Source organism: Cherax quadricarinatus, unplaced genomic scaffold (genome assembly GCF_038502225.1).
Source record: "Cherax quadricarinatus isolate ZL_2023a unplaced genomic scaffold, ASM3850222v1 Contig1954, whole genome shotgun sequence".
Taxonomy (NCBI): Eukaryota; Metazoa; Arthropoda; class Malacostraca; order Decapoda; family Parastacidae; genus Cherax; species Cherax quadricarinatus.
In genome coordinates this window covers 1-72089 of record NW_027196980.1, presented here as the reverse complement: position 1 = coordinate 72089, position 72089 = coordinate 1, and the positions used below count along the sequence as shown (strand labels likewise).

Below are 72089 nucleotides of genomic sequence, written 5' to 3'. Positions count from 1 at the left end.
CGGGCCCCTGACACTTATTGTATGGTCTCTTAACGTGCTAGTGACACCCCTGCTTTTCATTGGGGGGATGGTGCATCGTCTGCCAAGTCTTTTGCTTTCGTAGTGAGTGATTTTCGTGTGCAAGTTCGGTACTAGTCCCTCTAGGATTTTCCAGGTGTATATAATCATGTATCTCTCCCTCCTGCGTTCCAGGGAATACAGGTTTAGAAACCTCAAGCGCTCCCAGTAATTGAGGTGTTTTATCTCTGTTATGAGCGCCGTGAAAGTTCTCTGTACATTTTCTAGGTCGGCAATTTCACCTGCCTTGAAAGGTGCTGTTAGAGTGCAGCAATATTCCAGCCTAGATAGAACAAGTGACCTGAAGAGTGTCATCATGGGCTTGGCCTCCCTAGTTTTGAAGGTTCTCATTATCCATCCTGTCATTTTTCTAGCTTTTTTATTTTTTATTATCACACTGGCCGATTCCCACCAAGGCAGGGTGGCCCGAAAAAGAAAAACTCTCACCATCATTCACTCCATCACTGTCTTGCCAGAAGGGTGCTTTACACTACAGTTTTTAAACTGCAACATTAACACCCCTCCTTCAGAGTGCAAACACTGTACTTCCCATCTCCAGGACTCAAGTCCGGCCTGCCGGTTTCCCTGAACCCCTTCATAAATGTTACTTTGCTCACACTCCAACAGCATGTCAAGTATTAAAAACCATTTGTCTCCATTCACTCCTATCAAACACGCTCACGCATGCCTGCTGGAAGTCCAAGCCCCTCGCACACAAAACCTCCTTTACCCCCTCCCTCCAACCTTTCCTAGGCCGACCCCTACCCCGCCTTCCTTCCACTACAGACTGATACACTCTTGAAGTCACTCTGTTTCGCTCCATTCTCTCTACATGTCCGAACCACCTCAACAACCCTTCCTCAGCCCTCTGGACAACAGTTTTGGTAATCCCGCACCTCCTCCTAACTTCCAAACTACGAATTCTCTGCATTATATTCACACCACACATTGCCCTCAGACATGACATCTCCACTGCCTCCAGCTTTCTCCTCGCTGCAACATTCATCACCCATGCTTCACACCCATATAAGAGCGTTGGTAAAACTATACTCTGATACAAAGATGATTCACCTCATCTTTCATAGACCCATCCGCTGACACGTCCACTCCCAAATATCTGAATACATTCACCTCCTCCATACTCTCTCCCTCCAATCTGATATCCAATCTTTCATCACCTAATCTTTTTGTTATCCTCATAACCTTACTCTTTCCTGTATTCACTTTTAATTTTCTTCTTTTGCACACCCTACCAAATTCATCCACCAATCTCTGCAACTTCTCTTCAGAATCTCCCAAGAGCACGGTGTCATCAACAAAGAGCAACTGTGACAACTCCCACTTTATGTGTGATTCTTTATCTTTTAACTCCACGCCTCTTGCCAAGACCCTCGCATTTACTTCTCTTACAACCCCATCTATAAATATATTAAACAACCACGGTGACATCACACATCCCTGTCTAAGGCCTACTTTTAATGGGAAATAATTTCCCTCTTTCCTACATATTCTAACTTGAGCCTCACTATGTGATGATTGATGGGATGGGAGGAGGGGAGAGGTGTTAGTGTTTAGAAGGGGAATCCCCTTCCATTAGGACTTGAGGTAGCAAGTCCTTTTCCGGGGTTACTTCCCTTCTTCTTTTAATGCCACTAGGACCAGCTTCAGAGTCACTGGACTTCTGTCGCACAACATATCTGTCCATAGTGGCCTGTACCTCCCGTTCCTTTATGACATCCCTAAAGTGTTTCACAACATTGTTAGTGTAATAGTCACCAGCACGGCTTGCAATAGCTGTGTTAGGGTGATTGTCATCAAAAAAGGTTTGCACTTTAAGCCACATTGCACACATTTCCTTAATCTGTGAAGTAGGCAACTTCTTCAATTTCTCTCTCCCCTCCTCCGAAGCAGTTTCCTCAGGTCTGCCCTCTTGCTGTTCAAGATGATCTAGCAGCTCATCAGTGGTTAGTTCTTCACTGTCCTCCTCCACCAACTCTTCCACATCCTCCCCACTAACCTCCAACCCCAAGGACTTCCCCAATGCCACAATGGATTCCTCAACTGGCATAGGATTCTCAGGGTTAGCCTCAAATCCTTCAAAATCCCTTTTGTCTACACATTCTGGCCACAGTTTTTTCCAAGCAGAGTTCAAGGTCCTCTTAGTCACTCCCTCCCAAGCCGTACCTATCAGGTTTATACAATTGAGGATATTAAAGTGATCCTTCCAAAACTCTTTTAGAGTCAGTTGAGTTTCTGTGGTCACTACAAAGCACTTTTGAAACATAGCTTTTGTGTACAGTTTCTTGAAGTTGGAAATGACCTGCTGGTCCATGGGCTGCAGGAGAGGAGTGGTATTAGGAGGCAAAAACTTCACCTTAATGAAGCTCATGTCCCCAGAAAGTCGCTCTGACAAGTCTGTAGGATGACCAGGGGCATTGTCTAATACCAGGAGGCACTTAAGGTCTAATTTCTTTTCAGTTAGGTAATTTTTCACAGTGGGGGCAAATGCATGGTGTAACCAGTCATAGAAAAAGTCCCTAGTGACCCATGCCTTACTGTTTGCCCTCCACAGCACACACAAATTAGCCTTGAGGGCATTGTTTTTCCTGAACACTCTGGGAATTTCAGAACACTCTGGGAGTGATACACCAATAAAGGCTTCACTTTGCAATCATCACTAGCATTGGCACACATCAACAGAGTAAGCCTGTCTTTCATAGGCTTATGTCCTGGGAGTGCCTTTTCCTCCTAAGTAATGTAGGTCCTGCTTGGCATTTTCTTCCAAAACAGGCCTGTTTCGTCGCAATTAAACATTTGTTCAGGTTCCAGTCCTTCACTGTCTATGTAATCCTTGAATTCCTTCACATATTTTTCAGCTGCTTTTTGGTCCAAACTGGCAGCCTCACCATGCCTAATCACACTATGTATGCCACTACGATTCTTAAATCTTTCAAACCAACCTTTGCTGGCCTTAAATTCACTCACATCACCACTATTTGCAGGCAATTTCTTTACCAAATCGTCATGCAACTGCCTAGCCTTTTCACAAATGATCGCTTGAGAGATGCTATCTCCTGCTATCTGTTTTTCATTTATCCACACCAATAACAATCTCTCAGCATTTTCTAACACTTGCGGTCGCTGTTTCGTAATCACAGTTGCACCTTTTGCAAGAACAGCTTCCTTGATTGCCGTTTTCCTGGTCACTATAGTAGAGATGGTTGATTGGGGTTTATTATACAACCTAACCAGCTCCGACACACGCACTCCACTTTCGTACTTTGCAATTATCTCTTTCTTCATTTCATAAGTCATTAGCGACTTTTTTCTTGAAGGGTTGGCACTAGAAGCTTTCTTGGGGCCCATGGTGACTTATTTTGCAGAAACAAGCACCAAACACAGTGATAATATGGATAATATGGAATGTACCGAATGTATCCTTAGATGCGCGCACACTGGTTGGCTTGTAAACACTGGCACACACGGGGCAGTTCAGGCCACACGTGAACAGGTCTCGTACCAATCGTATCGAATACCGGGTTTTTATTCAAATACCGAGGAAATTTTTTTGCTATATAATGCATCGAATACCGGATTTATTGAATACCGATGCCATTGAATACCGTGGGTCCACTGTAAAATAAGACATGGATACTTCCTCAACACAACTTGGAGCAAGCTGTGTTTATTATTATGTTTGTGGATTGAGTTTAGATCTCTTAATTGCCATATCTTGTATCTGCCAAGCAATCATGGCGCCCAGTAGGCATACAAGTGTTGCTGAAAGTGGCAAGAAAAGGTTTATGCATTTAAGTCTAGGAGTTACGAAGAAAATCAAGATATTAGATGAGCTTAAGAGTGGCTCACATGTGGTGGGTATAGTGAGGGCCTATGGCTTCAATGAAGCATCAGTTCGAACAATTAAAAAGAATGAGGTGAATATACGAGTTTGTGTAATGAATAACCCAGGATGTCATCTCATGAAAAGAATGACATATAGATCACAACAAGTAAATAAAACTGAAAAGTTGTTGCTTAAGTGGATCGAACAAAAAACAGAGAAAGGCGCACCACTTAATTTCAGCGTCAAGGAACCTTGACGCTGGTGAGGGGCTCTTGATCTAGGGAATTGAATCTGTACTCCAGTTCCCTAAATTACTAGTACATAGTAATACAGTGGACCCCCGGTTAACGATTTTAATCCGTGCAAGAGGGGTAATTGTTATGCGAAATAATCGCTATGTGAATGAATTTTCCCCATAAGAAATAATGGAAATCAAATTAATCCGTGCAAGACACCCAAAAGTATGAAAAAAAAAATTTTACCACATGAAATATACATTTTCCCACACACAAAGAGAAGGATACATGCACAATAGTAGAGTAGTACATGCACAGTATATATTGTGCATGTACTAGTCTTCTAAATGAAGAATAAATGACACTTACCTTTATTGAAGATGCAGCAATGACTGATGAGACACTGTGTCCTGGGAGTGCCTTTTCCTCCTGAGTACTGTAGGTCCTGTTTGGCATTTTCTTCCAGAACAGGCCTTATCACACTGTGTATGCCACTACGATTCTTAAATCTCTCAAACCAACCTTTGCTGGCTTTAAATTCACCAATATGAGCACTAGTTCCAGGCATTTTTCCCTGTTCACCTGGGTGTTAGTCGACTTGTGTGGGTTGCATCCTGGGAGACAAGATTAAGGACCCCAATGGAAATAAGTTAGACAGTCTTCGATGACACTGACTTTTTTGGGTTATCCTGGGTGGCAAATCCTCTGGGGTTAATTGTTTCTTGGTATTCTCAATAAGCCACACCAACAACGGTGCTACAGCAGCAGCAGCAGCTGACAGTGCAGCAGCAGCAGCAGCTGACAGTGCAGCAGCAGCAGCAGCTGTACCACCAATAGTAGCGATGGTTGATTGGGGTTTATTATACAACCTGGCCAGCTCGGAGACATGCACTCCACTTTCATACTTATCAATGATCTTTTTCTTCATCTCTATTGTAATTCTCACCCTTATTGCTGTAGGGTTGGCACTAGAAGCTTTCTTGGGGCCCATGGTCACTTATTTTCCAGAAAAAGCACCGAAAACACTGTAATAATACGAAATATTCCGATTGTATGCTTGGATGTTACCGCGGAGGCTGGCTGGTAAACAATGCCACCGGCGGAACATGTGAGCGCGTCTCGGACGAAAATCGGTAAGCGGGTTTTTAAGCGGTATGTGAGGCAAAATTTTTGCAATTAAAGTAAGCGGTATGCGAAATAATCGCTATGTGATGCCATCGTTATGCGGGGGTCCACTGTAATGATAATAACAATAATAATAATATTAACGAAAAGCTTCAGAATGCCACCACTAGATGCCGCAGTGCACTGTTTACCTCGCCGTGGAACCATTTCTCTTGTGTTGTGCTTACGTTTTGCACAATTATTTTGCCAAATTTCTCTTATCTAACCATGGATCCTAAGAAAGTAAGTGCACAGGACAGTGCTGAGAAGAAAAAGAGGATGACGTCCATGGAATTAAAGCATGAAATCATAGATAAACACAAGCGAGGTAAGGTGTGCAGGTTGTGTGTTGAGGGGGAAGCTGGCTCGTAACTCGGATTTAGGATCATAACTCAGAGCAAAAAATCGACTGAGCGACGGCCCATATCTCGAAAAACTCGTATGTTGGGGCACTCATAAGTCAAAGTTCCACTATACCTGGGTGTTAGTCGACTGGTGTGGGTTGCATCCTGAGGACAAAACTGACCTAATATACCCAAAATGCTGTGCATAACAAGAGACTTTCTATACAGCAATATGTCACTGATGTCAGCTATGGTCTGTATACCTTGTACATATACTTGTAAAAATAAAGATTATTATTATTTTTTTATTATTATTACTACTACTACTATTAAATAAAGATGCTGCCTAAATCAATGGCCTCACCCACTGGCATCAATGACCATTACAAAACAGAGCCATATAAAAAGCCTATGTTTTATATCTGTGTTCAATGGATCTGCCCAAATCTGTTTTCTTTCCAATGTATGTTAATATAAACCACTTTAGAGTATGATATTTAACCTGTAAACGGTCCAAACGTATATATACGTTTTTTTAACATTTGAGAGTATGTAAAAAAAGGAGATCTTTTTGTTTTTCTACATTTGAAAATGTGTAAAAAAACTTTGATCTACTTTTTTTTTGTTATATTTGAAAATATGTAAAAAAAACTTAGATCTACTCTTGTAGCACTACACGTGAACGTAGATCTGCTTGGACCGTTTACGGGTTAATTATCAAAATCTGCTGAGGAACAATGATCTATTTGAAAAACCTATTTCTGAGCTAAAACTAGTAAATAGTGTTCAAAAAAAATAATGCACCTAAGAAACCAAAAATGGCATTTTGGTTTGTGAACCCAAATCACACTTGAGAAAAAAAAAAAAGGTAGAAAAGGTCAGTCTTCTGACCTACTCTCCATTTTTCAACCTCATTCAATTGTGACTTGACAATAGTCAAAGACAGACAGAAATATAATCAATACTTTCTCCCCTAAGAGTGCAAATTATTTGTGAATTGTTCCAGATGTGTTATAGTGAATTTTTATTCTTAATAACGAAGTGTATTACAGTACCTTTAATACCGTCTCGCTGACCATACGAGACGATTATGCTCCTGTTCTGAACCTCCAGTTTAACCTCCAGAGGATAGCTGAAAGTCTTCTCGTTCTCCACGGTGGGTATATTGTGATCGTGCTGGTATATAAGTCCACCGGACTTGCTCAGGATATATAAACTAAAGATGGTCATATTACCTGTATAAAGAACATTATATTTGCACTTTTACACTAATATATATTTTATTGTAAACAGTTTCATACATTATTCTTTTGTGGATTATCACTTTCTCTTTGTCAACTAGATCTCAAAATTTAAAAAAAAAAAATATATGCAAATATATTTGAAATTTGCCTTCATGAGGAGCACTAAACACGTAGGTGTAACTCTCGTTCAGGATTAACATATGTTTAAGTTTTTGCAAATGTTTTGTATTAAATTATATTAATGGATGAAGCACTAAACCCATTGGGGTTTACTGCTTCATCCATTAACATAATTTAATACAAGACATTTAAGTATATGCAAATACAGTGGACCCCCGGTTAACGATATTTTTTCACTCCAGAAGTATGTTCAGGTGCCAGTACTGACCGAATTTGTTCCCATAAGAAATATTGTGAAGTAGATTAGTCCATTTCAGACCCCCAAACATACACGTACAAACGCACTTACATAAATACACTTACATAATTGGTCGCATTCGGAGGTGATCGTTATGCGGGGGTCCACTGTATACTGTACAGCAACTGTGGAAACAAGACAATTAGTAATGATCCAAGTTAAGGGACGTCAGGTCCAGTTCCTTGGATCAAAAGCCCTTGATTGTGGTCATGAAAATCCCCCCTGAGCCTTAATTAAGGTATGGATACTTAGTGAGTGTAGGAGGAACCTGGTGACAGTGTTGTGTATAAGGGCTGTTACTACTCTACTTGTGCTGGGTTGAAGGACCATCACACGGACCCACGACCGTCACACGGACCCAGGACCGTCACACGGACCCAGGACCGTCACACGGACCCAGGATCGTCACACGGACCCAGGGCCATCACATGGACCCACGACTGTGACACGGACACAGGACTGTCACACGGATCCAGGACTGTCACACGGACCCACGACCGTCACACGGACCCAGGACTGTCACACGGACCCACGACCGTCACACGGACCCAGGACTGTCACACGGACCCACGACCGTCACACGGACCCACGACTGTGACACCGACACAGGACTGTCACACGGACCCACGACCGTCACATGGACCCAGGACCGTCACACGGACCCACGACCGTCACATGGGCCCACGACCGTCACATGGACCCAGGGCCATCACACGGACTCAGTACCGTCACGCGGACCCACGACCGTCACACGGACCCACGACCGTCACATGGACCCACGACCGTCACACGGACCCACGACCGTCACATGGACCCAGGGCCATCACACGGACTCAGTACCGTCACGCGGACCCACGACTGTCACACGGACCCAAGACCGTCATACGGGCCCAGGGCCGTCACATGGCCCCAGGGCCATCACATGAACCCAGGACCATCACATGGACCCAGGGCCGTCACACGGACCCACGGCCATCACACGGACCCAGGGCCGTCACACTGAACCAGGACCATCATACGGGCCCAGGGCCATCACATGGACCCAGGACCGTCACACGGACCCAGGACCGTCACATGGACCCAGGACTGTCAAATGGACCCATGACCATCACAACTTATGAGCAATATTTTGGGGCCCCACCTCCGAGGCCTCCTAAATTAATAAATATATTTATACCAGTACATGTACAAAGTATACAGGCCTCGCTGACATCAGTTACATATTATATAGAGAGCCCCTTGTTATGTTGAGCATTACGGGCAAATTAGGTCAATTTTGTCCCAGGATGCAACCCACGCCAGTATACTACACCCAGGTACCTACTTACTGCTAGGTGAACAGGGACAACAGGTGTCTTAAGAAAGAGCTTGTCAATTTCCCTGCCGAATATGGTAAGGGGAGGAACTATTGGTAATCCCCCACTTATGTATAGTAGGAAGCTGTTTAATAGTCTTGGGCCCCTTGTGTTGTCTCTCAGTGTACTTATGGGACCCCTCTGCTTTTTATTTGGGTATTTTGCACATTTTGCCAAGCACCTTGCTTTATTAAGGGGTAGTTTCTGTGTGCAGATATTGGACAAATTCCTCTAGAATATTCCAGTTGTAAATTATGATGCATCTTTCTTTCCTGCTTTTCACGGTGCCCCATGGCCTGGTGGGTAAAGCTCTTGCTTCACATGGCGAGGGTCTGGGTTCGATTCTCATCGTGGGTAGAAACATTGGGCGCGTTTCTTTACACCGGTTGTCTATGGTTACTTATCAGTGATAATGGATACCTGGGTGTTAGTGGACTGGTGTTTGCCTGGAGTTTACCTGGAGAGAGTTCCGGGGGTCAACGCCCCCGCGGCCCGGTCTGTGACCAGGACTCCTGGTGGATCAGAGCCTGATCAACCAGGCTGTTGCTGCTGGCTGCACGCAAACCAACGTACGAGCCACAGCCCGGCTGATCAGGAACTGACTTTAGGTGCTTGTCCAGTGCCAGCTTGAAGACTGCCAGGGGTCTGTTGGTAATCCCCCTTATGTGTGCTGGGAGGCAGTTGAACAGTCTCGGGCCCCTGACACTTATTGTATGGTCTCTTAACGTGCTAGTGACACCCCTGCTTTTCATTGGGGGGAAGCAGCAGGATAATACTGCACCACCTCTCGGGGCCCTTAACAACAACAACAGCTTGGTGTGTGTCATGAGCGCCAACATATGGTGTGTGATTCTCTTCTCTTATATCCATATATTAGTGATGCAGATTACATGGTGAGTTTAAATATGTGGCCTGTAGTTATAACTTTACTCTTGACATATGCAAGACATCACCTTCCCTGTAGAAGTAGTTATTAGATGTACTAGTCATTATACTTTGTTGTTGCAGAAGTACGATAAAGATTCTATGTTCAATAAAGCCTAGAGATAAGGCCTGTGTTTCTATCACAACAATTTATTGAACATAGAATCCTGGGCTACCTGGTGGTGATCCTGCGCTAGACTACATCACAACATGGAGCGTTTACTGAAACCTGAGAGGCTAGACTGTGACCCCAGCTTATCAACGGCTGCTCAGGAATGGAAGCACTGGTTTAAGACTTTCGAAAACTTCTTGGGAGCCCTTCCTGAGGAAGATCTAAATAAACTAAGTCTGCTCATCAATTTTGTGTCACCTAAAATATATGAGGTTATTTCTGAGTGTAATACCTATGAAGATGCTATCAAAACCCTCAAGTCTCAGTATATTAAACCAACAAATGAAAACTTCGCACACTATTGCCTTGCAAGTCGCCGCCAGCAGATTGATGAATCCTTAGAGGATTACCTTCAAGCACTGAAAATTTTAGGTAAGGACTGTCACTTCCAAGCAGTGACAGCTGCTCAGTATTGTGAAGAGCCCATCAGGGATGCTTTTATCAGTGGCCTGCAATCACCAATAATAAGGCAGCGTTTATTCGAGAATGAAACCTCGATTTAGCCACTGCCTTTGACCAGGCAAGAGCTCTAGATTCAGCCAAGAAGAATTCTGAAGTATACAGTACCACTCAGCCTTCTCGAGTGGTAAGTGCTGCAATTCCTGACCAAGACTCTTGCAATGAAGTTACTGTGGAACCTGTCTCAGTGACAGCAGCAGCAGGTACGGTGTGTTTCTTTTGTGGTTTTTCAAGACATCCACGTCCAAAGTGTCCTGCTCGTGAAGCAATGTGCCATAAATGCCACAAGAAAGGTCACTTTGCTAAAGCATGTCGTGCTAATGCATTAACGAGAGCTAGTGCCTCCACACATTCCAGTGATCATGCGACTCTAGCAACAGTGACTTCTGCGGCTACTCCAAATTCATTGTTGTCAAAGGCAGTTGTGAAAGTATTTATCAAAGGAACGGAAGAAGATGGTCTTATTGATAGTGGCAGCTCAGAGAGTTTCATCAACCTGGACTTAGTTAAACGCCACTCCTTGACTGTACATCACTCATCAGGTACCGTTTCTATGGCATCAACATCTCTCTCTCTATTCAGACCTTAGTGTTTTGTAAGGTAAGTCTCAGAGTTAATGGAAAGGACTATCAAGATGTACATTTAGCTATTCTGCCACAACTGTGCTCTGATGTTATCCTTGGTCAGGACTTTCAGAAGCTGCATTGTAGTGTCACCTTAACATATGGAGGTGAACTGCCTCCTCTTGTTGTCTGTGGACTTAGCACTTTAAGGGTAGACCCACCAAAGCTGTTTGCAAATCTTTCCGCGGATTGCCATCCTATACCAGCTAAGTCACGCTGCTATTCTTATGAGGATCGGATGTTCATTGAGAAAGAAACTCAGAGGCTGCTGAAAGAGGGTATTATAGAACCGAGTAATTCCCCTTGGCGTGCACAGGTTGTTGTTGTTAAGGATGATTATAGGAAACGGAGACTGGCTATCGATTACTCTGAAACAATCAACAAATTTACACTTCTTGATGGGTACCCTCTACCTGGAATTGATGATACAGTGAACAAAATTGCTCAGTACTATGTGTTTAGCACAATTGATCTACAGAGTGCCTATCATCAAGTCCCTAAAAGGAATGAAGATAAGCCATACACTGCGTTTCAGGCTAGTAATGGCCTGTATCAGTTTACCAGAGTCCCTTTTGGAGTCACCAATGGGGTAGCCTGCTTCCAACGAATTATGGATTCACTCATTCAGGAAGAGCAACTCATGGGAACTTATGCGTATTTAGATATTGTTACCATTTGTGGCAAGACCCAGGAGGAACATGTTGCAAACCTTGATAAGTTTTTGGAAGCAGCCAATAAGAAAAATATCAGTTACAATGAGGAAAAGTGCACTTTTTCAACTAAAAGACTTAGCATCCTTGGTTATGTAGTGGAAGGAGGTTCAATATTCCCAGACCCTGAACGACTACGACCTCTACAGGAACTTCCAATGCCTCAAGACAAAAAGTCACTCCGAAGAACTCTTGATCTCTTTGCTTATTACTCACAATGGATCTACAACTATTCAAGTAAAGTCCGCCCATTGAGTGCTACCACATTTCCTGTGACAAAAGAAGCAGAAGCCGCTTTCCATACTCTCAAACCGGACATTGAAAACTCAGTAGTTCAAGCCATTGATGAGTCCCTACCATTCGAAGTGGAAACGGATGCATCTGACATTGCCATTGCTGCAGTCTTATCTCAGGCAGGACGACCAGTAGCCTTCTTTTCGAGAACTTTTCAAGGATCAGAGAAGTGTTATGCTGCTGTAGAAAAGGAAGCCCAGGCCATCATGGAAGCAGCTCCCCACTGGAGGCATTATTTAACTGGTAGACATTTCACCACAAGGACTGACCAACGGTCCGTGATGTATATGTTCGACAAGAAGCACAAAAGTAGGATAAAGAATGACAAAATATTACGCTGGAGGATGGAACTATCGTGTTATGACTTTGATATTCTGTACCGACCGGGTCAAGAGAACATCTCACCTGATGCATTCTCTAGGTCCCACTACGGAGCAGCATGTCATGATTTGCAATCACTCTCAGAGCTCCACAAGGCTTTGTGTCACACTGGAGTTATGCACCTGTACCATTTTGTCAAATCAAAGAACATGCCCTACTCAGTGGAAGATGTGCGACAAGTGATCAGAGCATGCAGAGTATGTGCAGAGTGCAAGCCAAACTTTCATCAGCCAGAGAAGACTCATCTCATAAAATCCACCCAGCCTTTCGAGAGACTGAATATAGATTTTAAAGGACCTCTACCAAGCATAAATCAGAATAGATATTTCCTTAACATAATAGATGAATATTCAAGGTTTCCCTTTGTATTCCCCTGTGCAAATATGACTGCTTCAACTGTTATTAGTTGTCTTTCACAGTTGTTCTCTATTTTTGGTATGCCAGCTTATATCCATTCAGACAGGGGATCCTCGTTCATGAGTAACGAACTTCAGGAGTTTTTGGCTAGCAAAGGTATTGCCTGCAGCAGAACAACAAGCTACAACCCTCAAGGCAATGGTCAAGTGGAGCGGTTCAATGGTACTATATGGAAGGCAGTTACAATGACATTGAAGTCGCGCAATCTACCTGTTCAACACTGGCAAACTGTCCTTCCTGATGCTCTTCACTCTATTAGATCACTGCTGTGCACAGCTACTAATGCAACCTCTCATGAAAGACTCCTCAACTAATCACATCGTTCCTCTACTGTAGCCTCTGTGTCCACTTGGTTATGTCATCCTGGACCCATTCTCCTGAAGAGTCACCGTAGGATGAACAAGACGGATCCTTTAGTGGAAGAGGTAGAGTTCCTGCAAGCTAATCCACATTACGCCCAAATTCGCTACCAAAAATGCTGAAGAGACTACAGTATCTACAAGACATTTAGCCCCAGTTGAAATCATCATTAGAGTGGAATCTCAAGATACACCAATGGATGCGAAAGATGCTTCGTTTTCTCCTGGAAAGCCCCTTGAGACTACCTCTGTGGAAGTATAGGATTCTGCTCCAGCAGTTAATCAAACCACGCTGGAAAATATTGAACCTGGTGAAGAGGCTCAAGGGCTACGAAGGTCGGCACGTATACGTCGCCCACCTAACAATTTGGGAAATTACTGTCTCTGATATTTTAGAAGGGGGAGACTGTAGTGATACTGCTCCTGTAGGGAGCAGCTACAGGATAATACTGCACCACCTCTCGGGGCCCTTAACAACAACAACAGCTTGGTGTGTGTCATGGGCGCCAACACATGGTGTGTGATTCTCTTCTCTTATATCCATATATTAGTGATGCAGATTACATGGTGAGTTTAAATATGTGGCCTGCAGTTATAACTTTTCTCTTGACATATGCAAGACATCACCCTCCCTTTAGAAGCAGTTATTAGTTGTACTAGTCATTATATTTGTTGTTGCAGAAGTACTATGAAGTTTCTATGGTCAATAAAGCCTAGAGATAAGACCTGTGTTTCTATCACAACACAAACTTATCATGCTATTACATCATGAAGCAGTTGCCCGTCTCACACATCTACACAAACAAGGTACACGGAACAGTATCATTAAATAGCAATAGGGAAAAAGGATGGAAATAAATGGTATCAAATACCGACACAGTGGAAATATAAACACATATGCAGTATAATGTGATCCTTTATTGACAACGTTTCACCCACACAGTGGGCTTTTTCAAGTCACACACAGATCTACCTGGGGTGGAAGGTACGGGAGTATTTATAGTCATGTTCAGAATGTTGAGGCCAGGTGGAGAATGCTGCATCTGATGATCTACCGGGTGGTGTTATAGAGTCTTGGGTAGCTTGGCAGGGGTATTGGACAAGTTGTGAGTAGACCTTCTGCAGTGTTCTATGTTCTTATGTGGGATAGCGATGAAGAAGTTTCTTGGCGAGTGGTTCAGCTATGTTATAGAAGCCGTTGTTCTGGTTGAAATTGTTGGTTATAGAGATAAGCGATGATTCCAGGATTCTTCGGTATTGAGTGTTGTCTTCTGTGGCGATAAGTCTTGAGTTTCTGTAGTTAATTAAATGGTTGTGTGAATTACGATGTTGTACACAGGCATTCCTTGTATCGTCAGTCCTGCTTGCATATTGGTGTTCTGAAATACGTGTTTGGAGGTCTCTTGATGTTTTGCCCACATATAATTTGTTGCAGTCATTACAAGGGATTATGTATACCCCTGCAGAGGATGGAGGCTTGTCCTGTCTACTACTGGTGATGTCCTTGATGGTCGTGGTTGTGGAGGTAGATACTTGGAATGATGTTTTGGCAAAGATGTTGGAAACATGTTTGGCAATGGAGTTGGTGGGGAGGACTATGTATCTCTTCTCGGCAGTGTCTTCTCTGGGTGTGTTGAAGATGTTTAATGCCCGCCGTCTGCAGTCTCTGATGAAGTGACGAGGATAGTGGAGTTTAGAAAATACTTGTTCAATTATAGTGCATTCTTCCTCAAGGAACTCATTGCTGCAGATTCTGAGTGCACGCAGGAAGAAGCCTTTAATTACACCACGTTTGGTTTTGGTGTCGCGGTGAGATGGCACTTCTTGCTCTTTATCACTCTCTCATCTACCCTTACTTCACCTATGGTATTTGTGCATGGGTTCAACCACAGCAAATCACCTTAAACCTTTGATTATACAACAGAAAGCTGCTATGAGAATGATTACAAACTCCTGCACCAGGCAATACACCCCACCACTATTTAAGAGTTTGAACCTGCTTAATGTACAAAATATCCACTTATATTATTGTGCCTACTACATACACAGAACATTATTCTCCAATATAAACCCTCCTCTCAAACTCCTTCTGGAGAACTACAATAGAACACACTTGCATAACACAAGACACAAAATTCTATTTGATATCCCACATGTTCATCTCTCCCTATGTAAAAATGTAATGCATATAAAGGGCCCTAAAATCTGGAATTCATTGCCTGAAAATACAAAAGGGCCCCTGCCTGCACACCAGTTCAAGGCACTAGTACTTAGAAATCACCTCATCTCCCAATATTAACAACACAAACAGTATATACTATTGCCACCATCAACTCAAAAATTGCCAAATTTTATAAGATTATTTCAAAACCAAAATTGTCTCAATCTCATTATGTATAATATGCTAAAATATAATTCTGTAACTTGTTATTCAGCTACTGTACTTGTTAATTTAATTGCTATGAAACCGCTACTACCTCTGTTGATACATGGAAATCAATGTTCAATTCAAATTAACTATGATATATGTATATGTCTAGTATTAAATAGGCTTTTTTTGCACTTAGCAAATCATTATTGTAATTACACATTGTAAACTATGTATGGATGTAGACTCCTTATAATATGTCAGTCACACATTGTAAACTGTGCAAAGAAATAAATATATTTGAATTTGAATTTGAATAAATCTGGTGTTGAATCAACTGACAAACTAAAATAACCAGAAGATTTTCCTTCATCAACATTGAGCATGTGGACCTTTTGAACGAGTTCCTCACAGGTGGTTTTGGACAGGTAAAAAGGATTTCCTCTGCCAGAATTTCCATACATTTCGAAATATGACCTGCTAAAAATGGATCAAAATGGCTTATGAGCTCAAGGAGCCCTAAAATATTCCCATTTTGCAATGATTCAAACCTTTCTTCTGTTCCTTGAAAAGCCAAGCCACATTTAGCTAACATACGAATAACAGTTATGACATGCCTCAAAACATGCTCCTAGTAATCACACTCTTCCTGAATTTGTTTTTCCAACTGTTGCCCCAACCCTGCACCCTGTCTGCGAATTAAGTATGTTAGCATAGTCTCTCGGCGAGTAGTGCTTTTTTCATGATGGTCAATTACAATAGCATTTCGCCAGTCACTGAACCCTTCTCTTATAACAAAATGTGAGAAATTTTTAGGAGCAAACAGTTTACAAACACAACAATAAATGATCCTGTCACCATATCACGGGCGGGGTTAGAACCCCCAATCAGAGAGTCTCAAAACTCCAGACCATTGCATTAGCCACTGGGCCAGCTAGCCACAATAAAATTCATCCAACTAGGTATATTTATACACCATAGGAAGGTTAGCATAGGCTCCACTGTGACCACAAATACAAGTTTTTACAGATGAATCTCCAGCTGATCCTGTTGATGGTGAATACAATAACCACTCTCTCTTGTATTTCTCACCATTGGCTTTTGTCCCAACAAAAAGTTTCTGCGAACAGTATCTTACTGGTTTGCCACTACTGAAATGTTGGTAAGACTTGTCAAATGGTCCATTGTGGTGTTGACAGTCACTGGGTCCACAAGCAGTCCAATAAGCCACATCATCAGCACAGAAATCAAACCACAACCCTGGATCTTTTGCTATATTTCCTTCATCTTTTGCAGACTGAATCATTTCACCACCATCACCAAGGTCCACTAAATTTTCCTTTTCAGAACTTATTTCAACCCCAGAATGTATTGTAAAGCTATTGAATCAACATTTACAGTAGAGGTATGAAGAGAATTTACAGGCAAGGTGAGATCAGTAGTGAGACATGTGCTAGATGAACCTGCTTGTGACACCTCAATGATTCCATTGTCATCATATTTTGATTTTGAAGTAATCAAACTGGTATTTGCATTCACTTCTGATGACAGACACTGGTTGATTCAGAATCAGTATATAATATTGTGGAACTTGTGTGAAGAAATCAGTCAGCTTTGAAGTCTTGGACTGTAAATAAAAAGTCTTCTCTTGTGTCTTTTTTGATAATTTTCACTTTTGAGCACCACTTAACACGTTTCATCTTGGTTTTTGGGGTTTGTAAAGTACAGAAATAAAAAGAATATTTTGTATGAATTAGGCCTATTATGTGACAATCAACACAGTTACACATATCACAGGCAGAACAATATGAACAATTTAATTCCCAGCTTACAGCTGAATCTTGTGCTTTTGTGCTTTAATTAATATAGATAGATTTTGTCTCAGAGTTTGTAAACTGAAAAATAGAGTTGCTGGGAGGGTGGTATAAATTAGTAGCATTAGCGTGATTTGAATCCATGTAGTAGTGCATGAATGCAGGCTGTCTTCTGTCAAGTGATAAAATAAACTTAATTACTGCCACCATCACGTGATGAAAAAAAACACATGCTGTTCTCAGATTTCTCACCACCACCACCATGGCACCATGTACAAAAAAATGCACACGGAGACGTCACCAGCACCACATAAATTGATGTAACGAAATACAAACTTAGTTATCACCACCAGTCCACCACCATGTTATAAACAAAAATCAGAAAATACATACATAGTCAAAAGAAGCAGCACTATACACCGTTTGGCCATTTTCATGGGTTTCACAATATTTCATAAGCACTTCTAGTCCACAAAACTATGAAGCATTAATTATATTATTTGTTGTCAGTGTCATGAAAACTGAAAGGAGGGGGGAGAGAGAGAAATAAAAAACCAGAAATCAGCTTACTTACAAAGTTACAATGTTAGCACGAGTGTTGTTGGCACACTGAATGCTGGGTGAGCTACTGAGTGCCGCTGCACTCACTCTCAGTGGACGACTGAACAGGACAGCCAACATGACCAAGACAAGAACGCCCACGGGAGCCTCTGTGGACCGTGGGGCAGTTACCAGACCCTAATTTTGTTGTACTATATTCCCAAGATTAATGTATATCATTAACTTCTATAATTACTATTTATTATTATTACTATTGTATATATAAGTATTTTTTTTCATTTAATGTGTGGGCCTCTTTTTGTGGACCCTAGTTCAGCTGCACCATTTGCAGTTTTGCTCCATATGGTCCATGGACCATGGTAAATCCAGCTATGGAAAATTTCTGTGGTGCCCCCCTTCCCTTGATACCCTAAGCATGTGCTTATTTTGTTTAATGGTTAATCCAGCCCTGGTCATACAGCACCTTTGGAATGTGAAGAAATGCAAAATAATCAGGTTCACTCCAAGGAAAGGGATGATAGGTCCAGTTCCTTTGATCAAGAACCCTTCACCAGCATCATTTTTTCTTCCAGGAGGAAACACCAAACCCATAGGGGTCATATAGCGATTAGGTAACAGGAGAGGCATATAGGCAGGTACAAATAGGAAGCTAGTCTGTCTCGCCCTCAGCAGACAGAGATTTTATTTAGATTATTAACATGGAGGGTACATGACCTAATAAAGTGTTTATCATCAGATTGACTGGCTTATTTCCATTGCAGTCCTTTGATCTCTTCCAGGATGTGATCTTCAGTAACTGACTAACACCTAGGTACCTACTTACTGCTAGTTGAACAAGGGCAGTAGGTGTAAGGAAACATGCCCAATGTTTCCACTCATTTAAGGACTAAACCCTTGTTCCTCATTTTGTCAGCCGAGGCCACTACTAAATGAGTCACGCACACCCATATTATATTTGATGCAAGGAAAAGGATGGCTCCAACTCCTTGGATCAAGAACCCTTCACTGCACTGACATTAAGGTATTCCCCTTGATACCAATGCAGTACTTAACAGTAAACAATTCCCAGCAATGATTGGGTGGAGAAACTACTTCGTTAACAAACTGCTTAATAATAGCAGTTTACAGAAAGCCCAAGTCTGGCTAACTCATCCACCAGTTGGCTGCTCATGAACTGTAAATGAATGAAAATCCAAGATGCACTTGTTCATCAGAGGTTTACTCAGAGGAGGGTCCACATATGATGACTTCCAGAAACTTTAGGGTGTTAGGCAGATGCTTCCTGGCATTTTTCTTGAAATCCACGCTTTTCACCAGAAAATACATTACTGTCGTTACGGTGATGCCTTGCTATTTTGTGGCAAAAAATAAAAGCCCATTTTCTAAGCATTCTGTAGTCATCGGAGAGGGACATAGTAATAAGGGATGAGGAAATGAGCTCCTTCAGAGTGAGGGATGGTGACGAGAATCCCCCACTCATTACGGTGATGCCTTGCTATTTTGTGGCAACAAATGAAAGCCCATTTTCTAAGCATTCTGTAGTCATCGGAGAGGGACATAGTAATAAGAGATGAGGAAATGAGCTCCTTCAGAGTGAGGGATGGTGACAAGAATCCCCCACTCATCATTACGGTGATTATTATTATTATTATTATTATAATCAAGGGGGAAGCGCTAAACCCGGAGGATTATACAGCGCCTGGGGGGGGGATGTGGAAGGCATTCAGGCTTAATTCGGGGAACTGGAGCACAGATCCAATTCCCTAAATCAAGAGCCCCTCACCAACATCAAGGAACCTTCCTTGAGGGGATCACTACGGTGATGCCTTGCTATTTTGTGGCAACAAATGAAAGCCCATTTTCTAAGTGTTCTGTAGTCATCAGAGAGAAACATAGTAATAAGGAATGAGGATATGAGCTCCTTCAAAGTGGGGATGGTGACAAGAATCTCCCAATCCCCTAAAACCCAGTTCCACCTTCAGAATGGGTAATCTTAAAAAACAATCTCATTCAATCTTGTGTGACTGATGTAACTGAAGTCCCTCTGTTCCTTTTGTTAGCACACTTCTGCATTGAGGTCCTTTTGTTAGCACACTCCTGCATGGAGGTCCTTCAGGAAGAAACACGTCCTTCTAGTGATGTCTTCATCTATCACTGCCAGTACCTCCTCAATTGCTCCTATGTGTGGCCTCTTCCCTTGACTTTTTTTTGCAGGTAGCCTTGTCGTAATGCCTTTGAAATACAATGAGGCACATTGCATATTTCAGTTCATTAGCAACAAGGTAACCATTCGTCAGTTTCGTCAGAACATTCACATTTTGCAAGAGCATCACTTTGTAGCGTTCTTCAGTTTGGGCATTTTTCTGGAACTGGTAAAGGGGTCACTTGGTGCCAGCCACTTGTTCACAGAACGGAGTGCAGAACTGTGGATCAGTACCTGACTGCTGGCTGAATTGAGGCCCAGTCTGGGATACTTGAGATGTGGTTGCTTTCATCAGCTTGTCCCTGGAACATTCAGCACAATTTCAGTGCTATTTCCCTTGCCTTTCTAAGAGTTTGTCAGTAGTCAAAGTGTCTTGAAGTTCAACTGGCAATATGCTATCACCAGCAACATAGTAAGTCTAGGGAAGGGCATCAAAAAAAATATAGTATAAAAAAATGTAGTCTCAGTGGAAGATGGCTGGTGTGTTAAAAAAAAATTAGTTTGGACTATCCTTCTTGCTCAGAGCTGGGGACCTAAATTTTATTTAGAATTTTTTTGACTAATCCATCTCAACAATGAGATCTGGGAAAGAAATTTAAAATAATTAATAGCAACAATAATAAAGACACATGGATATAATTAGGTAAGCTCAAAATGGCTGCCCTACACCCAAAATTAATGGAAGCAGTATTCAATCATTCCTCAATTAGTCTACTTATTCACAGAAATCCAACAAGAAACAAGGAAGCTGTAACAATTTCTTTATCTGTCAACCCTTAAGCCAAGATGTGTGTCCTTTGGGGCTCCACTTCTGCCACCCTTACATATTAATTTTGGGGTCACAAGGAACAACAGAAACCCCTTGGGTAAAGTTTTATAGCATGGTAAATCACATCTAGGAAATACCACTTCTACTACCTACCACTAGTACTATTACTACTACCACCACTACTATTGCTACTATTACTAAATTCTGAGTTACAGTACTTACAATCATGTCATTGTGAGTTTGAGTCTCTAATAACTGACCTTTTATCTGGTACTTTCATCACCTGACTTGTCTCCTAATTCTCATTCCCCCTCCCATTTTCCAACTTGTCTTCTCTTTGCTCACTCAGTCAGTTGCATCAAGTTCAGCAGAACATTTATCTTGCAACAGATGTGTATCAAGGGGAAAAAAACTGTTTGGTAACACAATTTGTTGTGTACACTTATGTGAGCGTCTTAATGGCTCACCTGATTGTGTTTCCCAATAATTTAAATTGAGTAATTAACTTTTCAAAGATTATGACACTTTCTGAAAACTGTATTTTAAAGAATTAATGATTATTATAAGAAAAGTTCAGAGATTTTATATAATTTATACATTTTATATACAGGTACATAATGGAGTAAATTATGGAATATGTTTGATGGATATGGAAAGATCTATTAACAAATCTAAAAAGTAAAAGATAAATGGAGGAGGAATTTTGTTTTTGCTCCATCATGTATACTCAAATGCCAACAGAAAATAGTTAAAAAGACTTTTAGTTTAACTATTACTGTAAAGAGGCATAAACCAAATATAGGGACTAAAACCCAATTGTAATACTGATTTATATGAACAAAATGACCAACAAATCACTGCACAACATGATCTACATAAACTACACAAAACTGTCTTGCCACATTGCTTATACTGTATGCTTGCTGTTTATGTTCTTGTCTGTAACACAACTGTCCAAGTTGTTTTTGTTGACCTAGCTGCGTTTAGAACCTGTACTCTTAGTAACTAATTCAACATCTATATCTTGGTATATATAATAATAATCTGCTTATTATATACAAAAAATCACCTAAATATAAGGCAATTAGTCACAATAAAGTCCAGAAAGGCACAAGTACAATTACACTCATAAATGTAGCAGCAATTTTTGTTTTCTTATGTAATTTTAAAGACTTAACTTGGCTAATATTACATTTGAAATATATATCAGTCACTGAAACAGCTTCTGCTGTAATATTCATGTACAGCTTTACCCTTATAACTGATCACAGTTACCAGTCACAATCACTGTTTATTAACTAGAAATTAAAAAGCAATGCTGATACCTAGAAACCTTAAACATAGTCAGCTGTATAAAATAGTCTACCACTTAAAAAAATATTTAATCAAATTTACAACAATTTTGTGAAGAAATAATAATATCATTCCTGATGTCATAGTAATAATCTTTCCAACAATGGCTGGTGTAGGGAGAATTTTTCAGACAAAGCCACTGAATTGTGATTATTATAATCATAGGGAAGCACTAAACCTGTTTGGGGGTTATATAACAGACCTAAAGGAGGTAATCAGGTTTAACCCAAGGGGAAGGTAGCCCCAGTTCCTTGGACCAAGAACCCTACATTGTTAAATCAAGTGTTTCAGGAGTAACATTATTATTTCTTTCTTTTTTTTTTTTTTGAGTACAGTAAAGGTATTCCTGAATGACACGACTAATCACATATTCTGATATAGTAAATCACTATGTCTCGGCAACTCAGTTATTTCTGCGCATTCACGTTGGAATTCGAGTTTTTAATTCATTTCAGAACTGCAATGTAATTGTCAGTAATGTGTATGTATATTAATACAATATTTAGGAATAAGACTTTTCAATGTTCTTTCAACAATGATATATACTGTATCTCTGTATAAACTAAAACTTATAAGGCTCTAGAATTTGTGGTTATCAGTCTTTTGATTATTTCTCATTGATTCAACATTTAGAAGTTTTGTATAGTTTCTTGTTATTCAAAAGACACACAGACTTGAATTTCAGAAAACCATGTAAGCAACACTTATTGCAGTCACCCTTAATACAACATTTGATATGCTGATAAGGCATCAGTAATCACATTCTGATAAGACAGATTTTCTTCAGGTTAATATGCAATCTAATTTAGGTTCCATAATGCTTTTCTTGGCACTGACATTGTGATAAGCAAAGTAGATGGAAACTTTGGTTTAAATTAGCAGAAACTGTCATTGGTTTGATGTATGGCTGGATCAGTAAGGGAGCCACATTCAGGCCGTGTATACCACCCAGGATGATCACGACGTCCACCACTTCTTCTTCTGGGTGCTCGTCGTGGTGACCCAGAGGGGGCAGAAGAATCATCACTTGTGTCACCATGGACCTGAGCTGGTCGCAGTGGGATTGCTGCTGGACCCCATGGGATGCCAAGGTGCTCTGGAGATGGTGCATCCCGTCGTGGAGAGTGGGAGTTGTGGCATGATGGAACTTTGGAGGTGAAGCCCAAGATAGTAGTAGTAGTAGTGTGAGAATTCCTCAAACCCTCACGAAATTGCCGAGGAACACTGCGAGCTGTTAAACTGTGAACCTGTAGATTGTAACCATGCATTAGTAGCTGAACTGTAGTGTGACATGCACACAAAAAAGCAAATGCAGTGAAAATACATAATTATTTAAAATTTATGTGTTTTATCTGAAAAATTTCTTCTAAATTTTTTTTTTACAAACAAAATACTGTGAAGCTAACATTTAAAACTATCATAGTTTGAGAACTAAATACAAAAAAAAAAAAAAGCAAATGCAGTGAAAAAACATAACTATTTACATTTATTTGTTTTATCTGAGAGTTAAAGAAATTTCTTTTAATTTTTTCTCTTTTACAAACAAAATATTGTCAAGCAAACATTTAAAACTACCATAGTTTGAAAACTATATTTAAGGTGTTTTTTCATGGCAGACAATCCACAAAACTCACATAAATTTACATGTCCAATGAAAACGTCTTCTGACACCACCTTCCATTATTTAAGAATAAAAGCGGCTTGGAAAAGAAAAACATACCACATCTAAAAACATGTGTAAAAATTTATAACTGAAGAGAAAAAAATGTTGATATTTGAAAGCCTAGCAGCATGACAAGTTACAGCATTTGAATTCAGTGTGATTTAGGTACATTAGTTTTAATTGCGATATGAGGTGGGTTGGTCATTTAGAGAGAATGGATCAAAGTAGAATAACATGGAGAGCATTTAAATCTGTAGGAGAAGGAAGGCGGGGTAGGGGTCGTCCCCGAAAAGGTTGGAAGGAAGGGGTGAGGGAGGTTTTGTGGGCGAGGAGCTTGGAGTTCCAGCAGGTGTGCATGAGCGTGTTCGATAGGAGTGAATGGAGACGAATGGTACTTGGGACCTGACGATCTGTTGGAGTGTGAGCAGGGTAATATTTAGTGAAGGGATTCAGGGAAACCGGTTATTTTTATATAGCCGGACTTGAGTCCTGGAAATGGGAAGTACAATGCCTGCACTCTAAAGGAGGGGTTTTGGGATATTAGCAGTTTGGAGGGATATGTTGTGTATCTTTATACGTATATGCTTCTAAACTGTTGTGTTCTGAGCACCTCTGCAAAAACAGTGATAATGTGTGAGTGTGGTGAAAGTGTTGAATGATGAAGTATTTTCTTTTTGGGGATTTTCTTTCTTTTTTGGGTCACCCTGCCTCGGTGGGAGACGGCCGACTTGTTGAGAAAAAACAAAAAATAATACAGTGGACCCCCGGTTAACGATATTTTTTCACTCCAGATGTATGTTCAGGTGCCAGTACTGAAAATAAGGAATATTGTGAAGTAGATTAGTCCATTTCAGACCCCCAAACATACATGTACAAACGCACTTACATAAATACACTTACATAATTGGTCGCATTCGGAGGTGATCGTTATGCGGGGGTCCACTGTACTTTATTTGGTGTAGGTAAAATTATATTTTTCACTGCTCATATAAGAAAATGTAAGTGTACTTTTGTTTTAATGTATATGAATCAAACTGTCATTTCTGCGCACTGCAGAGAATGGAGAATGTACAAATCTTGCAATGCAAGGGTTACAGTCCATTTTTTCCAATAAAGTACTGATTGCAAATGGCACTAAATAAAACAAATGCTGTAATTCTTAATGTCACTTTGGCTCTCAAAGTATGAATTGCCTTGCCACTTGTTTTCACCAGGTCTTTTCGTTCCAAAAAAACGAGGACTTGTCTGACAGGTTAAAATATCACAGCAGATACAAAAAATTAAATAGAATCATTAAAACAAAATTAACAAGTTTTGAAAAGACAATATGAGTATCCAAAGCCAAAAATTATTGTAATTAGCAAATAAATGACATGTAAATTATATTTACTAATAAAGTTTCAGTAAATTTTTTTTAAAGTTATTCAAAATGAAGCTCGTGACAGTGCATGCATAAATTCTATGTACGTATACTGTGAAGCAAAAGAAATATCCATAATAGGTCACTAGAAAAATAAAATATAAATCACATTGTTACAATCAATAGGTATTGAGGTAAAGTTAAGGAAGGTACACAGTCACATAACATACAGACAAGTCGATGACTTAGACACTTGTGCAACACTTGTGCAACACCTGTGCAACACTTGGGTATACGTATTTATTGTGGAAACATTTCACCAACCAGTGGCTTCCTTGGTCCAATACAGAGTAGAATGGCTGAAGATCAGAGGGAGTTTGAGGTAATCAGTGTTGGATAAGTGTCTACTTCATCAACCTGTCAGTTGTCTGCACGAATTATCAACATATAGACAAGTCACAATGGCATCGTATGTTCAGGTGCACAAGTATTACAGTAGGAAATTTGTCACAGAATAGTATATCTAACAGAATGAAAACATTGGCCCGTAACTCAGAATATACAAATTTTGAGAAAATATTTTCTTGATTTGTCAACAAGTTCATAAAGAACGTTCAAAAACATTTTCATGCATCATGTTAAAGAGACAGAATCAATGTTATAAATGAATCAAAGCACGAGATGACACTGAGAACAGCATTATTATTATTATTATTATTACATTCATTTATGGAGATGTGAACAAATAGGGGTTACATTAGCACCTGGGTAAATGGAAGGCATGCAGGTTCAATCCAGTGAAAGGCAAGATAGAACTGGGTGACCCAACAAAGAAGAAAATGCTTTCACTGTCATTCATTCTATCACTGTCTTGCCAGAAGTCTGCTGACAATCCAGTTTCTATGACTGAACCATTTTTGGAATAAAGGCAATATCAAGTAACAACATGCAATTAATGACACATACAGAGAAAGCCTTTTATTTAACTTTTCACTTGCTGTAGGGCTTTGTCAAGTACAGTACCAAAATTCAAACTTGACAAAGCCCCATAGATGGCAAAAAAGTCATTGTAAGGAGGGTAACTGGACCTGTTTTCCTTTTGGATTTAATCCAAATGCTTCCCATTCCCAAGTGCTGTAGGACTCCTAAGGGGTTTGGCACTTCCCCCTAAATATAATTATAATAATAATAGTCAGTGATTCACCTCTTGCCATCTACTATCTATAGCATACCAATGGAAATTATTCTTTGGCAGTCAGTCAGTCAGTCAGAAAATAAGCATAAAAAATGCTATAATATGACAAACACCAATCACAGGAAGACCCCAGAGTATCTCATAGTGTCCCATGATATGACAAACACCAATCACAGGAAGTGCCCAGAGTATTTCAGTGTCCCAGGATATGACAAACACCAATCACAGAAAGTACCCAGAGTATCTCATAGAGTCCCATGATATGACAAACACCAATCACAGAAAGTGCCCAGAGTATCTCATAGTGTCCCATGATATGACAACCACCAATCACAGAAGGAACCCAGAATAAGAATGAACAACAATACCTGCATCAAGACAACACAAAACAAAGCCACGTTCCATCAGAAAATATTAATATTTTGGATACAATAAGCTCTCTTATAATGCTTCTTTATGTAGTGTGATTTTTTGTAAACGCAATTGAAAAAATGCATCTAAAATTGAATACTGCATGAAAAGGCTCTCACAGTATACACTACAATTTTGGATGAGCTTTTCCAATCACATTTATAAAAAAAAAATTATCCTATAAAGAAAAGCTTCACAAAAAAGCTTACTGTAATGACCTTATGGTGTAGTCAACAAAGTTCATAGTAATAGTATCCTTCAGACACACTAGTTTATCATTTACTCATCAAATGAGAAAGCTTAAATTCGCATTTATTTACAAATAACTACAGTATATTATTTTTATCAATATTTTTGGTTAAGATACAGTGTGTACTATACTTGTTTGCATATTAATTGAAAGTTGAACACTGTTGCTAATTTGGTCCTAGATATGAGAGAATAGGTCTATGTAGTAAGTGTACACCATATAAAAACTCCTGCAACATGCAGTGCATAATGAGAAAAAAGTGTGACCACGTTTTTGGTTTAACCCTTTGACTGTCGCGGCCGTATATATACGTCTTACGAGGTACCGTGTTTGACGTATATATACTCATAAATTCTAGCGGCTTCAAATCAAGCAGGAGAAAGCTGGTAGGCCCACATGTGAGAGAATGGGTCTGTGTGGTCAGTGTGCACGATATAAAAAAATTCCTGGAGCACACAGTGCATAATGAGAAAAAAAAACTCCGACCGTTTTTTTTAATTAAAATGCCGACTTTGTGGTCTATTTTCGTATAGCATTTATTGTTGTATTCTCGTTTTCTTGGTCTCATTTGATAGAATGGGAAACATATTATAGAAATAGAGGTGATTTTGATTGATTTTACTATAAAAAGAACGTAGAAATGGAGCTCAAAGTAGAGGAAATGTTTGATTTTTGCCAATGTTCAAAAGTAAACAAATGATGCCAATTTCCAATAAATGTCCAACTAGCCATTCTAATATGCAGTCATGAATGGGTTGATGTTATTTATACAATTATTACAGTATTGCAGTAGTCTGCATAATAGTAAGTCTTTTATTTTTTGTTTGAATAAAAATTCAAAATAGAAAGCAAGAGTAATATCAGAGGGGCCTGGAGACATGACTGGTGAGCAAAGAAAATGTTATTTTAGAGCCAGGAATGTCTGCATTGTTCATTCTAGACCCTATTTTGAAATTGTCATATTTTTTTAATTTTCGTGAAACTGGCCAAATTGCAAATATCTGACCACCTTATTGGGTAGTTGAAATCGGTAAATGGGCAGTTTCTTATACTCAATCGATAGAAAAAATGGAGTTCTAAAGAAATAGCTATGAGTTTGGGCAACTGGAACAATGGAATTAGCCGAAAATAGGGCTCAAAGTGGGCGAAATCGCCGATTTGTAAACAGCGCCGAGGTCACTAACTTTGCGAGAGCATAATTCCGTCAGTTTTCCATCAAATTTCGTTTGTTTGGCGTCATTACAATCGGGAAAAGATTCTCTATCATTTCATAAGAAAAAATAATTTTTTTTTTTTTAAATTTTGCGACACCAGGAGACACCTCAGGATTGGGGGTTGCGACAGTCAAAGGGTTAAAACAGCAATTTTACGGTGTATTTTCGTATGGATTTTATGGTTGCAGTCTCTGTTTCTTGGTCTCACTTGATAGAATGGAAGATATATTTCAGAAATAGAAATGATTTTGATCGGTTTCCAGACTAAAAGTAGCTTGAAACTGAGCTCAAAATAGCAAAAATGTTCGATTTTTACCATTATTCCAGAGTACACTAATGACATCACTTGTCCGATACGCATCCAACTGGCCAGTCTAATACACATTTAGGAATGCACTGACATTATTTATACAATAATTACAATAATGCAGTAGTCTGTGTAAATCTATTTTTTGTGTAAATAAAAACTCAAAATAAAAAGCAAGCGTAATATAGGAGGGGCCTGGAGATGTGACTAATGAACAGAGAAAAAATATTATTTTAGTGCCAGGAATGTCTGCAGTGTTTGTTATGGACCATATTTTGAGACTGGCATTTCTTGACTTTTGTGTGAAATTGGCCAAATTACCAATTTCTAATCACTTTATTGGGTAGTTTAAATAGATGAATGGGTAATTTCTTGTACTCAGTCAACAGAATGGAAGACATACTAGGAAAGTGGCTAAGAATTTGGTCAACTGAAACAATTAAATTGGCCTAAGATCAGACTCAAAATGCATGAAATCGCTGAATTGTAAATATTGCTAACGCAGCAAAATTCACAAGAGCATAATTTTGTCAGTTTTCCCTCAAATTCTTTTACTTTTTGTTTTATTATTTTCAGAAAAAGATTCTCCACCATTTCATAACAAAAAATTTTTTTCTTTTTTTAATTTTGCAACCCCGAGAGCAAGTTTGAGAGCACGGGTTGCGACCCTGAAAAGGTTAAGGACATGACTTGGGTGACAAGGAAACACACTATCAGTACAAGATTTAAAAGTATTTACAGTACAGCCAGATCCCCAAATTCATGAGAGTCATTTTCCTTGAGACCTGAAAATCTAGAATCCACAAATAATTTTTTTTTTTAATACTTTGGCCATTTCCCACCAAGGCAGGGTGACCTGAAAAAAAAGAAGAAGCACTTTCATCATCACTCGCTCCATCACTGTCTTGCTAGAGGCAAGCCGCTACTACATTTCAAAAACTGCAACAAAATTATGTTCGCATAATAAATTCTGACCTTGATTTGGATAACAGCTGGAGACTGGACTGTACTATACAAAGTTCAGTTAGTCAAACTTCAAAATCAAATCAAATCAAAACTTTGCTGAGGTTACAATATGTCTTTACATTTCATAATATGATTGGTACAAAGAAGCCACCATCATGTCGAGGCATTTCAGGCAGACTTAACCTGCACTGAAAGACTACTTAAGTAGTGGTAGTGGAACAGTGGTAGATTAAAAATATTTAGTATTTTACTCTATTATTAATAAGAGGTAGTTCAATTTATGATACAAACATACATTTTTAAGTTTGTAATTAAGTTTGTTTACTCTATTATTAATATGAGGTAGTACAATTACTGATTGTTATTGAGAGATGAGGTGATTTCTGAGTATCAAGTACTGAGTATAGTCCTAAATTGAGTCCTGGAGGTGGGAAGTACAATGCCTGCACTCTAAAGGAGTGACATCTACACTGTCATATCTGTGTGCCTCTGGAAAGACGGTGAAAGTGTGAATGATGGTGAAAGTGTTTCTTTTTTTGGGGTTGCCCTACCTCAGTGGAAGACAGCCAATATGTTAAAAAAAAAAGAAGTACTGCATCTCAACCCACAGGGAAAGAGCAACCATGACCCATTAAAAATGTCTTGCATAAAATATGAATATGGGAAGGGAAAAGAAAAAAGTGGTAAGAATATAAGGAATAAAAGATTAAAAGGTAATGAAACAGTATAAAAAAAAGTATACGAGTCCTACAACACATGAAAATAGAATCATTATATTATAAAACAGAAAAGAAAAACTAAATAATAGCAAGAGGCGTGGAGTTAAAAGATAAAGAATCACACATAAAGTGGGAGTTGTCACAGTTGCTCTTTGCTGATGACACTGTGCTCTTGGGAGATTCTGAAGAGAAGTTGCAGAGATTGGTGGATGAATTTGGTAGGGTGTGCAAAAGAAGAAAATTGAAAGTGAATACAGGAAAGAGTAAGGTTATGAGGATAACAAAAAGATTAGGTGATGAAAGATTGGATATCAGATTGGAGGGAGAGAGTATGGAGGAGGTGAATGTATTCAGATATTTGGGAGTGGACATGTCAGCGGATGGGTCTATGAAAGATGAGGTGAATCATAGAATTGATGAGGGGAAAAGGGTGAGTGGTGCACTTAGGAGTCTGTGGAGACAAAGAACTTTGTCCTTGGAGGCAAAGAGGGGAATGTATGAGAGTATAGTTTTACCAACGCTCTTATATGGGTGTGAAGCATGGGTGATGAATGTTGCAGCGAGGAGAAGGCTGGAGGCAGTGGAGATGTCATGTCTGAGAGCAATGTGTGGTGTGAATATAATGCAGAGAATTCGTAGTTTGGAAGTTAGGAGGAGATGCGGGATTACCAAAACTGTTGTCCAGAGGGCTGAGGAAGGGTTGTTGAGGTGGTTCGGACATGTGGAGAGAATGGAGCGAAACAGAATAACTTCAAGAGTGTATCAGTCTGTAGTGGAAGGAAGGCGGGGTAGGGGTCGGCCTAGGAAAGGTTGGAGGGAGGGGGTAAAGGAGGTTTTGTGTGCGATGGGCTTGGACTTCCAGCAGGTATGCGTGAGCGTGTTTGATAGGAGTGAATGGAGACAAATGGTTTTTAATACTTGACGTGCTGTTGGAGTGTGAGCAAAGTAACATTTATGAAGGGATTCAGGGAAACCGGCAGGCCGGACTTGAGTCCTGGAGATGGGAAGTACAGTGCCTGCACTCTGAAGGAGGGGTGTTAATGTTGCAGTTTAAAAACTGTAGTGTAAAGCACCCTTCTGGCAAGACAGTGATGGAGTGAATGGTGGTGAAAGTTTTTCTTTTTCGGGCCACCCTGCCTTGGTGGGAATCGGCCAGTGTGATAATAAAAAAAATAAATAGTTTAATCTAATGTCCTGGAGTCAAGAAAAATAAGAAATTACTTGTAATTAATATAGGAAGAGAACCAATATAGGAACTAATATAAGAACAGAACCAATATAGGAACTAATATAGGAAGAGAACCAATGTAAGAAGTAATATAGGAAGAGAACCAATGTAGGAGCTAATATAGGAAGAGAACCAATTTAGGAACTAATATAGGAAGAGAACCAATATAGGAACTAATATAGGAAGAGAACCAATATAAGAACTAATATAGGAAGAGAACCAATGTAGGAACTAATATAGGAAGAGACTTGCCAGAGATTTAAATAAGCCAGAAAGGAAAACAAAATAAAATAATGAAGTAGATGGCACACAAAATAAAAAAAAAAATAAAGTGGGACCAAACAAAATCACAAATCAAGATACGTATTATAAAACAGACTATAAATTCAGAGAAGGGAGGCAGATTCGTGTAAAACAAAAATGCATTTAAATACTGTATATGAATACAACTGAAGCAATGTCCTGAACAAATGATGAAGCAAAGAATCAATATGGGTGTACAACACACAAATTAAAAAGCAAACTAGTGATTGTACACACAACAATGCCACAATATGCAAGTACAGTATATTATTAGGTGTAGAGTAAACTGTAATGTAGTAACTCAAGATAAAACTAATTTTCTGGTGTCTGAAAGAAACTAGCCACAAGAAAGCAAACCCCACAATGATAAAATCCAAGATAATACCTCATTCTGTGAACCCATTTTGATTCATGCACATGTGCACATTAGCTGCACTGTACCATGGCATCGTGTCCATCTTCGCCGCAGGTCTCCAAACTACCAAGTGACTTAGACTCCATGGAAGTGCCTGAGGAAGCCACTTCTATATCACTCAACTGAGAGTGTACACCTTCATCACAAGAGTCTCTAGGACCTACATGCTTCTTTTGTGGGACGTTGTCAACAACACTTGAATCACATATTAAACTACTCGATTTTGATCTCAATGGGGAAAACGGAGAATTAGCTGGAACTGATGCCTTTGTTAGGTCTATTTTCTTTAACCCTCTAAGATTTTTGCTGTTACTGTTGCCTATACGAGAGTTGTGGACTATCATTCTAGCGAGGGCAACAGGATCATCTAGCAAGAGTTCATCATCGCTTGAATTTTCAGAAGATGAAGTAACATTAGCCTTGTATGAAGGAAGGGAGCTGTCTGATAGATCACTCACTGCTATTACTGTCACATAGGGTCCTGTAGAACTTTGATTATCATCTTTCCTAACATCATTAACTTGTAATAAGTCTTGTGAATGATCTAATTTTTTATCATTAACTACTGGATTCTTTCCAGCCACAACAGGCTTCACAGATTGTGAGACAAATTTATGTTCTGACTGAGAGTGATGTGCTGTCACATCAACACTGTCTTTAATAGATGAGATATTTGTGTGCATACTAACAGGATCCATATCACTGGTATTTTTACTAGCTTTGTCCAAAGTGCTGCTTTGGACAGTATTTTTACCATGATTATTTTTCATATTGTCTCCAACATATATAATATTTGCATGGTATACTGATGAAGAAGCATCTGATAATGATGGCTCCTTGCCTGACAGAGTAATAACTGTACACTTGTCTGTGGTATAAGAAAATTTTTCATCGGGATGATTATTTTTGGGGGTTTGAATCTCATTGCCTAGGTGCTGGGGCTCTGTGGATTCATTATGGTTATGATTTTTGTTTGTCATATTTGTAGACTCTTTACTAGAGATAGGTGACTGTTTTGCATTTTGCATTACTACATTTTGAACACTGGCCCCAGATGGAACACTGGCTCGGGATGCTGGAACACTGGCTCTGGATGTTGGAACACCAGCCCTGGATGCTGGAACATTGGCCCCAGATGCTGGAACACTCTGATCTTGTGGCTGCATGTTAACATTACTGTCAGAAACAGCTATGAGGGTCAAGTTTGTTTCTGTGTTGGCATTTTTAGGAATTGTTACTTTATTAAAAGCGGTTTTTTCATCCAGGGAACTTATATTTGTGTACCCCTTTAAGAAGTCCCCAATGGACCTGCGTTTTTGTACAGGATGCACATTTGTTGTGCTAATGACTGTTTCTTCCTTACCTCCTTTACTAAGTGTTACGGGGGAATCTCCAACAGGGAGTGTATCAACAGTTGACTTTGTTAATGACTGAGAATTATCTACCACCAGCTGATTGTAAAAAGTTGAAATATAAGCCTCATTTAAATCTATTTTAAATTGATCATTGTCTGTGGATTTGATCAATGTACCGGTATTTGTATCATCTGAGGTGTGTATAAAAGATGCGCCATCCCAAACATCTGCATTGGACATTTGGGACAGTTCAAGAGATTGACTGTCAGAGGAATTTACGGCTTTACTACTATCAACTGACTCCTGACTGACAAAAGCAAATGAATCTAAGGTATCTTGGCCTGATGTTTGGAGTGAACTTTCTGCTTTTTCCAAATAATTAAGGAATGGTTGTTGTGTAATTCCATTTACTTCTGACACTGTCTTATTTTTCGGTTCCTTGAGTCTGACTTGGATGTCATTGTTATTTTCCTGTCCTGAAGCATTCTTATCTATACCTTTGAATGATCCTTCAGTCTCTGGTTTGGTATATGTATCTTCACTCTCTGATTTCTTACATGTATCTTCACTCTTAGATGTATCTTCACCCACTGATCTCTTAGATGCATCTTCATTCACTGATCTCTCAGATGTATCTTCACTCACTGATCTCTTAGATGTATCTTCACTCACTGATCTCTCAGATGTATCTTCACTCACTGATCTCTTAGATGTGTCTTCCCTCACTGATCTCTTAGATGTGTCTTCCCTCACTGATCTCTTAGATGTATCTTCACTCACTGATCTCTCAGATGTATCTTCACTCACTGATCTCTTAGATGTATCTTCACTCACTGATCTCTTAGATGTGTCTTCCCTCACTGATCTCTTAGATGTGTCTTCCCTCACTGATCTCTTAGATGTATCTTCACTCACTGATCTCTTAGATGTATCTTCACTCACTGATCTCTTAGATGTGTCTTCCCTCACTGATCTCTTCAATGCATCATTCTTCTTAAGGGGTTCTTTTGGAAGGTCTGAAACTGAATGACTTTGTGTCTTATAAGCAACTCTGTATCTCTGGTTATTTGTATCCTCTTCTGTTTTTTCATCTATTCGGTTCAAATCGTGTATCGATTTATGTCCTACATAGCTATTTAGGAAGTCACTCATTCTTCGTTTTCCTTTCGGTGCAAAGGCTGAACCAGACAATAAGCAAACACTTGCTGTGCCTGCCTGCTTGTTCTTTTGCTGAATTGTTTCTCTTTGTTTAATTCCTTTTGTATTCACCTGAAGAGGTCCTACACAGTGCTCTGTTTCTAATGATCTTGAAATTGAAGATAAATCAAATGAACTATGGAACTGTTTTTGATCTTTTAATTTGACAGACTCCTCATTGGATAGATCTGACATGCTTCCATAATAGAATTTTCTATTAGATGCATCTGAGTCACAGTCAGATGGAGTCACTTCCCTTTCCAGATCATCTGTGCTGGTATTCCATGAGTGTCTGTTGTTGTGGCTGCTCACTCTAGAAGATGCTCTCTGCACTTCCTCCACAGAAGAAATGCTGGAAAGTGATGTTTGCTTCCTTTTATCAAAGCTGCCATAAGGATTTGTGGTTGTCTTACGGAGAGTTACTCCAAAAATAGTTTTATTACTAGACTGGTCATATGAAGTAGTCACATTTGAGTCCCTACAGTCCGTTGAAAAGCAGGAGTCAGTGTCTATGAGGCTGGAGTTACTTAAGCTGTGCTTATCACTAAGTGAGCCAGGAGTTGGTGGTAGACTAAGGCTGGTTACTGTTGCCTCATCATCAAATTCAGTGCTGTCCACATCACTCTCATACATGTCAGTCTCAGGAGAAGGACGGGAACCTTCACCACTAGCCAAAGACCTTACCTCTTTAACAACATATGGCTTCTCTGTTCGCTTGTTAAGGTTGTTGATGAAGCTACGACTGTATGGTTGGTCACTTGGTGCTGACTTCTCAATCATGAAGATGTTCTTCTTTCCATAGAATGAAAGAGAATTCTGTTAATAAAGTACAAGTTAATTTTCACATCTGTTAATGCAGTATACTTTATGATAATTCAATAACTTAAAAGTAAAGAATTATGATTAATAGTCATTGTATTATATAATTAATACCATTGCTTAAATACTGTACAGTGGAACCTCAGTTTTTGTATGCCCTAGTTTGTATATAAAATTAGAGTTATTCTCTATAAAATGTTTTTTTTTTTTTAATATTTTTGGGTGTCTGGAATGAATTGAACATTAAAATGGTATAAAATACCGACAGGTTGTTAGGTAAGACACATATGCAACAGTTAGGTATCTTTATTTCGAAACGTTTCGCCTACACAGTAGGCTTCTTCAGTCGAGTACAGAAAAGTTGATAGAAGCAGAAGAGACTTGAAGATGATGTAATCAGTTCATCATCCTTAAAGTTTTGAGGTTGGAGCCTTATATAGCGCCAGGAGGTGAGACGAAGGTCACTAGTAGAAGTAAGAACGCAGATGTTGGGAGGTCAGGTCCCTCTCAAATCCAGCCGTTCTCACTAGTAGAGGTTGTCGAAGTTGATTGCAGGTCTGTACCAAGATACCCTTTATTTCTTATGAGAAACATTGCTTCAGTTTTTGTGCGATTCAGTTTATCATCAGACTTTTCTGAACTGATTAATCACAAAAACCGAGGTTCCACTGTACTGTATATAATTTATGTGTATTTTATGTTTATATACATACTGTACCATTGTGAAATCAATACAGTGAAAATTACAATGAATACTTACAGCCTTCCCATGTTTGTCTAAATCATTGACTCGTTCCTGGCTGGCCAGGTCAAACTTGGAGGCCAGTTTCCTGACTGAAGGAAGAGCAGGTACTTCCTCTGGTGTGCGTATAGATGCATCACTGTCCAATCCTTCACCATGGCTATCTCCCTCACTATATGTACTCACACTCTCTACTGATCTTCCAAATTTTGAGTGGTGCTGGTAATTAGTACGTTTGCCTAGGCCAGTTAAGCTGTTTATATTAATATTGCTCATGCTGCCCACTGAATTCATACTGCTCATGTTATGAAGGGGAACTGAGCCCAGGTTGTGTAGGTTTGAAACTTTAGCAGAGGGCTGCAGGTTATCAGCACTTGTGTGCCTCAAAAGTGGCTGCAGAACTGTTCTATCCCTTGGTTGTACTGCGATAGTGTCTTCACTCACAGTCCGCCAGAGGTCATGGCGACGGGGAACCAAGTATGCATCTGAAAGTGATAGGAAAGGTAATAAATTTTCATTTCTTAAAAGTGTTTGTGGAAATATTACAGTAAATTTTCAATTCTTAAAAGTACACAAATAACCCACATATAGAAGAGAGGAGCTTAAGACGATGTTACGGTCCAACTTGGACCATTTACAAAGTCACTCAGTGTGACTTTGTAAGTGGTCGAAGTCGGACCGAAATGTCATCGTAAGCTCCTCTCTTCTATGTGCGGGTTATTTGTGTATCGCTCCAGTCATGGTATTGTGCCTTTTTTTGTTAATTCTTAAAAGTTTTTGCAGAAATATTACAATAAGTGATTAACATAGAGAATTAATAAAACACCTAAACTACTGGGAATGCCTTAAAGCACTCTCAAGAATAGAGAAGAAAAAGTTACCTGATAAATATGCATACCTGTGAATGGAAAATCATATATTTTTATCAATGGGAAACACTAAACCCATACACATTACATATGCAGTATGTTAGGTAAAAGAATACATGTGCAGCTCATGTGATAATTTATTGTGGCAATGTTTTGCTGTCCAGGAGCTTTGTCAAGTCTTGACAAAGCTTAACAAAATGTTGCGTTAGTGGCACATGTACTTTTATCTAAGATACTGTTAGTAGTTCTACCAACATTATTACATTATACAGTGCCTGGGGAGGCAAGTAGGTTCAGTCCAAGACAGGGTAAGATAAGTCCAGTTACTTGTATCAAGAACCCCTCACAGGCATCAAGGTAATGTGCCTCCCTTCTGGGGAAAAATACTGATGGGTCAGGTCTTCAATCTGCACTCCATGATATCAACTTAATAGTGTGAGAGAGATGAGATAAAATGTAGAATACGTAAAGCTAAAAATAAAAACAGGCAGGCCCCACTTTGCAGCTCTTCACTTTATGACATTTTGCAACTGCAGTGGCTTTCAATTATACACACTCTTCATTTGTTCAGACTTCCTACAATACATATATTCACCACTCATTACAAGGATGAAAATATTTTAAGGTAAATAATGTGTGTACTGTATATGCATTTTTTAAACCTAGTTCTATTGCTCACTTAACCCTTTCACTGTCAGTCCCATAATATTATGGCTTGCAAACCACTGTCGGTCCCATAATATTATGGCTTGCAAACCACTGTCGGTCCCATAATATTATGGCTTGCAAACCACTGTCGGTCCCGTAATATTATGGCTTGCAAACCACTGTCAGTCCCATAATATTATGGCTTGCAAACCACTGTCAGTCCCATAATATTATGGCTTGCAAACCACTGTCGGTCCCATAATATTATGGCTTGCAAACCACTGTCAGTCCCATAATATTATGGCTTGCAAACCACTGTCGGTCCCGTAATATTATGGCTTGCAAACCACTGTCGGTCCCATAATATTATGGCTTGCAAACCACTGTCGGTCCCATAATATTATGGCTTGCAAACCACTGTCGGTCCCGTAATATTATGGCTTGCAAACCACTGTCAGTCCCATAATATTATGGCTTGCAAACCACTGTCAGTCCCATAATATTATGGCTTGCAAACCACTGTCGGTCCCGTAATATTATGGCTTGCAAACCACTGTCAGTCCCATAATATTATGGCTTGCAAACCACTGTCAGTCCCATAATATTATGGCTTGCAAACCACCGTCGGTCCCGTAATATTATGGCTTGCAAACCACTGTCAGTCCCATAATATTATGGCTTGCAAACCACTGTCAGTCCCATAATATTATGGCTTGCAAACCACTGTCAGTCCCATAATATTATGGCTTGCAAACCACTGTCAGTCCCATAATATTATGGCTTGCAAACCACTGTCGGTCCCGTAATATTATGGCACGCAAACCACTGTCAGTCCCGTAATATTATGGCTTGCAAGCCACTGTCAGTCCCATAATATTATGGCTTGCAAACCACTGTCGGTCACTCAGCATTGTAATCCTTATAGAGAATAAACTTTGAATTTGAATTTGAATTTGAATAATATTATGGCTTGCAAACAACTGTCGGTCCCATAATATTATGGCTTGCAAACCACTGTCGGTCCCGTAATATTATGGCTTGCAAACCACTGTCGGTCCCGTAATATTATGGCTTGCAAACCACTGTCAGTCCCATAATATTATGGCTTGCAAACCACTGTCAGTCCCATAATATTATGGCTTGCAAACCACTGTCAGTCCCATAATATTATGGCTTGCAAACCACTGTCAGTCCCATAATATTATGGCTTGCAAACCACTGTCAGTCCCATAATATTATGGCTTGCAAACCACTGTCGGTCCCGTAATATTATGGCTCGCAAACCACTGTCAGTCCCGTAATATTATGGCTTGCAAACCACTGTCGGTCCCGTAATATTATGGCTTGCAAACCACTGTCAGTCCCATAATATTATGGCTTGCAAACCACTGTCAGTCCCATAATATTATGGCTTGCAAACCACTGTCGGTCCCGTAATATTATGGCTTGCAAACCACTGTCAGTCCCGTAATATTATGGCTTGCAAACCACTGTCAGTCCCATAATATTATGGCTTGCAAACCACTGTCAGTCCCATAATATTATGGCTTGCAAACCACTGTCGGTCACTCAGCATTGTAATCCTTATAGAGAATAAACTTTGAATTTGAATTTGAATAATATTATGGCTTGCAAACAACTGTCGGTCCCGTAATATTACACCAAAATTCTAGCGGCTTCCAATCTTGCACAAGAAAGCTGGTAGGCCTACATATGAGAGAATGGATCTGAGTGGTCAGTGTGCGCAGTATAAGAAAAATCCTGCAGCATGCAGTGCATTGTGAGGAAAAAAAAACTCCGACCATGTTTTTGGTTTAAAACACTGACTTTGGGGTGTATTTTTGTGTTGTATTTATGGCTGTATTCTCATTTTCTTGGTCTCATTTGATAGAATGGAAGATGCATTACAGAAATTGAGATGATTTTGAATGGTTTATGGATTAAAAGTATCTTGAAATTGAGCTCAGAGCTGCGGAAATATTAAATTTTTGCCGATGTTCAGATTTTTGCCGATGTACAAATCAAGTCACGCTTCCAATACACGTCAACTGATGGGCCCAATATGCTTTCACAAATGCACTGATATTATTTATACCACTTTTACAATAATGCAGTAGTCTGCATAACAGTAAATCTTCTATTTTTTTGTGTGAATAAAAATTCAAAATGGAAAGCAAGCATAATATAAGAGGAGCCTGGAGATGTGACTAATGAACAGAGAAAATGTTATTTTAGTGCTGGGAATGTTTGTATTGTTAATTTTGGACCCTATTTTGAAATTGGCCTTACTTGAATTGTGTACGAAACTGGCCAGATTACCAATTTCTGAACACTTTATTGGGCAATTGAAATTGGTAAATGAGCAGTTTCTTGTACTCATTCAACAGAAAAAACTTGAGTTTGGCTGACTGGAACAATGAAATTGGCCGAAAAAAGGGCTCAAAGTGGGCAAAATTGCTAATGCGTAAATATCATCGAGACCCCTAACTTCACGAGAGCGTAATTCCATAAGTTTTCCATCAAATTTCGTACTTTTGGTGTCATTACCACTGGGAAAGGATTCTCTATCATTTCATAAGAAAAAATATTTTTTTTATTTTTTTGAAAATTCTTCGACACTGAGAGAAAGTTTGTGAGCAAGGGTCTCGATAGTGAAAGGGTTAATATATGATAGAGTAAACATGCTGTCAGGGTTTTATTTGAAAATGAAAAAAGGCTAAGTTTCACTTTACAGCAGTAGCCAGGAACCTAACCTAAGTGGAGCCTGTCTGTACTATAGGGGTGTCAAATGAACATTTAAAGAACACCGTGTCAACACCTGAATCCATGACAGCTCAACTTCTTAAAAGCAGATAGTGGAAATGTTGCCAATGTGAAGGTAAAATGTTTCAAGAGGAAACGAGCACCATCATCTGAAAATGCTTGATCAGCTGGGTAGTGATGACTATGTGGGCCTGCAGACTGTTAACAGTAACAGCCTGATTGATCACAGTCAGCAAAGGAAGCTGAGTTTTAGGTTGGGCTGTGAAATGAAAACTCTAAAAATCAATCATATGTAGATACTCACCTATATGCATGGCTGCAAGGGTTGAGTCTTATAACTTCTGTATCTTTTGAGACAAGAGTACACTAAGATCATAGCTCCACTCAAATATTATATATAATAATAAGCAAATCCATGGGAAGGTGGAGAAGAATCCTTCCTCAATAAGTCATGTGTCGTAAGAGGCGACTAAAATGCTGGGAGCATAAATTACTAATTGTAAAATGAAAACATAAGCAAATTTGCTGATGACACCAAAACAGGCCATCCAATTCATTCTAATGAGAACATTAGAGCACTCCAGGATGATCTAATAGACTTTTGGGGATCAATGTAAAAGATGATATTTGAGGAAAAAATGTCAGTTCTTGTTAAATCTTTTGATCTCAAGTAGAACATACCAACACGTGGATTATGAAGAACTTCTGTGGAGCTGTCAGACTGTCCATTAGCATGGACACTTCGAGGAGCATGACGCGCGTAGTTTTCTTCCCACCTCCGCTGAGTCTCGTTGATAGTTCTTTGGAATCTGGCTACTTCTCGTTCCACACGCGCAGCCTGCAAGTGTTTATTTGACGAACAAAAAGTCATAATACCATAACTGGACCAATACACAAATAACCCACACATAGAAGAGAGAAACTTATCATGACATTTCTGTCCGACTTGGACCATTAACTACAGGTGGCTGTCAACTTATGATGGGGTTATGTTCCAACAAACCTATTATATTTCAAAAATATTGTAAGTCGAATATGAATATATGATAAATATGTCACTAATAAATAAACAAATATTTACTATTAGCTAACTAAATACCAGCCTTTAAAAGTAATTAAATACAAGTTATGGATTTGTTGCCTTCATGCTGGGTAATTATCTCAAGCTTCATATCCAAAGTAATTGAAACCATATCGTCAGTCAAACCATCGTAAGTCGAGGACGCCTGTAGTCACACAGAGTGCATGACTAGTTAATGGTCCAAGTCGGACCAAAATGTCATCATAAGTCCTTCTCCTATGCATAGTGGTTATCTGCATAATACTCAATATGTAACTGAACTTAATTAATGTGCCATTAACTCTTAAAAAACTTGGCTTACAACTTAACTTTCCAAGAAATGGTAATGTGGGAGTAACTAACTAACAATGTAATTACCTGAATATCTCTAAGTTCATCCTTCCAGTCACTGGGCTGGGAAAGTCTCCACTTGAGTATTTCAATTGATGTAAAGTTGCCTCACTATTGCTTTTAAGGTTTTTCTGAAGTCCACTTCCTATGATGTGTAATGGCTCCTGTTTCATGAAATACAGTCCATAATTATGCAACAGACAAATTTTATTTCTATAAGGTGGAGTACAATATATTATACAATTAGGATAACTGCATTAAATAAACTATGAACTTTATAGAAAGACATTATACAAGGCATTCTCGGGAAATAAGACTGAATGGTGAAGAGTTTGGGATGTTTGCTGTTTAGAGGACTGTAAACTGTTGTATTTGCAGGCCTATGGCAGTGAAAGTGAGTGATGGTGAAAGCGTTTCTTTTTGTGTTACCCTTCCACGATGGGCATTGGACAACACGTTAAAAAAAAATAAAGACTGGATAGTGAAGTAAGAGAAGAACTATGCTTATTTTAATAATAATAATAATAATAATAATAATAATAATAATAATAATAATAATAATCTTTATTTCTACAAGCACATATACACTTTACACAGACATACCTGGCTGACATGAATGACATACAGTACTGTACTATATAAAAGCCCTGGTTATGCAGAGAATTTCAAGCAAATTAGGTTAATTTTGTTCCCAGGACATTAACTGCCCCCTTCAAGGCAGGCAAAATTGCTGACCTGGATAGCGTACAAAGAACTTTCACGGTGCACACATAAATATGATAAAGCATCTAAACTATTAGAAATGGTTGAAGTCCCTTGATTTGTATTCCCTGGAATGCAGGCTAGAAAAAATACATGATAATATACACTTGGAAAATTCTAGAAGGATTGGTGCCAAACTTGCACACAAAAATCACTCCCTATGAAAGAAAAAAGACTCGGCAGGAGATGCAACATTCCCTCAATGAAAAGCAGGAGCACCACGAATACACTGAGAGACGACACAATAAGTGTCAGGGGCCCAAGACTGTTCAACTGTCTCCCAGCATACATAAGGGGGAGGGGATTACCAATAGACCCCTGGCTGTCTTCAAGAAGGCACTGGACAGGCACCTACAGTCAGTACCTGACCAGCCAGGTTGTGGTTCGTAAGTCAGTTTGTGTATGGCCAGTGGTAACAGCCTGGTTGATCAGACCCTGAGCCACCATGAGGCCTGGTCTCAGACTGAGCCACAGGGCGTTGACCCTCGAAACCCTCCTGGTAGGTATAGGTATAGGATGCAGCCCACACCAATCAGCTAACATCCAAGTACCTAATTACTGCTAGGTGAACATGGACATCATGCGTAACATCATGCATAACATGCCCAATGTTTCCACTCGAACCGGGGATCAAACCAGGGACCCCAGAGTGTGAGCTGAGTGTGCTACCAACTGAGCTATGGAACACCTTTTGGTCATTATAGTCAGTTTTCCTCTAGCCAGTAGTACTGTACCTTCCCATGGTGACAAAGTGGATCTTTCCTTAACTAACCTTCCACTATAACCATTTTATAAAGTTTATCCCAAGCAAAATGCTATGTAAGATAAAAAATTGTCTTTGTGTCTGGTTTCTCTTCTCATCTTTTGATTTTGAAAAAATTTAATTGAACATAAAACTCTATGAATGGTGATAGATTATGCTGGGGTAAGATGCAGAGGGGTGCAAATATTGCCCTTATAGGAATATTACCCTTCTCAGTGTACTGCCCTAGTTGAACAGTGATATATTAGTGCAATAGTTCCCTGTATCTTTAGATTACAATTATCATATTACTGAGTAAATAATTCTATCTGATAAACTTGCATACCAGACCATCTTATCTATGAATAGTCTAGTTGATCATTCAGTACTGTGATGGCATATGTATATAGTGATGGACCTACATTTTGGGGGTGGGGGCCCTCAAGCTTGAACTGTTATATTAAGCAATGTGGACTAAAGTGGCTTCTGGGGCCCCTCTGGGATTTGGGGCCCTGAAGCTTAAGCTTTATTAGTTTCATAACAGATCTGTCCCTGTATGAGGAGGAGGAGGAGGAGGAGGAGGAGGAGGAGGAGGAGGCGGCGGAGGCAGGAGGCGGGGAGGCGGAGGCGGAGGAGGAGGAGGAGGAGGAGGAGGAGGAGGAGGAGGAGGCGGTGGCTGATAATAATAATAATAATAATAATAATAATAAGAAGAAGAAGAAGAAGAAGAAGAAGAAGAAGAAGAAGAAGAAGAAGAAGAAGAAGAAGAAGAAGAAGAAGAAGAAGAAAAGAAAAAGAAGGAGAAGAAGAAGAAGAAGAAGAAGAAGAAGAAGAAGAAGAAGAAGAAGAAGAAGAAGAAGAAGAAGAAGAAGAAAGAAAGAAAGAAAGAAAGAAAGAAAGAAAGAAAGAAAGAAAGAAAGAAAGAAAGAAGAAAGAAAGAAGAAGAAAGAAGAAGAAAGAAGAAGAAAGAAGAAGAAAGAAGAAGAAAGAAGAAGAAAGAAGAAGAAAGAAGAAGAAAGAAGAAGAAAGAAGAAAGAAGAAGAAAGAAGAAGAAAGAAGAAGAAAGAAGAAGAAAGAAGAAGAAAGAAGAAGAAAGAAAGAAAGAAAGAAAGAAAGAAAGAAAGAAAGAAAGAAAGAAAGAAGAAGAAGAAAGAAGAAGGAAAAAGAGAAAAAGAAAAAGAAGATCAAATTATGCAGTAAACCAATATGGGTCATACAGTATTGCAGGCAGGGATGTGTGAAGGTTAGGAGTGTGTGAAGGGTAAGGATGCAAGTGGGGTAAGACTTAGCCCTTAAACGGTCCAAATGTATATATACGTTCATGCACGTAGCGCCCCAAACGTATATATACGTTTTCTTTGTCATTCATTCAACATTGCCACAATAAGACTGAGTCACCTAGACATGAGAGAATGGGTGTGTGCACTCACTGTGTGCCATATTAAAATAATTGGGCATGCCTGGGTATCATATGCTCTTTTTTTCTTTTAAAAGAAAATATTTTTTTTTCCTCAAAAAATTTGGGGCGCTACGTGAGTGAACGTATATATACGTTTGGACTGTTTAAGGGTTAAGTGAGCAGTAGGCTTTCTGGCAAGCAATCTAAAACACACTGAGGTAGGACATGCAGTAATGGCTCGAATAATAAACAAGTGGTGAGGAATTCACTCATTAAACATCCAATTTTTCTCCTTGTATATTCAGCAAGAATTTTTTTTTTAACACACCGGATGTCTCCCACCAAGGTAGGGTGACCTGAAAAAGAAGAAATGCTTTCATCATCACTCACACTATTACTGTCTTGCTAGAGGCATGCCAACATTACAGTTCAGATGCCCCTTCAAACTGTAAATATGTCTACCCATCCTTTAAAGTGCAGACACTGTACTTCCTTCCTCCAGGACTCAAGTCCAGCTCACTGGTTTCCCCTCTTCAGCCCTCTTGATAATACTTTTAGTAGCCCTGTACCTCGTAATCTCTGAAGCTCTCGCTTCACATGGTGAGGATCCGGGATTGATTTCTGTTGGGGTGGAAACATTCAATGCGTTTCCTTACACCTGTTGTCCTGTTCACCTAGCAAGTAGGTACCTGGGTGTTAGTCGACTGGTGCGGGTCACATCCTGGGGGAGAAGACTGAGAACCCCATTGGAAATAAAACAGACAGTCCCTCGATGATGCACTGTCTTTCTTGGGTTATCCTGGGTAGCTAACCCTCCAGGGTTAAAAATCCAAACACAATCTTATCACATCAGCTGTTTCCCACCAAGGCAGGGTGGCCAAAAGAAAAACTCTGATCATCATTCACTCCATCACTGTCTTGCCAGAGGAATGCTTACACTACAGTTATAAAACTGCAACATTAACACCCCTCCTTCAGAATGCAGGCACTGCACTTCCCACCTCCGGGACTCAAGTCCGGCAATATGGATTGTGAATGTTGCAGCAAAGAGAAGTTTGGAGGTAGTAGAGATGTTGAGTCTGAGGCAATATGTGTTGTATAGATTATGCAGAGACTTTGTAGTTTAGAGAAAACCCCAAACTACAAATTCTCTGCATAATATTTACACCACACATTGCCTTCAGATTAGCATCTCTACTACTCCAAACTTCTCTTTGTTGCAACATTCACAACTCATGTTGTAGCGAGGTGGAGGCTGGAAGCAGCAGAGATGTCATGTAGAGTTATTATGTCACTTAATATGGTCAAGAGCTTGACAAGTGTTTCATAAGATAAGGGAGATACTGTATAAGATTAAACTGTATATGCTAACCTCAAGTATGTAAGGTAAGCACATTATTGCCCATTATCATTTGCATATATTCTACAGCAAACTGATTTGTTTATATTTTCCAAAGCTTTTATTCTCTCGTCTCTCTCATCCTTGAGAAACACTATCATCCACTTACTAATCAACTTTATCTTACAGACACTATCATGTGATCAGACATTCTCTTAGATAGCACCATTAATAACTGCACCATCACAAACATCCTTTAACACACTTCACTACACAAGCAATTTTTTTTTTGTCCTAGAGGTGGTAAGTACAATGCCTGCACTCTAAAGGAAGGGTAAGGATGTTGCAGTTCAGAGGGTCATGTGAACCAGGATGTCAGCACATAGTATCTGGTAAGACAGTGCCTGAATGAATAATGGTGAATGTGTTTCCTTTTTTTTTGAGATGGGGGTTGTCCATCACTATCTCAGCAGATGGCCATTGTTAAAAAAAATCACCAGTACTACATAACTTCTAATCAGGAAATGGGTGAAGAGTGAACCCATGGCAAGTGAGTTGTAAAGTTCACAGGCCAACACATTAACCACTCGGCCAGCTGGCCAAGTCATAACTTTGTTATGACTTATATTGGGTTCATGGACTTTATGGCTTCAAGGGTACCTTTCATATACTTTGATGAGTTCCAAGAGTTTTTCTACTCCTAGAGCCTAGCCTTGGGCCAGGTTCATCTGGTGCTTGCCTGGTCAACCAGGCTGAAAAGACATGCACCAAGAAAGTTTCTGGGGCTATGGGATGAGACAGTACAATCACAGTTGGTGCCACTGATACAACCATGTCACAGAAGTGGTGCTTGTAAAATTATCCTAAGTTCTCCAGCTGAGGGGTTAGAGTTGAGCATACTACATGGAAGGTTTAAAGAAGCCTAAAATGACAGTTTGGTCCATCCTGGAAAATTATCACCTATAAGTTTATTTACTTTACCATTACTACTCTACCATGTATATTTATGTACAGTATTCAATAGATGAGTCAAAAAAATGTATTGTAATACCATAGTTTTCTCTCACTGGACTGAGCGCATTGCTATTTTGCCTTCTAGGGAGGCTAAACCCATCCATTAGTGTCCTAAACCTCTCACCTGCTACGACAGACCCTCAACAGTGTTCTAGACCCTTCCTCCATATCTTAGATACTCTCTCAAAAATTTAAACCCCTTTTCAGTAACTTGTACCTATACTTCAATAACCTAGATCCCTTGCTCATTAACGTGGTCAGTCGTCACGTGAGGTCACAGACCCTGAGCTGCTTTGGGGATTAGCGTGGACGGTTACAAAGCATGGCTTGCTTCTGCAGTGTTTTAAAAACTGAGGTTGGAGAGTTGAAGGAGGAGGTCTTGCTTCTCCAGGAGGAGATTAGGAGGCTGAAGGTCCACCTCAATGGGCCTGGGAGAGAGTGTGAGGTGGTTGGAGATGTGGGGAATGAGGCTTCTAGCAGTGAGGTGCAGTCTGTCTCTCACTGTGAGGAGGCTGTAGGTGGGGAGGTAGCAACGGCTACCAGCAGTGAGGTGCAGCCCAGCACCTGCTACAAGTGGCGAGTTGTTCACAGTAATGGGAGGCGCATCAGAGTAAGGAAAGTTAAGAGTGAAGATCTGAAGGTAGGAAATCGCTTCTCTGTTCTCCAGGATGAATGTACTTCAGTGGCCAGTGAAGGTAAGGGTACTACTGCCCCTGCTAATGAAGGTAAGCGCATTCTTGTGGTTGGTGACTCTCAGGTAAGATATGTTGACCGTGCTTTTTGTAATAGGAATAAGAAGATGAGAGATAGAGTGTGCTTCCCTGGAGCTGGTGTTGGGGACATTGTCAACAGACTGGATAATATCATGTCAGGTAATGGGAACAAGCCCATTATCTGTCTCAGTGCTGGTGGAAATGATATTGGGAAGGGTAGGAGAGAAGAGCTGCTAGATAAGTACAGGTCAGCTATAGATTTCATTAAGTCTAAGGGAGGGATCCCAATCATATGTAGCATCTTGCCTAGAAGGGGAGTAGGAAATGAATGGTTGTCTAGGGCAATTGGTGTAAATTGCTGGCTAGACAGATACTGCAAGGAACTTGCAATCCCATTCATTGACAACTGGAACAACTTTTATGGCAAACATGATATGTATGCAAGGGATGGGGTTCATCTCTCTGGGGCAGGGGTGGTAGCACTTGCAGACTCGATTGAGAAGGCCATTGGTGAAATGCCTATGATTTTAAACTGATGGAAGATAGAGGTATGGGTGTGTGTGGGAAACAAGCAGGTTGCAACACTAGGGTTGGAAACAGTAAATGTATAAAAGGCATTCAGCATGAAGTTATAAATAAAGACAATAGAACAGGTCAGCAAACAAAGGGGGACAGCAGAGGGCAGCAAGGGACTAGCTCCCTTAAGGTTTACTATACTAATAGCAGGAGTGTTAGAAATAAGATAGATGAGCTAAGATTAATTGCAAGTGCAGGAAACATAGATATTATTGCTATAACAGAGACCTGGCTCAATCTGAAAGATAGAGAGATGCCCTCTGAATGTCACATACAAGGCTATAAATTATTCCACACTGACAGGGTCAACAGGAAAGGTGGTGGAGTAGCGATGTATGTCAGAGACAATTTAAATTGTTGTGTTAGACAAGATATTAAATTAGAAGCGTCAGCCACTGAATCTGTTTGGTTACAGCTTCTCGAGGGCCGAGAAAAACTAATTTTGGGTGTGATTTACAGGGCCCCAAATCTTGATAGGGAGTGCAGTAAACTTCTATGGGACGAAATTCGTAAGGCATCTACATACGAAAATGTTGTGCTAATGGGAGATTTCAACTATAGACAGATTGACTGGAGCAATTTGACAGGAAATTTAGAGTCGGGTGACTTTCTTGATACGATCCAGGATTGTTTTTTAAAACAGTTTGTGACAGAGCCAACTAGGGGAAATAACCTCCTTGACTTGGTTCTTGCCAGTAGGGAAACACTAATTAATAATCTTGAGGTTAATGATGAGCTTGGGGAGAGTGATCACAAATCACTCAGTTTTAACATATCATGGAATTCCCCTAATAATGGCAATCAAGTCTCCGTCCCTGACTTTCGCTTGGCTGATTTCATAGGACTGAAAAATTACTTAGGTGGGCTGAACTGGAATGACCTGACTAGGGGTCAGGTAGGTGGTGATGGTTGCCGATATGATGCTTTCCAGGGCATAGTTCTAGCTGCTCAGTCAAATTATGTTCCAAATAGGGAAATCAGATCAAACAAAAATGATCCTAAATGGATGAACAATAGATTAAAATATCTGATTGGTCAAAAGAGAGGCATATATAGGCAAATCAAAAGAGGAGAGGGGCAATTAAGAAATCGATATATTCAGTTAAAGAGAGAAATAAAAAAGGGAATTAGAAAAGCAAAAAGAGATTATGAGGTTAAAGTTGCAAGAGAATCGAAGACTAACCCAAAAGGATTCTTTCAGGTATACAGAAGTAAGATCAGGGACAAGATAGGCCCACTCAAAAGTTCCTCGGGTCAGCTCACTGACAGTGATAAGGAAATGTGTAGAATTTTTAACACATACTTCCTCTCAGTTTTTACACAGGAGGATACCAGCGATATTCCAGTAATGATAAATTATGTAGAACAGGACGATAATAAACTGTGCACTATTAGGGTCACAAGTGACATGGTCCTTAGGCAAATAGATAAATTAAAACCTAACAAATCCCCAGGCCCTGATGAACTGTATGCAAGGGTTCTAAAGGAATGTAAAGAGGAGCTTAGCACACCTTTGGCTAATCTTTTCAACATATCACTACAAACTGGCATGGTGCCAGATAAGTGGAAAATGGCAAATGTGATACCTATTTTCAAAACAGGTGACAGGTCCTTAGCTTCGAACTATAGACCAATAAGCCTAACCTCCATAGTGGGAAAATTTATGGAATCAATAATTGCCGAGGCAGTTCGTAGCCACCTTGAAAAGCATAAATTAATCAACGAATCTCAGCATGGTTTTACAAAGGGGCGTTCCTGCCTTACGAATTTATTAACTTTTTTCACTAAGGTATTTGAGGAGGTAGATCATGGTAATGAATATGATATTGTGTATATGGACTTCAGTAAGGCTTTTGACAGGGTCCCACATCAGAGACTATTGAGGAAAATTAAAGCACATGGAATAGGAGGAGAAATTTTTTCCTGGATAGAGGCATGGTTGACAAATAGGCAGCAGAGAGTTTGCATAAATGGGGAGAAATCAGAGTGGGGAAGCGTCACGAGCGGTGTTCCACAGGGGTCAGTGTTGGGCCCCCTGCTGTTCACAATCTACATAAACGACATAGATGAGGGCATAAAGAGCGACATCGGCAAGTTTGCCGATGACACCAAAATAGGCCGTCGAATTCATTCTGACGAGGACATTCGAGCACTCCAGGAAGATTTGAATAGACTGATGCAGTGGTCGGAGAAGTGGCAGATGCAGTTTAATATAGACAAATGCAAAGTTCTAAATGTTGGACAGGACAATAACCATGCCACATATAAACTAAATAATGTAGATCTTAATATTACGGATTGCGAAAAAGATTTAGGAGTTCTGGTTAGCAGTAATCTGAAACCAAGACAACAGTGCATAAGTGTTCGCAATAAAGCTAATAGAATCCTTGGCTTCATATCAAGAAGCATAAATAATAGGAGTCCTCAGGTTGTTCTTCAACTCTATACATCCTTGGTTAGGCCTCATTTAGATTATGCTGCACAGTTTTGGTCACCGTATTACAGAATGGATATAAATTCTCTGGAAAATGTACAAAGGAGGATGACAAAGATGATCCCATGTATCAGAAACCTTCCCTATGAGGATAGACTAAGGGCCCTGAAACTGCACTCTCTAGAAAGACGTAGAATTAGGGGGGATATGATTGAGGTTTATAAGTGGAAGACAGGAATAAATAAAGGGGATGTAAATAGTGTGCTGAAAATATCTAGCCTAGACAGGACTCGCAGCAATGGTTTTAAGTTGGAAAAATTCAGATTCAGGAGGGATATAGGAAAGTACTGGTTTGGTAATAGAGTTGTGGATGAGTGGAACAAACTCCCAAGTACCGTTATAGAGGCCAGAACGTTGTGTAGCTTTAAAAATAGGTTGGATAAATACATGAGTAGATGTGGGTGGGTGTGAGTTAGACCTGATAGCTTGTGCTAACAGGTCGGTTGCCGTGTTCCTCCCTTAAGTCAATGTGACCTGACCTGACTAGGTTGGGTGCATTGGCTTAAGCCGGTAGGGACTTGGACCTGCCTCGCATGGGCCAGTAGGCCTTCTGCAGTGTTCCTTCGTTCTTATGTTCTTATGTTCTTAAGAAAAAGCCAGGATGAGCCCATGGTTCACCCAAAGGTGCAGGGAGGCAAAAACCAAGTGTGCTAGGGAATGGAAGAAATATAGAAGGCAAAGGACCCAGGAGAATAAGGAGAGCAGTCGTAGAGCCAGAAATGAATATGCACAGATAAGAAGGGAGGCCCAACGACAATATGAAAACGACATAGCAGCGAAAGCCAAATCTGACCCGAAGCTGTTATACAGCCACATCAGGAGGAAAACAACAGTCAAGGACCAGGTAATCAGGCTAAGGAAAGAAGGAGGAGAGACAACAAGAAATGACCGTGAAGTATGTGAGGAACTCAACAAGAGATTCAAAGAAGTGTTCACAGAGGAGACAGAAGGGGCTCCAGAAAGACGGAGAGGTGGGGCACACCACCAAGTGCTGGACACAGTACACACAACCGAGGAAGAAGTGAAGAGGCTTCTGAGTGAGCTAGATACCTCAAAGGCAATGGGGCCGGATAACATCTCTCCATGGGTCCTGAGAGAGGGAGCAGAGGCGCTATGTGTACCCCTAACAACAATATTCAATACATCTATCGAAACAGGGAGATTGCCTGAGGCATGGAAGACAGCAAATGTAGTCCCAATCTTTAAAAAAGGAGACAGACATGAAGCACTAAACTACAGACCAGTGTCACTGACATGTATAGTATGCAAAGTCATGGAGAAGATTATCAGGAGAAGAGTGGTGGAACACCTAGAAAGGAATGATCTCATCAACAGCAGCCAACATGGTTTCAGGGACGGGAAATCCTGTGTCACAAACCTACTGGAGTTCTATGACATGGTGACAGCAGTAAGACAAGAGAGAGAGGGGTGGGTGGATTGCATTTTCTTGGACTGCAAGAAGGCGTTTGACACAGTTCCACACAAGAGATTAGTGCAAAAACTGGAGGACCAAGCAGGGATAACAGGGAAGGCACTACAATGGATCAGGGAATACTTGTCAGGAAGACAGCAGCGAGTCATGGTACGTGGCGAGGTGTCAGAGTGGGCACCTGTGACCAGCGGGGTCCCACAGGGGTCAGTCCTAGGACCAGTGCTGTTTCTGGTATTTGTGAATGACATGACGGAAGGAATAGACTCCGAAGTGTCCCTGTTTGCAGATGACGTGAAGTTGATGAGAAGAATTCATTCGATCGAAGACCAGGCAGAACTACAAAGGGATCTGGACAGGCTGCAGACCTGGTCCAGCAATTGGCTCCTGGAGTTCAACCCCACCAAGTGCAAAGTCATGAAGATTGGGGAAGGGCAAAGAAGACCGCAGACGGAGTACAGTCTAGGGGGCCAGAGACTACAAACCTCACTCAAGGAAAAAGATCTTGGGGTGAGTATAACACCAGGCACATCTCCTGAAGCGCACATCAACCAAATAACTGCTGCAGCATATGGGCGCCTAGCAAACCTCAGAACAGCATTCCGACATCTTAATAAGGAATCGTTCAGGACCCTGTACACCGTGTACGTTAGGCCCATATTGGAGTATGCGGCACCAGTTTGGAACCCACACCTAGCCAAGCACGTAAAGAAACTAGAGAAAGTGCAAAGGTTTGCAACAAGACTAGTTCCAGAGCTAAGAGGTATGTCCTACGAGGAGAGGTTAAGGGAAATCAACCTGACGACACTGGAGGACAGGAGAGATAGGGGGGACATGATAACGACATACAAAATACTGAGAGGAATTGACAAGGTGGACAAAGACAGGATGTTCCAGAGATGGGACACAGCAACAAGGGGACACAGTTGGAAGTTGAAGACACAGATGAATCACAGGGATGTTAGGAAGTATTTCTTCAGCCACAGAGTAGTCAGGAAGTGGAATAGTTTGGGAAGCGATGTAGTGGAGGCAGGATCCATACATAGCTTTAAGCAGAGGTATGATAAAGCTCACGGTTCAGGGAGAGTGACCTAGTAGCGACCAGTGAAGAGGCGGGGCCAGGAGCTTGGACTCGAACCCTGCAACCTCAACTAGGTGAGTACACACATACACACACACACACACACACACACACACACACACACACACACACATACATAACAACTACACAAAACATTCTTCTTGCATGAAGGTAACTGCTATATTATTATGTAGGGAAATATGACATGCACAGTGCTGTCGTTATTCAGTCATGCAGGGGAAACATGCTGCATAATTATGCAGGGGAAACATGCTGCATAATTATGCAGGGGAAACATGCTGCATAATTATGCAGGGGAAACATGCTGCATAATTATGCAGGGGAAACATGCTGCATAATTATGCAGGGGAAACATGCTGCATAATTATGCAGGAAAAATATGCTGCACAGTTATGTAGAAAGAACATGTTTCACAGTTATCATGTAAAGAAACATGTTTCACAGTTACCATGTAAGGAAACATGTTTCACAGTTATCATGTAAAGAAACATGTTTCACAGTTACCATGTAAGGAAACATGTTTCACAGTTATCATGTAAGGAAACATGTTTCACAGTTACCATGTAAGGAAACATGTTTCACAGTTATCATGTAAAGAAACATGTTTCACAGTTACCATGTAAGGAAACATGTTTCACAGTTATCATGTAAGGAAACATGTTTCACAGTTATCATGTAAAGAAACATGTTTCACAGTTATCATGTAAAGAAACATGTTTCACAGTTATCATGTAAGGAAACATGTTTCACAGTTACCATGTAAGGAAACATGTTTCACAGTTATCATGTAAGGAAACATGTTTCACAGTTATCATGTAAGGAAACATGTTTCACAGTTATCATGTAAGGAAACATGTTTCACAGTTACCATGTAAGGAAACATGTTTCACAGTTATCATGTAAGGAAACATGTTTCACAGTTATCATGTAAAGAAACATGTTTCACAGTTATCATGTAAAGAAACATGTTTCACAGTTATCATGTAAGGAAACATGTTTCACAGTTACCATGTAAGGAAACATGTTTCACAGTTATCATGTAAGGAAACATGTTTCACAGTTACCATGTAAGGAAACATGTTTCACAGTTATCATGTAAAGAAACATGTTTCACAGTTATCATGTAAGGAAACATGTTTCACAGTTATCATGTAAGGAAACATGTTTCACAGTTACCATGTAAGGAAACATGTTTCACAGTTATCATGTAAGGAAACATGTTTCACAGTTACCATGTAAGGAAACATGTTTCACAGTTATCATGTAAGGAAACATGTTTCACAGTTACCATGTAAGGAAACATGTTTCACAGTTATCATGTAAGGAAACATGTTTCACAGTTACCATGTAAGGAAACATGTTTCACAGTTACCATGTAAGGAAACATGTTTCACAGTTATCATGTAAGGAAACATGTTTCACAGTTATCATGTAAGGAAACATGTTTCACAGTTACCATGTAAGGAAACATGTTTCACAGTTATCATGTAAGGAAACATGTTTCACAGTTACCATGTAAGGAAACATGTTTCACAGTTATCATGTAAGGAAACATGTTTAACAGTTATCATGTAAAGAAACATGTTTCACAGTTATCATGTAAGGAAACATGTTTCACAGTTATCATGTAAGGAAACATGTTTCACAGTTATCATGTAAGGAAACATGTTTCACAGTTACCATGTAAGGAAACATGTTTCACAGTTATCATGTAAAGAAACATGTTTCACAGTTATCATGTAAGGAAACATGTTTCACAGTTATCATGTAAAGAAACATGTTTCACAGTTATCATGTAAAGAAACATGTTTCACAGTTATCATGTAAAGAAACATGTTTCACAGTTATCATGTAAAGAAACATGTTTCACAGTTATCATGTAAAGAAACATGTTTCACAGTTATCATGTAAAGAAACATGTTTCACAGTTACCATGTAAGGAAACATGTTTCACAGTTATCATGTAAGGAAACATGTTTCACAGTTATCATGTAAGGAAACATGTTTCACAGTTATCATGTAAAGAAACATGTTTCACAGTTATCATGTAAAGAAACATGTTTCACAGTTATCATGTAAAGAAACATGTTTCACAGTTATCATGTAAAGAAACATGTTTCACAGTTATCATGTAAGGAAACATGCTTCACAGTTATCATGTAAGGAAACATGCTTCACAGTTATCATGTAAGGAAACATTCTGCACAGTTATCATTCAAGACAACATGTTGCACAGTCATGCAGGGAAACATGCAGTGAACGGTTCTTGATCTGTGGAATTGGAGCTACCCTTCCCTTCCTCAAATAAAATCTAATTACTTCCCATTTTCCCGGTTCTGTGTAAACCTCATGGAACACAAAAATTATAAAATACAGAAAAGTTTTTGGTTTACTAATTCTAGCGTACAACACATCATTCCTAAGCTAACAACTGTACAAATTACAGCAGAAAATAGTCTGGATTTAACATTATTTTCAGTACTATATTGACCTAATATTGAATACTATACTATTTTGGATGTCCCGTAGATTGATCGCTAGCGCACTCAGTTCATACACTGAGGTCCGGAGTTCGAATCTCTGGTATGGCTGGATAGCATTAGGATGGGCTCTGGTGGTCTGGTGGCTAAAGCTCTCACTTCTCATAGCGAGGGTCTGGGTTCGATTCCCAACCAGGGTAGAAACATTGGGCGTGTTTCTTTACTCCTGTTATCTATGTTCACCCATCAGTAAAATGGGTACTTGGGTGTTAGTCGACTGGTCAGTGAAACCAGGGGCTTTCTATATAGTAGTATGTCACTGATGTCAGCTAGGCCTGTATACCATGTACATGTAGTAAATAAAGATTTTTTTTTTCAACACGTCGGTCATCTCCCACCGAGGCAGCGTGACCCAAAAAGAGAGAGAATCCTCAAAAAGAAAATACTTTCATATCATACAACACTTTCACCTCACTCATACATAACCACTGTCTTTGCAGAGGCGCTCAGATACGGCAGTTTAGAAGTCCCTCCAAACTGTCAATATCTCAAACCCCTCCTTTAAAGTGCAGGCATTGTACTTCCCAAAAAACAAAGAAAGAAAGATGTTATTATATATTATTATTATATTATATAAGACACCTGCTGTCCCTGTTCACCCATTAGTATAAAATGGGTACCTGGTTCTTAGTCAACTGGTGTGGGTCACATCCTGAGACAAAACTGACCTAGTCTGCCTGAAATGCTCTGCATAACAAGTGGCTTTCTATATAGTAGTATTTCACTGATGTCAGCTAGGCCTGTATACCTTGTACATGTACTTGTAGAAATCTTTCTTTTCTTTCAACACACCAGCCGTATCCCACTGAGGTGGGGTGGCCCAAAAGGAAAAACAAAAGTTTCTCCTTTCATATTTAGTAATATATACAGGAGAAGGGGTTACTAGCCCCTTGCTCCTGGCATTTTAGTCGCCTCTTACAACACGCATAGCTTACGGAGGAAGAATTCTGTTCCACTTCCCCATGGAGAACTTGTAGAAATAATAATAATTATTATTAACCCTTTGGGGGTAGACAGGTCCTCTGAGAGACTTGTTCAAAGGGTCGGCCAAATTTAAAAAAAAAAAAAAAAAATCTCATGAAAAGATAGAGAATCTTTTCCCAATCATAATGACACCAAAAGTATGAAATTCGATGGAAAACTTATGGAATTATGCTCTCGTGAAGTTAGCGGTCTGGACGATGTTTACACGTCAACAAAAATCATAACTATTTTGCTAAAACTCCATTTTTTCTATCGAATGAGTACAAGAAACCACCCATTTACCGATTTCAACTATCCAATAAAGTGGTGAGAATTTAGCAATTTTGCCAATTTCACACAAATTTCAAAAGATGCCAATTTCAGAATAGGGTCCAGAATAAACAAGAAAGACATTCCTGGTACTAAAATAGCAAGTTCTCTGTTCGTTAGTCACATCCCCAGGCCACTCTTATATTTCTTTGGCTTTCCACTTTGAATTTTTATCCTTACAAAAAAAATAAGATTTAGTGTTATGCAGACTATTGCATTAGCATAGAAATGGTATAAATAATATCAGCACACTTGTGAAAAAAATATTAGACTCACCAGTTGATGTGTATTGGACGCTTGGCATGATTTGCATACTTTTGAACTTTGGTAAAAATCAAACATTTCTGCTACTTTGAACTCAATTTCAAGGTACTTTTCATTGTAAAACCAGTCAAAATCATCTCAATTTCTGTAATATGTCTTCCATTCCATAAAATGAAACCAAGAAAACTAGAATACAACAATAAATACCATACGAAAATACAGTGCAAAGTCGCTGTTTTAATCCAAAAACACGGTAAAAGTTTTTTTTTCTCATTATGCACTGTGTGCTGCAGGATTTTTTTTATACTGCGCACACTAACCACATAGATCCATTCTTACATATGTAGACCTACCAGCTTTCTCTCACTAGATTTGAGGGCGCTAGAATTTAGGCGTACTAGTACGTCAAAAACCCTGGGTCATAAGACGTACTAGTACGTCCGAAACCCCCAAAGGGTTAATATCGAATACTATACTATTTTCAATATTATATTGATCTAATATTGAATATTATATGTACTATTTTCAATACATATTGATCTGATATTGAATACTATATTATTTTCAATACTATATTGACCTAATATTGAATACTATACTTTTTTGAGTACAGGCGGGTGCTGCTTTACAGTGCTTCACTTCACAGAATTTTGCTAGTGCAGCAATTTTCAATTACACTCATTCTTCATTTACTCAGAATTCTTACAATAAATATATTCACCACTCACTACAAGCATGGCTACCATGAGCCAGGAGCACATCTGAAGTATAAAATGAGGGACACCTGTACAGATAAAGAACTTTGCTCGCTACAGATGTAACTTTATTTACCGCATATCGGCAGCTCATTACTGTCTTCACCAGAACACTTGTTATCTACAGCAGTTGAACTACAACAACTTAATCCAAGACTATACTTTAACTGCTCGCTTCCAACAGATTTTTTAACCCGTTAACTGTGGGAAGTTTTTGAAAAAAAACAAAAAACAAATTTTTCTTACAATTAGACAAGAGTTTGTCTTTCTGAATTGAATAAGACAAAATGAAGAAGAAATGATAAAACTTACAATTTTACGGTGAGTTGAATTTGGTGAAAAAATTATCCTTAATCGGCAACAGCAGAGCACTAGTACAGAGGACACAGTTAACGGGTTAAGAGCAGTTCCTTAAGGCTCTTGATCCAAGGAATTGAACTTGTCTTCCCTAACTCGAATTGAACCTCACTGCCTCCCCAGGTGCTGTATGACCCTTGCGGGTTTAATGGAAGTGGTAAAGAGAGTCTTTGTGTTTTAGGGGCTTAAGCATCCTGCAGCTTGTGTGAGCTTGTACATGGAGATAAATGGTTGTTAACAGACATGCTGTTAGAGTGTTATCAAGGTAATTTTTATGAAAGAATTCAGGGAAATTGGTTAATTGGGCTTGAGTCCTTGAAGTGGGAAGGGTAGTGACTGCATGCTGGATGTCAGGTGTGGATGCTACATTTGGAGGGTAATCTGACTGTGATGTTGGCACACTTCTGGCAGTTGAGTGAAAGATGATGAATGTGTTTTCTTTTTTGGGTCACTCTACTAAACTCCAGTAGGTACACTGCAAGAAATAAACTGCAACAGCTCACCTGCAACAGCTGACTCTGCTACTACTGTGATGTACACCACTTTCTAGCTCACTGGAAGAGTTATAATAAAGCTCTTACCTATGCTCCATTATCTATCACTATCAGATGGCAGTGTCACTGTGAAGGAGCAGCAGGGCCTTATCAGCACACAACACTCGCAGATAACATCAAATGATCAAGCATTACCTTCTATCACTTCTACAAACAAGTCCAAGTATAAAAATATAATATAATGCAGTATAATACAATGTAGTATAATATAATATACTATAATGTAATATAACAGATGCACAATAACATATATAATGAAGGCTGGACCTTTAATAAGAGGGGTTCTTCTAAAGAAAGGTTTCTTGATGCTGGTGAGGAGCTCTTGATCTAAGGAATTGGCTCAGTCCTTCCTTAGATTAAACCTGATTGCCTTCCATTCCCCAAGGCACTGTATGACCCCTACTGGTTTAGTGCTTCCCATAAATATACTAATAATAATCAAGAGAGGATGGAGCAGAACAGGATAAGAGGATATATTTATCTGGGTATATAAATCTGTTTCTTGAGTTGCTTTTTTGGGGGAGTGTTGCTAGCTATGAGAATGTAGACTTGTGAGCGTTGTGGGATTTTTAATTGTGGGAGTATAACTGAAGGGGGTTTCGGGGTCAATGCCCTCGTTTGTGACCAGGCCTCATGAATTTTTTTAATTAAGGTGTGATGCGAGTTGTAGTACAACTAGGTGAGAATGCTGGAGTGAATGTTATGAGTGTACATTATGCAGGCATGTGTTTCGAGATTGTGTTCTTAAGAAATTATTTGGACTATACAACAAACATTGTCCTATAAAAAGAAACAGATCACAAACAAACAGCTTGGTTGCCCATGGCTAACCAGCACCATTCTGAAATCCACTGACAAGAAATGCCAATATGAAAAGCAATATAGACAGGGCTTAATACACAAAGATATTCTTAAACACTATTCATCAGTTCTCACCAAAGTAATAAAGAAAGCCAAACAACTATACTACTCCAGTAGATTCACAGACACTAGAGGAGATATAAAAAAGACCTGGAAAGCACTCTCTCAGATTCTAGGGACCCACAAACTGAAAAAAAACAAGAATATTGTCCTAACTAAACCTAATGAAACACCACTACATCCCACTGACACAGCTAACAAGATAAACAACTTCTTCTCAACCATAGGATCTAATCTCGCCAATAAAATCCCACATACCAATGCCCATGCCGGGGACTACCTAGATGGAATTTCCCAAATTCCTTCTATCTTGCACCAACTGAGCCTATGGAAGTCACCGAGATTATAAAGTCACTTAAAAATAACTCAGGGAATCTGTCTCATGTCCCACCATTACTGTATAAGCGAGTGGCCCATGTCCTTTCGCATGCTATTTCATTACTTTTTAACAAGTCACTAGAAACTAGCACCTTCCCGAAACTACTCAAGATGGCAAGGGTTACACCAATGCATAAAGGTGGTGACCCTACAGACTTAAACAACTATAGGCCAATATCAAACTTACCATTGCTATCCAAAATCTTTGAGAAACTCATGCACAGGAGGCTACATTCATTTATAACGGCACAAAACATACTCAACCCCTGCCAATTTGGATTCAGGAAAAATAAAAGCACTAATGATACAATCATAAAAATGCTAGATCTGCTTTACACAGCATTGGAAAATAAGGAATATCCACTAGGAATTTTTACTGACCTAAGAAAAGCTTTTGACAAAGTAGACCACGGCATCCTACTCCACAAACTTGACCATTACGGTATAAGAGGCCATGCGCTTGCTCATTTCAAATCTTACCTTACTAATAGGTATCAGTATGTCACCATTAAAGACACAGCATCAACAACACGGCCACTTGATACTGGAGTTCCGCAGGGAAGTGTCCTTGGTCCCCTGCTCTTCCTCATATACATCAATGATCTTCCAAACGTATCCCAACACCTGAAACCCATTCTCTTTGCTGATGACACGACTTATGTCATCTCTCACCCTAATCTTGCCACCCTCAACACCATTGTTAACGAGGAGCTGATCAAAATATTGACTTGGATGACAGCCAATAAACTTATGCTTAACACTGACAAAACCTACTATATTATGTTTGGTAGCAGAGCAGGAGATGCACAAATTAACATTAAGATCGACAACACTCTAATTACCAGACATAATGAGGGCAAATTCCTAGGCCTATACCTTGACAACAACCTGAATTTCAGCAACCATATCCAACACATAACCAAAAAAGTATCCAAAATGGTTGGGATCCTCTCCAAGATACGATACTACATGCCGCAAAATGCCCTTCTCACACTATACCACTCACTTATTTATCCATACCTCACCTATGCTATTTGTGCTTGGGGATCAACTGCAGCAACACACCTAAAGCCAATAATAACCCAACAAAAAGCCACAGTAAAAATAATCACTAAATCCCATCCCTGGCAACACACCCCCCCACTCTTCATAGATCTAAACTTACTCCCTGTTCAGTACATCCACACTTACTACTGTGCAATCTACATCTACAGGACCTTAAACTCCAATATCAACCTTGACCTAAAATGCTTTCTTGATAGTTGTGACAGAACCCACAGGCATAACACCAGACACAAACATCTCTACGACATTCCCTGGGTCCGACTAAACCTTTACAAAAATTCAATGTATGTCAAAGGCCCTAAAATCTGGAACACCCTACCTGAGAACTCTAGAACTGCAGACACATTCATCACCTTCAAAACTACCATTAGAAAACATCTTATCTCCCTGATACACCCCGTCAACTAACTACACGAATACCACCTGGTGTTTCACACTCACGCAACTCACTCACCCAGTTGACCATAAACAGAAATATTAATCTCAATCTTAAAATAATGAATCGTGTGATACTCCAATACTGAAACTATGTACTGTGCCAAAACAAAAGCATTCACATTACTAAACTCACAAACTAGTATTTAGTCACTTAGCCATAACACCAACTTACCTCATAATTTGTAATATTTTAAAATTAAGAATTAAACTAAGTCTGCCCAAAATGCCTAGCCATGCTAGGTGTTCTAGTGGTACACTCTGTAATCATTATTTTACTACATGTAAACCACACAATAACCAAATTCTGTAAACTCAGCATTGTAATCCTTATAGAGAATAAACTTTGAATTTAAATTTGAATATAATATTAAGAGTTGTTGCATTAAATATTGAGAGATGTGAGTGTGTGTTGAGGGAATGTGTTATGGCATGCTTCATAGGAGTACCGTGGAAGTGTTGTAGGAATGTCGGGAGAATGTTGTGGGAGTGTGTTCTGTAAATCAGTCAAGTCAATAGGTCAGTCAGTCAAGTAAGTCATTCAGTAAATCAGTTTTTTCTTATGAAATGGAGAGAATCTTTTTCTAAAGGTAATAAAACAAAAAGTATGAAATTTAATGGGAAATTGACAAAATTACACTCGCAAAGTTTACAGTCTCAGCGATATTACGCATCAGCGATTTTGCCCACTTTGACTCCTATTTTAGGCCAATTGCATTATTCCAGTCAACCAAATTCTTAGCTATTTTGCTAGTATTACTTCTATTTTATTGACTGAGCACAAGAAACTGCCCAATCAATTATTTCAACTAACCAATAAAGTGATCAGAAATTGGTAATTTGGCCAATTTCACACAAAGTTCAAAATATTCCAATTTCAAAATAGGGTCCAGAATAAACAATGCAGGCATTCCTGGCACTAAAATAACATTTCCTCTGTTTATTAGTTACATTTCCAGGCTTTACAGATGAATTCCATTTTGATTTTTTATTCACATAATGAATTTTTATTCACACCAAAAAATAGAAGATTTACTGTTATGCAATATTGTAATAATTGTATAAATAATATCACCGCATTTATGAACATATATTAGACCCACCAGTTGACATGTATTGGACTCATGACATCATTTGTTTACTCTCAAACATCGACAAAAATTGAACATTTCTGCCATTTTGAGCTCAATTTCAAGCTATTTTCAGTACAAAAATCAATCAAAATTATCCCTATTTCTGTAACACATCTTCCATTCAGTCAAATGAGACCAACAAACTGTGAATACAACCATAAAAACAATGCAAAAATACACCACAAAGTCATTTTAAACCAAAAATACAGTCGCAGTTATTTCTCATTATTCACTTTGTGCTACAGGTTTTGTTTTTATATGGTGTGCACTTACCACATAGACAAATTCTCTCATATCTAGGCCAAAATTTACGGTGGTGATGGTGGTAGTGGTGACTTTTTTGGTGTCTGAAATTAAGGGAGGAGGTCCTTCTACCAGTAGTTGATGTTACATAATAGTCCCGACTATACCTATTGAGGTCAGGTGTGGGTGGCACTCCATCACGCAAGCTGGGATCCAGCTCCTGGCCACTCTCCTCAGGAAATTCTCTGCCCATGTAGAGAAAATTACTAGTTATTATAGATTACCTGCACTATACTAGAGGTATTAAAAACACTGTAAGAAGTAAAGTCTTATAACAGCAGTGTTACTGTAAGAGCTGTAAATAATTTAGTATGTATCCTACATTTACAATATAAGTTATTCCCAATTATTGTACAGTATATACTAGATCAAAGGTCAGTGACCTTTTTTTGATTATTACCCCAAAACAAATAGTATGTGTACATTGAAAGTACCCACTAGACTTGAGAGTCGATAGAATCCAGAAAACACAAGGAGCATTCAAATTCAAAATTGTTTATTGAATCCATCTGTATGGAGAATAGAGTCACACAAGCTAAAAAATATGTATCATACATGATAAAGCAACTTTAAAAATAAAACACAAAATTAACAAAAGATAAAATGAAAAACAAACTGCATGAAATAAAAAATATTAACAGACAAATTTAATGAAAATCTCATTAAGGATGTAAAGAATTTCATTGAAAACATTTTGATTTCAGGATTTGGAGAAACCTGAAGAAACTAAATATTAAAAACCCTAAAAATTATTTGTTCAAAAAAATAGAACTTTCATAATTTGCCTCACATATTAAATAATAAATTTTTGTGCAGTTTTATTTATATGTTTATTGAGCCTTCATTACCCCTCACATTTTCATTTTCACCTCATTTGGGGTAATTTACCCCAGTTCCCCAGCCTCGTGCCAAAAGCTCTTGCTTCACACAGTGAGGGTCCAGGTTTGATTCCCAGGAAGGGTTGCAACATTGGGCGTGTTTCCTTACACCGGTTGTCTATATTCACCCACCAGTATAAAATGGGTACCTGGGTGTTAGTTGACTAATGTGGGTTGCATCCAGGGACAAAATTGACCTAATTTGCCCAAAATGCTCTGCATAACACGGGGCTTTGTATACAGCACTATGTAGGCTAGGCCTGTATACCTTGTACAGTGGAACCTCAAAAATCGAACTGCTCCCAACACAACCAACAATGTAAGTGTATTTTTGTAAGTGCTTTTATGAGCGTATTTTTGAGGGTCTGAAATGGACTAATCTAATTTATATTATTCCTGATGGAAATAAATTCATTCGGTAAAGGCACTTGAACAGCCTTCTGGACTGAAGAAAGTTCGATATTTGAGGTTCCACTGTACATGTACTTGTGGAAATGAAGATATTATTATTATTAATATCATTACTATTATTATTATTAGTATAGAGCATACAGGGGTGGGATTAAATTATGGGGAATCAAATTCAAAATGGGAATTGACACAGTTACTTTTTGCTGATGATACTGTGCTTATGGGAGATTCTAAAGAAAAATTACAAAAGTTAGTGGATGAGTTTGAGAATGTGTGTAAAGGTAGAAAGTTGAAAGTCAACATAGAAAAGAGTAAGGTGATGAGGGTATCAAATGATTTAGATAAAGAAAAATTGGATATCAAATTGGGGAGGAGGAGTATGGAAGAAGTGAATGTTTTCAGATACTTGGGAGTTGACGTGTCGGCGGATGGATTTATGAAGGATGAGGTTAATCATAGAATTGATGAGGGAAAAAAGGTGAGTGGTGCGTTGAGGTATATGTGGAGTCAAAAAACGTTATCTATGGAGGCAAAGAAGGGAATGTATGAAAGTATAGTAGTACCAACACTCTTATATGGATGTGAAGCTTGGGTGGTAAATGCAGCAGCGAGGAGACGGTTGGAGGCAGTGGAGATGTCCTGTCTAAGGGCAATGTGTGGTGTAAATATTATGCAGAAAATTCGGAGTGTGGAAATTAGGAGAAGGTGTGGAGTTAATAAAAGCATTAGTCAGAGGGCAGAAGAGGGGTTGTTGAGGTGGTTTGGTCATTTAGAGAGAATGGATCAAAGTAGAATGACATGGAAAGCATATAAATCTATAGGGGAAGGAAAGAGGGGTAGGGGTCGTCCTCGAAAGGGTTGGAAAGAGGGGGTAAAGGAGGTTTTGTGGGTTAGGGGCTTGGACTTCCAGCAAGCATGCATGAGCGTGTTAGATAGGAGTGAATGGAGACGAATGATACTTGGGACCTGACGATCTGTTGGAGTGTGAGCAGGGTAATATTTAGTGAAGGGATTCAGGGAAACCGGTTATTTTCATATAGTCGGACTTGAGTCCTGGAAATGGGAAGTACAATGCCTGCACTTTAAAGGAGGGGTTTGGGATATTGGCAGTTTGGAGGGATATGTTGTGTATCTCTATACGTATATGCTTCTAAGCTGTTGTATTCTGAGCACCTCTGCAAAAGCAGTGATAATGTGTGAGTGTGGTGAAAGTGTTGAATGATGATGAAAGTATTTTCTTTTTGGGGATTTTCTTTCTTTTTTTTTGGGTCACCCTGCCTCGGTGGGAGACGGCCGACTTGTTGAAAAAAAAAAAAAAAACATACATTACAATGTGGTGCATGAGGAGCACATAGTATATTACTCACATGCTGATAGCACGGCGAGGCGGTGGGATGTGCTCAGATATATGGGTATGCGAGAGTCGCTGAACCAAGCGCTCAGGGGCATAAGGATTGTTAGGTATTGATACTGCAGCTTCCCATTTGCGATGTTCTCTTTCTGCAATTGTACCTGGCATACAGGAAAATGTATTTATTATAAGGTAAATCATAATAAAGAATAAAAAGACCCAATACTGTGACTGAAATAATACACAAATACCCATACACAGGAGACTGAAGCTTTTGATGTTGTTTTAGTCCAAGTCAGATCAAAATGTTGTCATAAGTTCCATTCTTCTATGTGCACTTATTTGTGTAAATCATTATACACTGTGCTGTACTAATGATGTTAATTTCTCACTTTTTTACTTTTTTTTTATTTGGACATGATACATAGTTGTACAAAGAAATATAGTGACTGTGTGTATATGCCAAAAGCCCCTTGTATGCAGACCATTATGGGCAGGCTTAAAATTAACTTAAGATTAACTAAGCAATGATATATTCAATGGTAAAAAATAATATATTTCTGGGAAAGTCTAATTATTTGCATGGCTATAGTAGTAGCAAAACAGATAGGTACATCAAAAAATAGTTTGGAAAATGTGGTAGATCAAGTTTAATCCATAAACGGTACAGGCAGATCTACGTTCACATGCGTAATGCTCCAAAAGTAGATCTACGTTTTTTTTTTTTTTACATATTTTCAAATATAACAAAAAAAAAGTAGATCAAAGTTTTTTTACACATTTTCAAATGTAAAAAAAAAAAGATCTACTTTTTTTTACATACTTTCAAATGTTGAAAAAATGTATATATACGTTTGGACCGTTTTGCGGGTTAAATACAGTGACATTCTCATTCGTACATGTGCATGAACTAACATACTGCACACAGTGGAGGACCTACACTGTTGTGGCCCTGAAGATTAAACTGTTAAGGGGTCACCTTTGCGACCAGCAACAGCTAACCTACATGATATTTTAATAACCTTTTAATTTTTATTTTAACTACTATTTTGTTTTGCATTACACTATGCTATTAATATTTTTTTTTTAAATCTTTCTCATACAGTAGACCCAAAATTTTTAAGAAATGTGGACAAGTCACTTCTAGGGGCCCTCTGGGATTAGGGACCCCAAAGCTAAAGCTTCATTAGTTTCACAGTATGTAGATCCGTCCCTGAGTAAGCACATTCTGTCAGAGTACCCTTTAAGGGAGATCCTTTGATGCTAATGAAGGTCTACTGATCTTACTATGCCATCAGCACCCCTTTGAAATGTAGCACTGTATGTTAGGCTTAAGATTTCCCAAAATGCTGTGCATAACTATGGGTTTTCTGAAAGCACAACTGTCACTCATCTCTGTACAAACACTGTATCATGCCTAAAGTTAGTTTAAGTTAGCTTAATATTTTTATTATGCATCCCATATCCATCCTATGGGTGGTAGTCAAAAAGATTACAGAGGTACATAATGTGTTCCTGGATCATGCCAAAATAAAAATTATTATTATTATTATTATTATTATTATTATTATTATTATTATTATTATTATTATTATTATTATTATTATTATTAATACATAATTCCTCCTTGAATTTTTTCCAAAAATTTTCCCTTTACAAAAAAAAAAGAATAATAATTTACGCAATCTGTGCTGAATTACTACTTATAGTTCAGCTCATCATATTTCTTCCTATCTTTCAAGTCTGCCTTTCTACCTATACAATCATCATTACCATTTTTGTCTCACTTTGATAAGGAGGAAAGGCATTTGTGGTGACACATGACCTTTTATGATGTATTTATGGTAAGGAGTATTTACCTCAGTGAGACTTTTAATAAAAGATCAACAAATAAGAATGACAAATGAAGTGGTATCACATAATACTGGAAGAGATATTTCCACCTAGCTCAAAGTATGAGTAACCAGCAGGCAATATGAGTGTTTGAATAAATGTGGAAAAATGAGAATGGGGACCAGTCACCAGTTGCATCCTCCAGGAGCTACTGTTGGGTCCCTTGTTGATTGCAATTTATATTAATAACCTAGTTCAGGGAATAAACAGTTGTGGCAAGGAGGAGACTGGAGGCAGTAAAAATGGCATATTTGAGGGTGACGGTTAGTGTGAATATTTTGCTAAGAATTCAGAGAGTATAAATCACAAGACAGTTTTACCCAAGGTATGATTCAGAGAACCCTAGTGGGTTTAGCACTTGGTTCTAATTTTAATAATAATAATGATTCAGAGAGCTGAGGAGAAGTTGTTAAGGTAGCTTAGATACTGAGAGAATAGAACAGCACAGAATAATCAAGAGGATGTATAAATTGGAGGGTGGAGAGAAGGGTTGGAGGGAGGGGGGGTAAAGTAGGTGTTGATTGCTAGGGGCCTGAGCATCTACCAGGCTTGTGTAAGGGTGTAAGATCAGAGTGAAGGCAAGTGGATTTTATGGCTTAGTGTGCTGTTGGAATATGAGCAAGGTAAAATTTATGAAGAGATTCAGGGAAACCTGTTAGCCAGACTTGAGTCCTGGAGGTGTAAAGTGCAGTGTCTCCACTCTAGAGGAGGAGCAGGGATGTTGCATTACAAGGGTCATTTGAATTATATTTGTGCACTCTTGGCAAGACAGCAGCTGAATGAATAATGGAAGATGTCTTTCCTATTTTGGGCTACTGTACCTCAGTGAGAGATGGCTGTAATAAAAAAAAAAAGAGAGAGAAAGAGAATGCTGACAACACAAAAATAAGCCAATAAAAAAATTCTGAGGCAGAAGCAAGGGAGTTTCACAATTATTTGGATACATTAATGCAGTAGTCAAGCTCAAAAAATGCAGTTTTTTTTTTTTTTCAACAAGTCGGCCGTCTCCCACCGAGGCAGGGTGACCCAAAAAAGAAAGAAAATCCCCAAAAAGAAAATACTTTCATCATCATTCAACACTTTCACCACACTCGCACATTATCACTGTTTTTGCAGAGGTGCTCAGAATACAACAGTTTAGAAGCATACACATATAAAGATACACAACATATCCCTCCAAACTGCCAATATCCCAAACCCCTCCTTTAAAGTGCAGGCATTGTACTTCCCATTTCCAGGACTCAAGTCCGACTATATGAAAATAACCGGTTTCCCTGAATCCCTTCACTAAATATTACCCTGCTCACACTCCAACAGATCGTCAGGTCCCAAGTACCATTCGTCTCCATTCACTCCTATCTAACACGCTCACGCACGCTTGCTGGAAGTCCAAGCCCCTTGCCCACAAAACCTCCTTTACCCCCTCTCTCCAACCCTTTCGAGGACGACCCCTACCCCGCCTTCCTTCCCCTATAGATTTATATGCTTTCCATGTCATTCTACTTTGATCCATTCTCTCTAAATGACCAAACCACCTCAACAACCCCTCTTCTGCCCTCTGACTAATACTTTTATTAACTCCACACCTTTTCCTAATTTCCACACTCCGAATTTTCTGCATAATATTTACACCACACATTGCCCTTAAACAGGACATCTCCACTGCCTCCAACCGTCTCCTCGCTGCTGCATTTACCACCCAAGCTTCACACCCATATAAGAGTGTTGGTACTACTATACTTTCATACATTCCCTTCTTTGCCTCCATAGATAACGTTTTTTGACTCCACATATACCTCAACGCACCACTCACCTTTTTTCCCTCATCAATTCTATGATTAACCTCATCCTTCATAAATCCATCCGCCGACACGTCAACTCCCAAGTATCTGAAAACATTCACTTCTTCCATACTCCTCCTCCCCAATTTGATATCCAATTTTTCTTTATCTAAATCATTTGACACCCTCATCACCTTACTCTTTTCTATGTTCACTTTCAACTTTCTACCTTTACACACATTCCCAAACTCATCCACTAACCTTTGCAATTTTTCTTTAGAATCTCCCATAAGCACAGTATCATCAGCAAAAAGTAACTGTGTCAATTCCCATTTTGAATTTGATTCCCCAAAATTTAATCCCACCCCTCTCCCGAACACCCTAGCATTTACTTCCTTTACAACCCCATCTATAAATATATTAAACAACCATGGTGACATTACACATCCCTGTCTAAGACCTACTTTTACCGGGAAGTAGTCTCCCTCTCTTCTACACACCCTAACCTGAGCCTCACTATCCTCATAAAAACTCTTTACAGCATTTAATAACTTACCACCTATTCCATATACTTGCAACATCTGCCACATTGCTCCTCTATCCACTCTATCATATGCCTTTTCTAAATCCATAAATGCAATAAAAACTTCCCTACCTTTATCTAAATACTGTTCACATATATGCTTCAATGTAAACACTTGATCTACACATCCCCTACCCACTCTGAAACCTCCTTGCTCATCCGCAATCCTACATTCTGTCTTACCTCTAATTCTTTCAATTATAACCCTACCGTACACTTTTCCTGGTATACTCAGTAAACTTATTCCTCTATAATTTTTACAGTCTCTTTTGTCCCCTTTCCCTTTATATAAAGGGACTATACATGCTCTCCGCCAATCCCTAGGTACCTTCCCCTCTTTCATACATTTATTAAACAAAAGTACCAACCACTCCAACACTATATCCCCCCCTGCTTTTAACATTTCTGTCATGATCCCATCAGTTCCAGCTGCTTTACCCCCTTTCATTTTACGTAATGCCTCACGTACCTCCCCCACACTTACATTCTGCTCTTCTTCACTCCTAAAAGATGGTATACCTCCCTGACCAGTGCATGAAATTACTGCCTCTGTTTCTTCCTTTACATACTTTCCCTAGGCTTTCTTAACTTGTTTAACTCACTCCAAAATTTTTTCTTATTTTCATTAAAATTTCTTGACAGTGCCTCTCCCACTCTATCATCTGCTCTCCTTTTGCACTCTCTCACCACTCTCTTTACCTTTCTTTTACTCTCCATATAATCACACCACACATTGCCCTCAGACATGACATCTCCACTGCCTCCAGCCTTCTCCTCGCTGCAACATTCATCACCCATGCTTCACACCCATATAAGAGCGTTGGTAAAACTATACTCTCATACATTCCCCTCTTTGCCTCCAAGGACAAAGTTCTTTGTCTCCACAGACTCCTAAGTGCACCACTCACTCTTTTCCCCTCATCAATTCTATGATTCACCTCATCTTTCATAGACCCATCCGCTGACACGTCCACTCCCAAATATCTGAATACATTCACCTCCTCCATACTCTCTCCCTCCAATCTGATATTCAATCTTTCATCACCTAATCTTTTTGTTATCCTCATAACCTTACTCTTTCCTGTATTCACCTTTAATTTTCTTCTTTTGCACACCCTACCAAATTCATCCACCAATCTCTGCAACTTCTCTTCAGAATCTCCCAAGAGCACAGTGTCATCAGCAAAGAGCAGCTGTGACAACTCCCACTTTGTGTGCGATTCTTTATCTTTTAACTCCACGCCTCTTGCCAAGACCCTCGCATTTACTTCTCTTACAACCCCATCTATAAATATATTAAACAACCACGGTGACATCACACATACTTGTCTAAGGCCTACTTTTACTGGGAAATAATTTCCCTCTTTCCTACATACTCTAACTTGAGCCTCACTATCCTCGTAAAAACTCTTCACTGCTTTCAGTAACCTACCTCCTACACCATACACTTGTAACATCTGCCACATTGCCCCCCTATCCACCCTGTCTACGCCTTTTCCAAATCCATAAATGCCACAAAGACCTCTTTAGCCTTATCTAAATACTGTTCACTTATATGTTTCACTGTAAACACCTGGTCCACACACCCCCTACCTTTCCTAAAGCCTCCTTGTTCATCTGCTATCCTATTCTCCGTCTTACTCTTAATTCTTTCAATAATAACTCTACCATACACTTTACCAGGTATACTCAGCAGACTTATCCCCCTATAATTTTTGCA

The 72089-nt window shown here is 39.4% G+C and overlaps 1 protein-coding gene across 1 annotated transcript; it reads right to left on the bottom strand.

Moving 5' to 3' along the window:
- Positions 1-21294: 21294 nt before the first annotated feature.
- LOC138850929 (serine-rich adhesin for platelets-like) lies at positions 21295-66273 on the bottom strand (the record flags this gene model as incomplete). Its single annotated transcript, XM_070081198.1, is given in 7 exon segments — positions 21295-23316; positions 32071-35468; positions 36232-36698; positions 41175-41331; positions 41932-42011; positions 63413-63657; positions 66129-66273. Coding segments are annotated over 6 exon segments (4451 nt in total), but the record flags the coding sequence as incomplete, so codon positions are not given.
- Between the last annotated feature and the right edge of the window lie 5816 nt (positions 66274-72089).